Raw genomic sequence first — 72,089 nt, 5'->3', positions numbered from 1 at the left:
CCCCCGGCAAGACCCTTGCCCGGGCGGCCTCCGCAACCCCGGCAAGAGCCTTCCCGGGGCAACTTGCCCAACGCCAGTAGAGCGCGCCACCCTTGAGCCCAGGGGTTCCAACACCATCAACCACATTGGAACCAAGGCTCGGGAGGCACCTCCATGGGGACATACAAATCTTTGTGAAGACAAAGAGCCCACAACAGTAGACGATGACCAGAAGACAAGACAATCTCAAGACCCCTTGCCTAGGATGCCCCTAAGGCCCCGACAAGGCTCCTTGCCGAATACACTCGCATGGCCCCGGCAAGACTCTTGCCGAGGGCGACCACAAGACCCCAGCAAGACCCTTGCCAGGAATATACGCGGGACCGCGACAAGACCTTGGCGCCCCATCGTCGCCCCAGCTTAGCGACCGACACACCAACTAAGGCTAGTAACCACACGGCAGTACGTGAATGCTAACCTAGCTAGGCAAGCCCCTACGTGGTGGCATGCAGATCTTTGCGAAGACCCTACCAGCACGCCATCTCAGCAGCCTGCCAGCTCATGTGGCGCTGCATGCCTCTTTGGCCTGGATGCGTGTCGGAGTGAGGTGGAACGGCGACGGATGGGATGGGCCTCGTTACCGTCCCCAATAAAGCAACGGGACACCTATGGGTCACATTTAATGTGCCTTGTCCAGTAATGACAGGCGATAAGCTTGTACACTGTATACATTTCCACCTCCAGTGTGCCACTGTGGCGACCCCTTTTGACTCTAAAAGGAGGCCTAAGGCGTAATGGAGAAGGATTCTGATCTTTTGGACTACGCATGCACCGCAGCTAGTTCGAAAGCTCAAGAACACTCAAATATACACCAAAGCAGGACTAGGGTATTATGCATCCTTGCGCCCCGAACCTAGGTAAACGATCTTTGCGCTGGCTACTAGACCCGCTCTTTGCACAACCCCGCGCCCGCCAACCATAGGAGGGATCCCATCTATTCCATAGGTGTCGTTCCCACCGACAGGCCATGTGGTACCACCTCCGTCTAGTCTATAGTCTCCTTTATATTCCATGCCATACTTTTCCCTCAAATTTAACCAACAAAATGTTAATGCATGTTTTAAAATTTATATAATTGGAAACTATGTTCAAATACAAATCCAACTATATAATCTTTAGCGACATGCATTCGTATTTTATTTTATTAGTTAAATCATACTTATAAACCAGGATGGTGGTATAGTAGGTAATTAAATCGCAAATGTTTTTTATTAAGCGTATGTGCACGTGGCCTTTCGTCCTCCTCTTGCACGTCTTGTCACCCTGCTGCCGCAGACGGCTTACAGCGCAAGCTTGCGCAACGCGCGGGGGCGTTCTTTTTGCCAAACGACGGCGCTAATGAATCGTTGGTGAGCCCGTTCCTGGCAGCCTCACAGGTTCCCGCGCAAGCTTCCCACCCGACTCGGTGAAATCGCCCAAAATCCCAATGCTTACTGGCCTGCTATAGAAACCCTCACGGCCGATGAGTCCTGCATCGCATTTTCCGCTCCATCCCTATAGCTTATCTCGTCTGCTTCTCCCACTTTCTCAAATGAGACTGGTCCATCATCGTCGCTCAGCCACTCCACCATCATCAGAGGACAGCTCTAGCTGGGAGGCTACATCGCAGTGGTGGTGCAGTCCCTGGCGTAGTGTAGTGCGTGTGGCGTCCCTATTGGGTGTGCACGGAACACCCACCACACGCTCCGCCGACGGTGCCCGTCGGCAGCTGTTGCCGGCTGCCGTTGCCGCCACACCACCGTCAAAAGCCAGGGCCATCGCCTGCTCCGTCGCCGCAGCCCGAAGGTGGGAGATGGCCGTGGTGGCCGCCACCCCACTGTCGGCCAGAGTGGCCATCACCCGCTCCGCCACCGCGACCCGGAGGCGGGAGGTGGTTTTTGTGGCCGCGACCCCGTCATTAGGTGCCGTGGCCGCCAGCCCTCCATCGACCGCTGGTGTCATCACCCGCTCCACCAACGATGCCCGAAGGCGGGAGGTGGAGGTGGATGCCCGCACGTGTGACAACGACCTTGTGCGCTACAACGAATTCCTATGGGAGGAGGACGAGCGCCTCGTCGAGCATGCAAAGAGTCTTACCGCCGCAGTGGCCACGACACACGCCGCCTCAGAGGCGAGGAATCAGGAGATGAGTGTCATCTGGAGCGAAAGAGGGCATTCGAGGTGAGCGTCGCTGAAGCTGCATTAGCGGCAAGCACCGCATTACCGAGCTCGTCGGTAGGCTTCTCCTCCTCCGCCTCTTACCGAGCGCGCTCAATAGAGGAGAGGCAGCCGGAAGTAGTACAAAGCCCCTCCACAGTAGTAGTTGTAGTAGTATTTAGGGGCTATTTTGTTCAGTTCATCTGACTATAGATGTGGTGGAAATGTACAACGTACTTAAAATTAGCTAGTATATACAGTTGAACTAGCTATTTCAGTACTTGGTTGGCAACAAATGGGGAAAAGTTTGGTCGGTTCAGCTGTCGAGTTGAACTGTTTGTATAAATTAAGAACGACTGCTTAATCTATGAATGAAATCTATGCTTAATTACTGAATTTTATTTGCAAAAATTAGATACTACTAGTGCTTTTTAGCTTCATATTTTGACAAATCGCATTGTTACAAGGATTGAAAAATCTTACCAAATTGTTTGTACGTGGTTGCACACCGGTCACCCCAAAACAACCGTTTGTGTTGAAGGGATGCACAAATCCTGCGCTGCTCTCACTTTACATACAAGTGTTCTCTCTAAAACGTTTGCGATCAAGAGCTGCAGAAATCCTACTCGACACATTTTCTCTTGGCTTCTTGGGGAAGCTGTCGGTTTACATACAGGTGTTCTAACTAAAACATTCGTGATGGGTGTTTTATATTTAAAAATCGAATTAAACTATGGCTTGGGCGCCATTAGTGGAGAGGATGCGAGCAAGTCGGGCGACCATGGAAGTCAAATGGCTCGCTTTCCAGTGAGCCTGCGCAGCGTACAGCCTGCACACTTCCCGGTGAGCTTGTGCACTCGAGGACAGCTTGCACGCCTCTCGGTCATCCTGCGCACCAAACGGCGCTCGCACACCTCCCATTTAGTCAAGGTCAAGCAACTGTCCGCACGGCACCTCCTACAGCCATTAAAAGGAAGACACGTGGCGTCACATCAATGGTTAACCTAATTATGGATTCACTAGAATTTAAAAACCAAGCATCTCAATGTTTTGCCGGCAACGAACAGTGCCTTGGTGTTTGAAATTCATTCCCATTTCTTGCATGGGACCTAAGAATGCACCCAAGGACACATATTTGATTTTTCAACCAATTTATGTGCACCAGAGCATGTGCATGTAGTTCAAATTTGAATTATGCACATAAAAAGCATTGAAAACTCAGTTAATGCATAAATATGTCCAAACAAACCCCGAAAAATCACAAAAATTCACACAACACTCATGTTGTTCTATGTTGACATGAGAGAAAAATTTGAAAGCAATAAGAGGCAATGGATATCGTTTCGTCCCCAAAGGTGGGACGTTCCCTACCGAAAACCATCATGCGTGTTATGAGATGCATATACCCAACCCTGCCCCAAATGGGACAAAATTTGTACCACGGCATGTTGATGCCGCTCCATGATAGCATGCCAAGTTTCATGAATTTCAGACGAGTTTTCGATTTACTAGAATTTAAAAACCAGGCATCTCAATGTTTTGCCAGCAATCAACAGTGCCATAGTGTTTGAAATTGATTCCCATTTCTTGCATGGGACCTAAGCATGCACCCCAAGGACACATATTTGATTTTTCAACCAATTTATATGCACCGGAGCATGTGCATGTAGTTCAAATTTGAATTATGCACATAAAATGCATTAAAAACTCAGTTAATGCATAAATATGTCCAAACGAACCCCGAAAAATCACAAAAATTCACACAACACTCGTATTGTTCTATGTTGACACGGGAAAAAAATTGAAAGCAATAAGAGGCAATGGATATCGTTTTGTCCCCAAAGTTGGGACATTCCGTACTGAAAACCATCATGCTGGTTGTGAGAAGCTCCGGTTTGTGAGAAGCGTATACCCAAACCTGCCCCAAATGGGACACAATTTGTACCACGACATGTTGATGCCTCTCCAAGATAGCATGCCAAGTTTCATTAATTTCAGACGAGTTTTGGATTTACTAGAATTTGAAAACCAGGCATCTCAATGTTTTGCCGGCAATCAATGGTGCACTGGTGTTTGAAATTCATTCCCATTTCTTGCATGGTAGCTAAGCATGCACCCAAGGGCACAAATCTGATTTTCAACCAATTTATATGCACTGGAGCATGTGCATGTAGTTCAAATTTGAATTATGCACATAAAATGCATTGGAAACTCAGTTAAGGCATAAAAATGTCCAAACGAACCCTGAAAATCACAAAAATTCACGCAACACTCATGTTGTTCTATGTTGACACGAGAAAAAAATTTGAAAGCAATAAGAGGCAATGGATATCGTTTCTTCCCCAAAGGTGGGACGTTCCCTACCGAAAATCATCATGCTTGTTGTGAGAAGCTCTTGTTTGTGAGAAGCATATACCCAAACCTGCCCCAAATGGGATAAAATTTGTGCCACGGCATGTTGATGCCGCTCCATGATAGCATGCCAAGTTTCATGAATTTTAGACGAGTTTTGGATTTACTAGAATTTAAAAAACCAGGCATCTCAATGTTTTGCCGGCAATCAATGGTGCCCCGGTGTTTGAAATTCATTCCCATTTCTTCCATGGGACCTAAGCATGCACCAAGGACACATATTTGATTTTTCAACCAATTTATATGCACTGAAACTTGTGCATGTAGTTCAAATTTGAATTATGCATATAAAATGCATTGGAAACTCAGTTAATGCATGAAAATGTCCAAACAAACCCTGAAAAATCACAAAAATTCACACAACACTCATGTTGTTCTATGTTGACACGAGAAAAAAAATTGAAAGCAATAAGAGGCAATGGATATCGTTCCTCCCCAAAGGTGGGACATTCCCTACCGAAAACCATCATGCTTGTTGTGAGAAGCTCCGGTTTGTGAGAAGCATATACCCAAACCTGCCCCAAATGGGACAAAATCTATACCACGGCATGTTGATGCCGCTCCATGATAGCATGCCAAGTTTCATGAATTTCAGACGAGTTTAGGATTTACTAGAATTTAAAAACCAGGCATCTCAATGTTTTGCCGGCAATCAAGGTGCCATGTTGTTTGAAATTCATTCCCATTTCTTGCATGGGACCTAAGCATGCACCCAAGGACACATATTTGATTTTTCAACCTATTTATATGCACTAGAGCATGTGCATGTAGTTCAAATTTGAATTGTTTACCTGAAATGGCTAGAAAACCAATTTAATGTATAAAATGTTCAAATGAACCCTGAATAATTCCAGTTCTTTTACGACACACATATAGTTGCATGTTCATTCCAGATAAAAGGTCTAGCAATTCAAACACCGTCCATTGCCACTATGTCCCCATTATGTAATTCAAATCAAGATGAAAAATCAAGTAGATCGCACACAGTTTATTATCAGCAACCGTGTGAGATGTAGTACAAAATATCTTGGAGCACCATCGGTGTATAGTACGCCCATGGCTTACGCGAGAAGGTGTGTCGGCTACAGTCCACAGCCGGAGTCTCAAGCACACTAGCTCACTCCCCAAATATCATTTCACTGTTCAATCGTCGCCGGTGAAAGATGGGCATGTGGACCCGCGTCGTGAGGGCAACTTCGGTGGCTCACTCCGGCGACAGTGCGGCCGCAGCTGCCTTGCGTGTGCTAACAAGGTGCATGAGCGTGGCCGCAATTTGCGACCGGGTGGCAAAGGCAGCCCAAATGGCCGCTGTTGCTTCTCAGGTGGCGGTAGCAACATCTGCGTCGGGGATAGCAACTGGCAAGAGCAGCACATCGTCTTTTTCCTAGCGGCGGCCTTAGCCCTGATGGAGGCCTCCGATGACCATGTTGAGGCCTCCCACGCCCAGCTCCTGGAGGTCACCGCACAAATCGAATGAAGCTTCTCCGACAACGGTCGGCAACCCATGGTCGAAGAGCTGGCAATCACCGAGAGCGTTCGAGCAGCCGTCCGTTCCTCCGCCGCATACCTTGCGATGACGGAGCCTGTCCAAGCCCAGATCGCGTCCGCCCACGCCCGGCTCGTGGCGGCCTTTTCCGTAGAGATGGCTGACACGGATGGAGAGATGCTTGCCAAGTATGGTGCAATGGATGCCACGGAGCCCCTTCCCGAGGTGAACGTCGGGCGCGAGCTGGACATGGAGGCGGTGGCGGAGATCGACGAGCACCAGCCGTTGTTGTACTCTTTGTTTTGTTTAATTAAGAGCGTCGGTCTATAATTTGTTAGAGTAATGTTTAGGTCAGCTAGCTCTATTTAATTGCTGAACTTGCTCGATTAAGAAGTGTGGGTGTGTTGTAGTCTCCTTTGTGTACCCAAATTATGCCATGATGTGGATGACCATTGTAACCATGGAAATTCGAACCAAAACTTTTGACATTCAAACTCATCACACACGGGTTAAGCTATCTGAATCGTTTGTGATGTCCACATATCGTACATAGTTTTGAATAAGGGACCGTGTATGCTGATACTTTGCGCGCCAGTTTTTTGGCTGAAGCGATTGCAAATTTTCGGCTTCCGTGGAAATATCTACTTCCCCGCCCCTCCCCCTTACCAAAAGCCACATTTCCCCTCTTTCTATCTTCCTTTCCAAGTTGAAACCTTCACTCCTTGCTTGCAGCACCGCCGCCTCCTCGTCGGCGACCCTCCTTCATGCTACTCGGCCTCCTCTATCCAGGCAGGCAATCCACACCCGACCCCCATCCTCCTCCTGCTTCCACATCACACATGCCCCGACCGCTGGTGCGAGCGCGACACCTTCCACCCAAATCACCGCCCCCTCCACCAAAAAAGAGCCGGTCTGAGCCATGGTGCACGCAGTATAACCAGGACCTCAAGGAGCATTTGGCAGTGGAGAAGCAAATCGCGGCCGCACGCACGGATGAGGTCGCGATGGCTGCCAATTGTGCCGACCCCCAAATCTTCAAGGAGCACCTTACCAATTGCTAGCTACGCTGGTTAAGCATGCTCGGTTTACCCGTTGCGTGTGCTGCTCCTGCCTTTCCTTCACAAATTCTAGTGAATTGTGCTATCTAATTTCACCATGTAATCTGTTGCTCTAGTGTATATGTTCTAAATGTCGTGTAGCATGGTGCTCACTTATTAACTGTTTTGTTAATTAGTTGTCATCTTAAGTTAACTATTTGGTTCAATTCTGCAAATGTGATGTTCAATTCTTTAGGCTACAATTTTGTATTGTCTTCATCTGAGAGATAAATCGAATTTATCTTTACAAAATTGTGGGTGCATTCTGTTATTGTATACCATGTGAGGAATAAATTGAATTTGGCTGTAGTAAATACATGAGAAACAAATACAATTGCTACAATTGGCTGTAGTTAACTATTTGGTTAACTCTCTGATCTTCTATTAGGAGTATGTTATATTATGCAATGTGGTGCTCAGTTAATGGTTGGTTCATTTGTTGTGGTGTTTAGTTAACTGCTTGGTTCAATTCCGCAATGCGATGTCCAATTGTCATGGGTAGAATTTTGTATTGTTGTGCATGTGAGGAATAAATCGAATTTGGCTGCACTTGTACATGAGAAATATATACAAGTGCTATATTTCCTTGTTCTTAATCATGCTTGGTTTGGGTAAATGGGTTTTTCGTGTGGCTTCAATTAATCTGATGAATCTGCAATGTGTTTATTTTTCATCAACATATTTTATAGATAGCATGCGAACCCTTACTTAACCTGATGACTAACTACCTTATATGTGTTGCAGGGAAACAATGTGAAGCACCAAGGTTTACAATCGAGGTTAGCACATGCATGGTCTATTTTCTAATAGCACATTATTGTGCAATTGCAGGAATCATTCTAATATTTTGGTTTTTAACAATTTGGTCTTGCACATGTAGGTCCTGCTGTAAGAGGTTTTGACCCACTGTTCGACCCTTTTGCATATGGAGAAATGAGTTGTCCATGAATATCAATAAAATCAAGAAACTCAGAAAGATTGTTAGGACAAAGAAATCAGCGACAAAAAATACAAGATCATTGTCTGCACAATGAGGACGACATCAGTTCACTACAAGATGGTACTAACTATTATACCTTTCCTTTTTTATTCCTTTTCCCCATTTCCAATATAGAGAAGATATTTATGCACATCCTTGCTTTTAGGCCTTTCCAAAGCAGTTCACCGATGATTACCTCTCAAATCACCTCTATGGTCAGGAGGCCAGGAAGGTTTTCATACAACACCCATGGTTCGATATTGAAGTGTTCCTGAAGAGGACAAAGGATGGGCGGTCAATCATCCACAGGCACTAGCCTAAAGTTGCAAAGACCTTCAACATGAATGAGGGCTCAATATTTGCCTTCCACTTCAGCAATTTTCCAGATGAGATGCATCTATCTATATACCGTCTGTGATGCTAATTTCGAAAGGTTCTACATGTTGCATGTGGAACTTGCTGCTGGTGCAGTTGTGTAATAGGGTAGTTGAGTGTTGAAGCTATATCATGTTGTACTCTGATGTATTTCAATTATGAAATTCTCCTTCCTTAATGGAAATGAAAAATATTGTATGCTTAATATGAAATGCCAATTAGATTAATAAATGGATTATGAATAATCGGATAATTAGCCTACTAATGGCGAATTAGCCTGCTAATTGTGGTTTGCTATTGCAAATGGTTGTTGAAAAAACACCATGCGTGATGACATCAGGCTACACACACAGTTTCTAGTAATAAACCGTGTTGGATCAATGAACAATCACACACGACTTTCTCTTGAAAACTGTTTGTGTTAGGCCGCCTTGCATAAACGTTTACACATAAAAACTGTGTGTGGTGGACAGCCTTTGCCACACAGTTTCTTCTATGGACCGTGTGTGATACATTCAACAACGCAAAAGATTTAACAAGAAAAATTGTGTGTGATGTACCTGTGAATGGAAACGTTTTCCTTGGAGCGACTGTGTGGGCTGTGCATACGAACGGAAACGCTTAGCGGGGACTGACTGTGTGGGATGTACTTGCGACCAAAAACAATTTCGCAGTATAATTGTATTTTTCAGCTCTACTGTATGTATTTCCGTATTTGAGTGCTCACCGGTCGCACACGACCTCATTTTGCCGAGCGTGTGTGCCAGGAGGGCATATCCCCGACGGTTTCTGGGTCGTGTGGGAAGGACCCTCCTATCGCCCACACTAACTTGGCGATGGTTCCAAATGACGTCGCGGAAAGGGGTTAAAAACTGTTCATTTAGGACCGACACGTACCAGTGGTGGTTATAAATTAAAGTTACAGTGTCGAGTGTCACTTCATACTTTAAGATCCTACTTTGCATGCGGGAAGGTGCCGACATAGGTGATTGTTCATTTTGTTCATGTGTGAGGATGTTCAACGCATATCTTAGTGAGCCCAACAGGTTTGAAATGCGCAGATATTTTGTTCGTGCAAGTATCTTGGAGAAAGCAAGTTGATCATGTCAAGTGCAATGAGTGGTTACAAATTCAAATTTAGGTTGTCGTGTGTCACTTCATACTTTGAGATCATACTTCTGCATGCGGGAAGTGATATGTCTCCAATGTATCTATAATTTATGAAGTATTCATGCCATGTTTACAACAATTTTATATGGTTTTGGTATGATTTGCATGGAACTAACCGGACTGATGCAGTTTTCAGCAGAACTACCGTGGTGTTGTTTTTTGTGCTTTCTTTAAAGTTCTCCAAATGAGCTGAAACTTTTTGATGATTATTTTTGGAACAAAAGAGACCCCCAAAGCTTCGTGGGAGGGCCAAAAGAGCCACAAAGAGGGAACAACCCACCAGGGCGTGCCTGGCGTGCCCCGGTGGGTTGTGCTCACCTCAAGGCCCATCTTTGCGTGAAACTGACGCCAAAAAATCATATAAATAGAGAAACCATCAGAAATAACCCTATATCAAAAGTTCTGCCGCCGCAAGGCTGTGTAGCCGTCGAAAACCCATCTAGACCACATTCCGACACCCTACTGGAGGGGGGAATGATCTCCGGTGGCCATCTTCATCATCCCGGTGGCCACCACGATGATGAGGGAGTACTCCACCCTCGGGGCTGAGGGTTTGTACCAGTAGCTATGTGTTTAATCTCTCTCTCTCTCTCTCGTGTTCTTGAGATGGCACAATCCTGTATTGCGGGCTTTGTTAATATAGTTGGATCATATGGTGTTTTCCCCTCAATATCTTGTTGTGATGAATTGAGTTTTTCCCTTTGAGATTTTGTTGTTACCGGATTTAATACTTTTATGGATTTGAGAGCAATTGATATATGTCTTGCATATGAATACTCATGGTGACAATGGGGTATCATATTGATTCACATGATACGTGTTTTGGCATTTAACTTGTGGATTCCAGCGGTGACATCGGGGTAATCTATGCATATGGGTTGATGCATGTTCTCGTCTTTTGTTTCTTCGGGAGAACTCTTGGGGCACTCTTTGAGGTTCTTTGTGTTGGACTGAGTATTGTGAATCTGGAATTATTTCGTGTTATTTTAGTACAAACTCTTGGATAGATCGATCGGAAAGAATAGCTTCGAGGTGGTTTCGTACCCTACAAACGATTTCTTCTTATGTTCTCCACTAGATAGGAACTTTAGAGTGATTCTTCATTGCACGTTGAGGGAGGGTTATATGATCCAATTATATTAGCATTGTTGAGAGATTGCACTAGCGAAAGTACGGACCCTAGGCCTCAGTTTCAAGTATTGCAATACCACTTTTGTGCCCGTTTGCTATTTTCGACCTTGCTGTTTTTATTTATTCAGATTATAAAAATATATTTCTACCATCAATATTACACTTTTATCACCATCTCTTCATGGAACTAGTGCACCTATACAAATTACCATCGTATTTCCTCTGTTGAGGACACAAGCGACTTTTTATTATTTGCTTGCAGGGTTGTTTGAGACAGACCATCTTCATCCTACACATCCCATGGACTGATTAACCTTAGGTCATCCACTTGAAGGAAAATTGCTACTGTCCTACAGAACTCTGCGCTTGGAGGCCCCACACGTGTCTACAAGGATAAAGTTGTGTAGTAGGCATCAAGCTCTTTTCTGGCGCCGTTGCCGGGGAGGTGAGTGCTTGAAGGTATATCTTTAGATCTTACAATCGAATCTTTTAGTTTCTTGTTTTATCACTAGTTTGGTTAATAAAAGAAAACTACAAAAAATGGAATTAAGGTTGCATCATATTATTCATCTTTATAATGTATTTCGTGAAAATGATGGAAAGGAAAATTGTGCTCAATTGATAGAAGAAGAATTCAGTAAAATGTTTGGTATAAATGATGAGCCTGATTGCAATGTTGTTAGTATTAATTCTTTGAATATCTATGATGCTAATGATATGCAAAGCCACAAACTTGGGGATGCTATATATGATGAAGATGATATTTTTAGACCCCCAAGATTTGTTCTGCAAATTTGTTATAATGATTGTGTGCCTCCTATTTATGATGATTATAATGATAAAAGTGGATTTGGAGATGTCATGACTTTATTTAGTGATGAATCCACCATTTTGGGCAAGGCTTCAATTGACTATGATAACAAAGTACCTATCTATGATTATTATGGTAATGACATGTATGTTATAAATAATAATGATAACCATGAAACTTGTCATCATGATTTTAATTTTCACTCTCATGATAGTTACATTGTTGAGTTTGCTCCCACTAGTATCGATGAGAAGAAATTTGCTTATGTGGAGAGTAATAAGTTTTCTATGCTTTTGTGTCATCAAAATAATGCTTTATGTGATGGTTATATTTTTGAATTCCTCCATGATGCAACTGAAAATTATTATGATGGAGGAACTTATGCTTGTAGGAATTGCAATAATACCAAGTTTCCTCTGTATGTGTTCAAAATCTTGAAGTTGTGCTTGTTTTGCCTTCCTGTGCTAGTTGATTCTTGTTCCTATAAATATTTTGCTCAAAAATCCCTAAGCATAGGAAGTGGGTTAGACTTAAATGTGCTAGTCATATGCTTCATGATGCTCTCTTTATGTTTCAATTCTTATCTTTTATGCAAGCATCATTGAACTCATCGTGCCTAGCTAAAAGGCATTAAAGAAAAGCCCTTGTTGGGAGACAACCCAACACATTTACCTACTACTTTACATGTTCACATGATTACGATATTGTAGTAATCATGTTTTATAGCTTTCATTTCAATAAAGTGCCAAGTAAGACCTTTGGAATGGCTTACACTGATAGTTGATTTGATCTTGCTGAAAAACAAAAACTTTTGCACTCAAGAAAACAATTCTCATATTTAAAATAAGCATGATAAAATGCTGATTCTTTTTGTAGAAGATTAATATACAAATTACCCAGGTTTTCCTATTTTTCAGAATTTTTGGACTAGCAGAAGTATGGTTGGAGTACAGATTACCACAGGCTATTTTGTTTTTGACAGATTCTATTTTCAATGTATAGTTTGCTTGTTTTCTAGTTTCTATGGCTTATATTGCTGAATATAAATTGTGGAAATGATATGCTACAGTAGGTATTGTGTGGAAACGATTATGAATCTTGTCTTTGGGAGTACCAAAGTGAAATGGTTTGCTCTTTATCATACTAACCTATCTCACGAAGTTCCGTTAAGTTTTGTGTGATTGAAGTTTTCAAGTTTTGGGTGAGATGTCTATATGAGGAGAATAAGGATTGAAAAATACCCTAAGATTGGGGATGCCCAAGGCACCCCCAAGGTAATATTCAAGGAAGATCCAAGCAACTAATCTTTGGGATGTCCCGGAAGGCATCTCCTCTTTCGTCTCTAACATTATCGGTAACCTCACTTGGAGCTATGTTTTCATTCATCACATCATATGTGTTTTGCTTGGAGAATCAATTTATTTTGTTATGATTTTCTTGCTGTTATTTAGAATAATGTTTTGCATCTTTTATTTGAATAAAAGTGGCATTGATAGCCTTTACTATGCTTATTTTACAAGTCGACATGTTGCTGTTTGAAAATAGAAAGTTTACCGCTGTTGCAAAAATTCCCTAGAAAAGTCAGAATGTTATAAAATGTTGAAACTTTTTGAAAAATAAGCTTTTATAAATTTTCTACAGTGCGGTAAATTTTCATAATCTTTGGAGTTTAAGAATTATTGATATTCTTGCATTCTTTACAGACTGTACTGTTTTGGCAGATTACTGTTATGTTTGCATATGTTTGCTTGTTTAATGATTCTATTTGAGGATAGGAGTATTAAATATCCAGAGGCATTTAGTATGCAATCTTGAATAATAATTTTAGTGATTTTCTACAATAGAGAATGATAAGGTTTTTGCATTGGTTTATACTAACTTATCTCACGAGTTCTTGTTGAGTTTTGTGTGGATGAAGCTTTTGAGATTCAGGAAAACTGTGATATGAAAAGAATTAAAGTGACACAAAAGCTCAAGCTTGGGGATTCCAAAGGCATCACAAGATAATATTTCAAGAAGTCTCAAGCATCCAAGCTTGGGGATGCCCTGGGAGGCGTCCCACCTTTCTTCTTCAACAATGATCGGTTAGTATCGGTTGAGCCTTAGTTTTTGCTTCTTCACATGATGTGTGCTATTCTTGAAATGTCATTTTACTTAGTTTTGCTTTTTGTTTTAATAAAATTCTTAGATCCGAAAGTTTTTGAATAAGAGAGAGCCCTCAAATAGCTACCTATCTACTTAACCACTTGCTTGTTGTTCACAAATATGACCCGTGCATCTAGTGAAGGGCTAACACTCTCTATTGTATCCTCTGTACACTCTTCATATGCCTAAGTGGGCGGTTCCCGGTACATTGCACGCTCTACTCGAGGTAGACTTCATGCCACGCAGGCCACCATCATGGTCTCCCCCATAGGGTTACACTCACATGATATTTAAGGGTCACCTCGTGGACGCGAACATATATGGGTTTACCTGAACTCCCCTGTCAGCCTTGAAAGACTAGGTATTGAAGTGTTACTGTCACCTTGAATTCCCTCAACATCCTCCCCTATACACTAATAGTAGTCCCTCCATCGCCAATCATGGCAAAAGTGCGAGTGAGGTTGATACGTCTCCATTGTATTTATAATTTTTATTGTTCCATGTTGTTATATTATCAATCTTGGATGTTTTACAATCATTTTATAGTCATTTCATATCATTTTTGGTACTAACATTCTGACATAGTGCCGAGTGCTAGTTGCTATTTTCTGCTTGTTTCTTACATCGCAGGAAATCAATATCAAACGGAGTCCAAATGCAACGAAACTTTTTGTGGAATTTTTATGGACCAGAAGACACCCAATGGGCCAAAGAAGCAGCTGGGGGCTTCCCCGTGGGGGGCACAACCCACCACAGCGTGCCTGGGCCCCCAGTCGCACCGAGGTGAGTTGTGCCCACCTCGGTGGCCTCCCGCACCGCCTCTTTGCTCTATAAATACCCCAATATTCTAGAAACCCTTCGGAAGTCGACAAAAATCAATTCCAGCTGCCACAAGTTCCAGAACCACCATATCCAATCTATACACCATCACGAAGGGGTTCATCATGTTCATTGGTGCCTCTTTGATGATCCGTGAGTAGTTTATTGTAGACCTACGGGTCCGTAGTTAGTAGCTAGATGGCTTCCTCTCTCTCTTTTGATTCTCGGTACAATGGTCTCTTAGAGATCCATATGATGTAACTCTTTTTTGCGGTGTGTTTGTTGGGATCCAATGAACTTTGAGTTTGTGATCAGATCTATCTTTTTATCCATGAAAGTTATTTGGGTCTTCTTTGATCTCTTGTATGCACGATTGTTTATTGCCTCGTATTTCTTCTCCGATATTTGGGTTTTGTTTGGCCAACTTTATCTATTTATCTTGCAATGGGAAGAGGTGCTTTGTGATGGTTTTGATCTTACGGTGCTTGATCCCAATGACAGAAGGGGAACAGACATGTATGTATCGTTGCTATTAAAGATAACAAGATGGGGTCTATTTGTACATAAATAGATCTTGTCTACATCATGGCATCGTTCTTATTGCATTACTCCGTTTCTCCATGAACTAAATACACTAGATGCATGCTGGATAGCGGTCAATGTGTGGAGTCATAGTAGTAGATGCAGGCAGGAGTTGGTCTACTAATCTTGGACGTGATGCTTATATAATGATCATTGCCCGGATAGCATCATGATTATCTGAAGTTCTATCAATTGCCCAACAGTAATTTGTTTACCCGCCGTTTGCTATTTTTCTCGAGAGTAGCCTCTAGTGAAATCTACGGCCCCCCGGGTCTCTTCTTTATTATATTTGCCTTCACGATTTATTTTCATTTGCTTATATTTTCAGATCTATTAAACCAAAAATAAAAATACATTGCTTCTATTATTTATTTATTTATTTATTTTAGCTCGTGTTCCTGCGAGATCTATTTATCCAATCTACTACAATTTTACCTATCCTTTACCCGTGAGGGATTGACAACCTCTCTCTTATGTCAGGTTGCAAGTATTTGTTCTTTGTGTGCAGGAGCTGTTTATGTGGTGATTCATGGTTCTCCTACTAGTTTGATAACCTTGGTCTCATCATTGAGGGAAATACCTACCGTTGTTGTGCTGCATCATCCCTTCCTCTTTTGGGAAATACCGACGTACTTCAAGCAAGCATCAGAGGCATCCTCTCAACACTCGGGAGAATACTAAATTGAACATGAACATATTGGATCACTTGGGAAATAATCATACTAATCATACAAGAGTTCATCTGTATCCTTGAGAACGAATGCATCTACTAAAACATGAAGGAGAAGGTGAAGTTACAAGCTGTTGAAGGGAGGAGGTGATGATAGTGATGATGATGGTAGCGACGCGGTGGGGATGATGGTGATGGCGCCGGCGCGGTGGAGAGGGCACTGGCCCGAAGGCCGGTGCTCGCATGGTGGAGCCTTCTCCTCTTCCACTTGATCTGGTCCCTTCCTCTATGCTTGTGATGGAGCAGAAATGGGGATGAACTTGGATGTGTTCTTGATGAATGAGGATGGATGCTGACGCCTAGGGTTGAGGAGGTGTATATATGGAGCCTCCTAGGCTCCTCTCTTGATGGGCTTCATCCAAGGGCTCACAATGAGCCTAATCCTCTCCTAGTCTCCTCTTTACAAGACAAGGATCTTGTGGGATCGAATGGGGATGAAATTGGTGAAGAATCTCGTAAGGAAGGGCAACTTTTGGAGTTGTTTGGACGTCAAACGACCGCGTCTTTTGAGCTGATTTCTAGTGTCATTCTATGGTAAAATGGCCATGATTTGTTCATACAAACTCGGAATTTGACTTCCTTGGGCTTGTTTGATTCGTATTAACGATGCCAATCCATTTTAGGTCTTAGATCTTGATTTGGAGCACTTTGGAAAACTGACTTTTTCTGACCTCCGAAATGGCTAAGTGTGACCCCTGGCTGACAAAACACCTGTAGACAAAAGAGAACATGGAAAAATAATAAAACACTAAATAAGCAATGCTCACAAGAAAAGTGTAGATACCGATAAACATGCACAATGTACAAGTATTTGCTTCAATGGGACATCATACATGAAGAGAACATGCAACAAATGAGTTCTAAAAATGTGTAAACTATAGATCCATCAACCACCCCATTCTTAAAACTTGATCATCCTCGAGTAAGAAGGTTGACTACCAAAAGATCATTGCTACCAACTCTAAATCATACATTGAACCAAACCCCAAGAGTGAGATGCATGTTCATCATGCAAGCATGCAAAAGTTGACAAGCAAGGGAGTAATACAAGCTATCCTCTTAGTTCCATTGAAATGGAGGTTGAGAAAGAGGAAACTATTTTGGTGGAGCCAAAATTCCCGTTGCAAAAGGTTCAGAGAGAAGGTCAATATTATTTCACGGACACATCAATGAAAACCAAAGTCAAAAGAAACCAAGCATCAGCGATCGCTTCAAAAAACCCAACCCAAGGCATACCGGGTACAACAGCAAGATCGTCTATCTGCGTTCAAACCACTCAACTACTTATGCATCACTGAGCACAAGCCTATGCCTTGCACTTAAGGGAATGATATAAAATGTTTTTGGTTTCGAGAAGTCAAAAACAAAGAAAGTCTTGCATCAACGCAACTAACCACTAGGTAGTGGAGAAACCCTATAATCCATGTCCACACAATAGCAATCGCCATATAACTAGGATGCACATAGGGTGATGAATATGCGAAAGCTCTCCTATGAACTAAGTCAGGGTGCATCCAGCTTGCTTGATCATGAAGACCTTGAGCTTTGGAGGATGCTCGTCATTGGAATATACAAGCCAAGTTCTATAGTGTAGGTTCCCCACTAGTATGTGAAAGCACAGGTTTACTCCAGAGGGGGGTGTCGGTGTCAAAACCGGTGGATTTCGAGTATGGGGGGTCCTGAGCTGTGGATCAAGAATCAATGGGTAACAGGGGACGAAGAACATAGTGTTTACCCAGGTTCGGGCCCTCTCTAGGAGGTAAAACCCTACGTCCTGCTTGGTTGTATTGGATGTGTATGATATGGTTACAGAGGCAATCTACTATGAGATTAGGCGAGCTAAACCCAAGGTAAAAGGGGGATCGGATTTTGCTCTGACCCTAAAGACCAAATCCCTCTGGTTAATATAGACACCAATAGGGTTAGGGTTACAGACGATCGGTTACAATAAAGGAAATATCATGCTAAATCTTAACTTGGAGGGCACACTATGGCTCTTTAGATCTTCTATCTGGTCATGGGTCAAGGCCCTAGCTTGGCTCCATAGTAGTCTCTCAACCCGATCCATAACTAATGGGCCAGTGGCCCGAGGACCCCTTAATCCAGGACTCCTTTAGTAGCCCCCGAACTAGCCTCCAATGCCAGGGCTTGTGACCGTCATCTGCATACGCCATAGTCTTCGGTTTGCGAGGCAAGTTCTTCATCTTGTCCTGTGCGTGCTCGGAGTTGAGGGTGTCTAGAGTCTAAAGCATTGGCTTTTATTTAGCCCTAAAGGAAAAAGTGTTCCAATATGAACAATGCCCTCATCTGACAAAATTTTGGCGAAGGGTCACATCCGGTCATGACACCGAACGGCTATAAGTTCTCGATGCGCGGTTCAAGGCCGCCCCAACATTGGCATGTCTCATCAAGGTGGAGATCGTGCCCCGCTTTTTAGGGGATATGATCAATGATCTCAATCATCTGACCCGCCCATAATGTCGCAAGTATGTCGGAAAGTGGAGAGGCCCACGGAATGGAGAAAGGAACCCTTGGCCTCTCCGCTTCCCATAAAAGGGGAATAGTTGCAGTTACCAGCCTAGACCTTCTTCCACTTCTCCATGTCACTTTTCCAATCCCTAGAGCTGCAGTGCCCTATCTCACCCTTCTATAGAGAGTCCCTTCCATGCTTCTTCCTAGCTTCGGCCATGGACAGATTCGGTGCGAACGACAAGTGGGGGGCTTCCATTGTCACCAACAGAGACATCGAGGAGCTGAACCGAGCCGGCTACTTGTCGGCCGACGTCGCTCACCGGGCCCTCGAGGAGGGCTAGGTCGTCCCCACGCCAGGCCAGTCGAGAGGGTGGTGTTCCTCCCCCACTTTATCCAGAGGATGAGATTTCCTCTACACCCCTTTGTTTGGGGGTTAATGTTCTTTTATGGGCTGGACTTTCATGATCTAGCCCCCAACTCCTTCCTCCACATCTCAGCATTCATCATCGTCTAGGTGCGGCGGAAGGAATGGTTCTATATAACGGAACCACGGGATGCGGCCTGGATGGCGGCTCCCGAATTCCGATCCGGACTCCCAACAAGATTGACCTTTTGAACCAAGAAAGGTATTGAATGGGGATCCGCCGACAAGGTGAAGATGCTGCAGAAACACATTGCCAACATGATCGAGACCGGCGCCAAGCTGACCAATGTGGTCCAGATAATGCTCGGCCATCGCTTCCTTCCTTGCCAGTAAAAAGGGCCACTCCAATGTGGTCATAGAAGTCTGGGGACCCGACCACCGTGCAGTATTTCTTCGGCACCACCCATGACAAGGTGTGGAAGCTGTTGTTCAAGCACCAGGAGGAGTAGCCGGTCAGGAAACAAGACATCAGTCTCGATGCCACAAATCCCCCGAAGAAGGTAATTGATCTTTTGCCCGATTTATATTCAGATGCTTATACTCCACAAAGTTCGGTCTAAATTTTTTTGTTGCCTCCATAGAGCTGGCTCGAGAATGCCACGAAGATCAGCAGTCCGTCTCCGCTGCTCGAAGAGCCTCGGACGTCTCAACTGGAGGAGCTGCTTGTCGTGGCACCTTACAGGGCACTAGAAAATAAGGTAACGAAGAAGAAAGACCTGTCGGAGGCCCGGGAAGGACTCATCACAAGAGGTCGTTTGGACACCAAGGCGGTGTCGCTGCGGCCCTATCTGCCCAAGATGGGGAGGAGGAGGAAGATGAGGAGGAAAGTGCCTCCTCCCACTCCAGGGTGGCATCCGGACATCAAGGAGGAGCAGCGCCCTCGGGCCCCGAAGAGGCAGTGTAGACCCAAGTTGGTCCCGCCTGACAGCTCGGACTCTGATGAGAAGTCTGTGGCGTCCGAAGAGGTCTCGGAGAAGGACCTCAGGGTCAAGCCCCCTGCCACGAGGTATGAATCTCAACATTTCTTGCTGACTTCATTTTAGCAGTATTTTATTGATAGAATCCAATCGCGTGATAGGCCCCCGCATGGCCACCCTGTCGAGCCAACTTCAGAGGGGATCTCTTCGCCCGCCAAGTTAGTGCATAGCAGATCATAGTCACGGTCTGTGCCTTCCCTTGTCCCTGAAGAGCCCGGGGAGGTGTTGTCCTGAAGGATCCTTCCCTGGCCGAACATGGGGGGGGGCAAAGAGATCATGGTCGAGGTCGATGCCTCGGTCGCCAAGACTAGGAGGATGCATCCCTCCTGGTGGACACGGGAGGGGAATCCGGAATGTCCGGGCCCTCCCAGCCAGCCATAGTGGAGCACCCAAGGCCCTCAGAGGTGCCGATCCCACCTTCTGAGGAAGGCAGAGACGAGGTGCTGCCGCCTGCGCCGAACACGAACAACCGGGCGGCAGCAGGCTTGCCGGATGGGATGGAGGAGTTACATAACAGCTACGCCATCATCACCGAACACTGTGCCCTTATGGGTGTGGTTCTACAAAGCGTTTGGTTTGTCAACACTGGACTGAACGATGCTGTCCAAGGCCTTTTAATAGGCTTTGAGGTGGGTCAAGTAATGTACTTTCCCCGTAGAACGAGTTTAGCCTTTAACTAGAATTTGAGCAGGCCTTGTGCATAACAACCCCTGAGACTCTGTGAGGATTTCAAAAAACTTTATAGAGGATCAAATATCCGTAGGGCAGTAGTTAAGGCGTCATGGTCGATTTGATATTGCAGGCATCATCCTTTGCAGAGATTGCTAATGCTGAGGCGCTGGAGGAGATGGGTCGGAAGTTGAAACGCTCCAATGTAGAGCTTGACCTTGTCAACAAGTGGCTTGATGAGGTGCAAGGTAAGCCCCTGTCAAAATGCATAGTGAATATCGTCGGATAGTTATGTGCTGAATTGTATGGTGATCCCATAGTGTTTTGGTTACTACAGCTACAGCCGCAATGGTCTAGGGCATCAAGGCTGCACTGTAGAAGGCTAAGGCCAAGGGGGGGGGTGAAAAGAAGGCGGCTGCCGAAAAGCCAGTGGCTGAACTCAAGATGGTGAAGACCGCCGGCAAGAAGTATGAGGCTCGAGTGGCCAAAGTGCAACAAGAGCTCAAGGATGCCGTCAAAAATGTGAGGACCTTGAGCATAAACACAAAGAGCAGTCCTCGGAGCTATCCAAGGTGCAAAAAGAGCTCTGAGAGACCAGAACAGAAGTGCGGGGTGCCCGAGAGGAGCTCCGCCAAGTGAGGCAAACCGCAGATGGTAAGCCATACTTACTGCAGAGTGTTTTTGGTAGTAACAAGTTCGCATTGCTGACGTGGGTCTGGCACTCCGCAGACATTTTCTCCAAGCTTCCAAGGAGTGTGGCGGATAGGACGGAGCACTATGCCATGAGGGTGGGATACACCGAGCAGCGACTTTTCTAGGCGCAGTTCCAGGCGCCTGAGCATCCTCCCCCTCAGCAACCAGATGAAACAGTTAATGGAGTTGCAGCGGATGGCCGGGCCGACCATGAAGTACCTTTGTGTTCAGCTATGGCCCGCAGAGCCAATTCCGAGCAGCTACATCGGCATGGTGCAGAAGTTGCGTGATGCGCCGTCCCGGATAGATGTAGTGAAGCGCTCTGCCTGCCTCGAGGGAGCTCCGCTAGCCTTTGCTAAGACCATGGTTCATTGGCCTAAGATCAAGCCAGTGCATGTGGCCACGGGTCCCCCGCCAGCTGGAAAAGAGCATCACCACCCTGAACTATACTTCCCACTTGTTGAAAGTGCTAGTTATCGACTAGAGGGGGTGAATAGGCGATTTTTATGGAAGTCTTGAAAACATGGAAGTTTCGAAGACAAACGATAGAAATGAACCTATTAACATGCGGCGGAAGGTAGAGTACACTAGGCAAGTCATAGTCAAGTATTCAATTAAGTGAAAGCACGAAGACTATGAGCAGCTAGGCAGTATGGATCGGGATGGAAGATAGTATGAAGCCAATTAGAACAAGTAGTCACACGGTGAAGTCAAACAGATAACGCAAGCAGGAAATGACTTCACGAAGACAAACTGTAAGTAAAGAGAAGGAAGAAATAGAACCAGTTGCTTGGTGAAGGCAAAGGATTTGTTGGACCAGTTCCAGTTGTTGTGAAAATTGTACATCAGGTTAGGGAGGCTGAGATTCAACTCATAAGACCGCGTCTTCACCTTGTTCCCCTTTAGCTAAGGACAGTTAGTCCCCGGTCAATCACTCTAGTATGTCTTCAAGGTAGACTTCGAAACCTTCACAAACTTCATTCACCGGCAATCCACAATGACTCTTGGATGCTCATAACGCGATGCCTAACCGGTTGGAGGATTCACAGTCCTCAACTGTAAAAAGTCTTCAGATCACGCGGACAGAAAGACTTCAATGATGCCAAACACTCTTTTGGGCTCTAGGTGTTTTGGGCTTTGTCCTCGCAAGGATTTCTCTCTCTCAAATGCTTCGGAGGTTGCTCTCAAACGACAAAAGCCGTGCACTAACTCTGAGAAGCCACCAATTTATGGTGTAGGGGGTGGGCTATTTATAGCCACTAGGCAACCTGACCTGATTTATCCGAAATGACACCGGGTCACTAAGGAACTGACACGTGTTCCAATGGTCAGATTTCAAACACTCACGGCAGCTTGACTTGGGCTACAAGTAAAGCTGACTCATCTAGTTCTGGATAAGATTTGCTCTCATAGTCTTTGCTCGAAGACTTAGGATTTGGTTGAGCATCACTTTAGTCACTCTGACTTTGTTCACTTGGACCCCACTTAACAATACAGTGGTTCCTATGACTCAACAAAGAAGAAAATGAAACTACAAAACAACTATGTCTTCGCGCTCCAAAGACTTCATGCGATGTCTTCTCATGTCATAGTCTTCAATGTGAATATCTTCACATACCACCATTATTTTCAATGTCTTCACACATTTTTAGGGGTCATCTCCGGTAGGTAAACCGAATTAATGAGGAACTACTACCTGTGTTATCCTGGAATTCTCACAAACACATTAGTCCCTCAACCAGGTTTGTCGTCAATACTCAAAAACCAACTAGGGGTGGCACTAGATGCACTTACAATCTCCCCCTTTTTGTGATTTATGACAAACTGGTTCAATTTTTCAACGGGGATAAAAGTATCTGAAATTGTAAAGGATTGAGGTATTTTCTTCGTAAGTACTCCCCCTGAAGATGTGCATATAAGTATTTTGCTTTGAAATGCAAATGCACATGGCAGGTTGTACTTCTGGAGATCGTCTTTAACTTATGAAGACAATTCATCATGCATGAAAAGATATAACGAAGATAATGACATGCATAATGATAAATGGATGTCTACAAAATGACTTCGTGCGGAATTTATCGTCACACATGTGGAATTTATCATCGCATCACATAGTTGACAGAAAAGGTAGCAGACAACCGTCAAGTTTAAGTGTTACAACTCAGAGAACCAAATGTATCAAAAGCGAGAGTTGTAGCACTTGGAAAATGTAGCAAAAGTATAGCAACCACCCATATGGACCCGCTTGAAGACTATCAACTCATATGCTTCTCCCTCTTTTGTCAGTACAGACGAATTTTTTTTGAAGACATAGAGCCTCTACTCGTTCCCGTGAGGAGTAGGTGAAGCAGCAGGGTCGTCGTTGAGGTTTGGTGGTGCAGAAGAACTTGGTGAAGTGTTGATATGCGCCAAGTTGGAGGTGGTGAAGTAGCATCATCTTGGTTATCAATGACTCTGGCATTAACTGTTGTAGCTGAGGAGGAATAGTCAGAGTCTTCGAGTGAGGGAGTCCAACGCAAGTGAGCGTTTCGGGGAGGAGTGGAATCAAACTTGAATCTCACCGTGAAGCCATCCTGTTGAAGATAATCTTCAGAGCTCTGCAAAGTCAGACTCTTCCATGACCGGCGACAGGTTTCATGTGTGACAAATGAATTCTTGGTGGCAAGGTTGTGAATGCGATTGACATCCACCAAGAGGCTTTGCATTTGACGCTTGAGCCAGTCGTTATGCTTATCCTGTTTTTGATGCAAGGCGACGAGAAGCTCTCGGTCATTGAGAACACGAGATCGCTTCCAAGGCCTTTGAGCAATTGTGCTTTCAGTGGCTTCAGTATGGGCATAGTGAGGTGCACGTGTATTGCCAGCCAAAGGATAAACACGAGTGATGGCATGAACTCCTTCAATGGGTTGAGTGAAACTTTGACGATCGATGTTGTGAAGATAAATTGGCTCCTTGGCAGTCTCTAGGTATATGGCTTCGACAGACAGATCAACCTCTAGCAGGAAGACGATATGATTGCGCGCAGAGGGCTGATAGTTGACCGAGGAGTGAAGCTTGATGAGGCGCATTACCCATGGAGCATAAAACTTAAGACCAAATATGTCAGAGCTAGATGCAGCCAATTTCCTGATGAAGAAGTCTTGAGCATTGAAGCTAATGCCATTGAAGATATAGAAAACCAATGTCTTCATTGCTCCTTTGACAGGTCAGAGAGTTCTCCTGATAATATGTCAAATACTGCGGGGCAGATATTCTAGGTCTTCAACAAAGAACTCATTTGGATATTCAGCGTCTTGTGGCAGTGGCTTCATCATGCTCAGCATTTGGCTCATGTTTGGTTGTGGCTTCTGGAAGATGCTCTCTAAAGCATTTTGGTGCAGCTGACAACCTGGTTCATAGTGTTCACTAGGAGTGGGCAGGGCAGTAAGCTCAATGATATCTTGGGCTTTGGCTTCATGGTGTACATCGCCTGTCATCCACTCAAGGACCCAGGTCTTCGGGTCCCTGTTGTAGCCGCGAATGTGGAGGGTAGCATAGAATTGTAGAAGAAGCTCCTCATTCCAATGCTCTTTATCAGTCACAAAGTTCAGGAGACCAGCATCACAGAAACAGTCAAGAGCTTCTTCTAAGCAGGGCTGTCCAGCGATAGCTTCATTGTCTAGACGCATATGGGGAAAGATGCGCCCTTGATCATGGAGAACACAGGAATAGTAACTGCACTGCTGATAACTCTGGAACCTATTAGATGATATTCTTGGCTTGGAATATGGGTTCTTGGCACTATCAAAGAAGGTGTTATGTGCTACGAAGCCATTCACATTAAATGATCCTAGTGAAGTTGCAGTACCTGCAAACCTTGGCAGCCTTGGCTTTGGCTTCTGGACCTGAGGCCGGCGCTCCACATGATAGTCAAACTGTGGTCTGGGAGCCGACGAAGGAACCAGAATAGGCCAGCAGATGGTGGTAAGTTGACCTTGATAGAATGCTTGCTCAATGGTGTGAGGCCTTGGAGGTGGTACAGGAGCAGAGGCATTGTCATGGGCTCCGAGCTGCACATTGGCTTCAGGTGCAACATTGGCTTCAGGAGTCACAATCACTTCTGGCGCCACATTTACTTCAGACGCCGCATTTTCTTCAGTCATGACCAAGTCATTCGCTTCAGTGTTGTTTGTGGCCACTTCATTACTTTCAACCTCTAGTTGAGTAGATGGAGGGTCTGGCACAATCTCGTTCTCCTCAAGAACAGTTTCTTGGTTGGTAGGGGGTTTGGCAACTCGCTCTTCTGCTTGACAAGGTTCTGGTGGTTCTTGTTGATCATCGGCTGATGTAGCCGGAATGTCTTCAACAGCTTTTGCTTCGGACTCAGAGACATTCACAGTTGGAGTGGCGTTAGAGAACACTTGTCGTGCCACTGAGTTTTGTTGCTCTTCTCCTTCTGGAATGCTCGACAGAGTGACTTGTGGCCGTGGTCCTTTGCGAAGCCTGCGGAGTGCGGGCGATGCATTTGGAGAGGGAGTTGGTTGGACCACAAAGTTATCAACTTCACGCAAGGGAGTGGTGGCTTGAGGTGGGGGAGTACTTGGAGAGTCTTGAGGGTGATCAGCCCACGTGTCATCCTGAGCAATTGGCATCAGAGGACGACCAATGCTGATGAGTTCGCTGTTCACGAGAACAGGCGATGATACCATTGTGTGCTCGATCTGAGTAAGGACTTCATCATCTTATACATTGTCTTGGGAACCAATGTCTTCAGCTGCGGTGGGGTCAACAGTTGGATCTTCTTGAGCTTTAGGAACCTCTGTGGTAGAAGGCTCGTGTAACGCCCACGATGCGGCTATATCTCCCACGTGTCGAAGCACGACTTAGAGGCATAACCGCATTGTAAGCAATGTCGCAAGTGAGGTAATCTTCACACAACCCATGTAATACATAAGGGAAAGAGATACATAGTTGGCTTACAATCGCCACTTCACACAATACATGAATAAAGCATTACATCATCCAGATACAGACAAGGTCCGACTACGGAACCAAAATAAAAGAAGAGCCCCAAATGCGACAAAGTCCCCGATCGACCCCAACTGGGCTCCACTACTGATCAACTAGAACGAAACGACATAAAGGACACTATCTTCATCAAGCTCCTCCTTGAGCTTGGTTGCATCATCTGCACGGACTCATCGGCACCTGCAAGCTGGTTTTGGAAGTATCTGTGTGTCACGGGGACTCAGCAATCTCGCACCCTTGTGATCAAGACTATTTAAGCTTATAGGTAATATAAAGGTATGAGGTGGAGCTGCAGCAAGCGACTAGCAAATATGGTGGCTAACCTATATGCAAAAGAGAGCGAGAACAGAAGGCAAAAGCACGGTCGAGAATCTATGATCAAGAAGTGATCCTAGAATAACCTACGTCAAGCATAACTCCAACACCGTGTTCACTTCCCGGACCCCACCGAGAAGAGACCATCACGGTAACACGCATGGTTGATGTATTTTAATTAAGGTCAACTTCAGGTTTTCTACAACCGGACGTTAACAAATTCCCATCTGCCCATAACCGCGGGCATGGCTTTCGAAAGTTCAAATCCCTGCAGGGGTGTCCCAACTTAGCCCATCACAAGCTCTCACGGTCAACGAAGGATATTCCTTCTAGCGGGAAGACCCGATTAGGCTCGGAATCCCGGTTACAAGACATCCTCGACAATGGCAAAACAAGTCCAGCAAGACCACCCGCTGTGCCGACAATCCCGATAGGAGCTGCACAAATCTCGTTCTCAGGGCACACCGGATAAGCTAAGCGTACGGGAGCCAACGTAACCCAAGTTGCCAAGGGACGGCCCCGCACGATGCTCTGGGTTGGACCAACACTTAGACAAGCACTGGCCCGGGGGTTTAACAAAGATGACCCTTGAGCCGGCCGACCCAAGGGAAAGAAAAGGCTAGGTGGCGAATAGTAAAACCAATGTTGGGCCTTGCTGGAGGAGTTTTATGCAATTTTAAGAAAAGTTGACAAGGGCATTATGAAGCATTTGTCACCGGGGTGGAAAGGAAAGGGGTGCCACAGCAACTAATCCGAAAATGATCCCACGACAAAATATCGGTGATCCGGTAGATTACAGGGATACCGGTGCAAAAGGGAGTGGGTGTGAGTGTGTCAACAGATGGTGGGGCGATCCCGGTAGCCGGGTGTCCCACAAGACGGTGGCAAGGCAAAAGAGGGACTTCGTGCAACGAACAACCCCGACATAGAGCAAACACGGGCATCTCATACACCACACATGCATTCGTCCACGGGCGATCGTTATCGGTGGTATACCTTCGAAGCGCGCCTTTTTGGAACGGAACAAGTTCGGACCGGTGTAGGGGAAGTAGACGTTATCGGGACGGTCGTAGTGGAAGTAGTGGCTATGTTTCGTAGTTGTACACAGTTCGTAGACGTTCGGGGTCATGGCGAGGAACTTGGCATCCACGGGGTCGACGCTAGAGGTACTTGGCAAAATGCACGTTGACGGTGGTTGTACTCGTATCGTCATGGAAGTAGTCGTTCACTTGAAGGTCTTTGGCAACGGTCGTCATAGACAGTTCATAGATGTTCGGTTCTTCCGTAGAAGTACTCGATGCATCCCGGATGTGTAGTCATACACGCACGTAGATGAACTTGGCGGTTCCTCAACGTCCTGGTACTTGGCATTCAGTGCGATACTTGTGGAGCAAGAGGCGAAGTTGTGGTACTTGGCGTATCCAAACGGGTATTTGGTCTTCGGTCATAGGTACTTGACGGTCGTCAATGTTGCATGTGTGTACATCGGATCAGGGACTTGGCAAAGAAACAAAAATCCCGAAGGTGCTGCTTGTTGGGCTGGTGACAGAGGTCAACGAGGAGGTCAGGTAGAAAATCCCCAGGCAGCATGGGAGGCCCGGGCAGAGCATGGGCTGATGTTGCTGCTCCGGCAAGCAGACGACGGGTCGAGGCGCTCGGGACCCAACGTCTAGATCGGGCGATGAGAAGAGAGGTGCGATGAGGCAGAGCAAGGGCCGGCAACAAGGCGGGGCACTTGAGGACGCGGCGTGGTGCAGGGCTCCGGTGACAGGAGCAGGGAACTTGGTGCGGCGACGGTAGAGGCGCGGCGCTCCGGTTGAGGGACTTGGCGCGCAGTGGCGTCGGGCGAAGCAGGACGCTGTAGTGGGGCGACGCACGGATGGCGTAAGGCGGTGGCTCGGCGGCCATGGATGTGGGTCGGCACGGAGGAGGTCTTGCGGGCATTCATGGCGGGGAAAGGCAGCACGGGAGGTAGGAGAGGGCACAGCGTGAGGAGGACGCGGGGGGCCGAGCGGGACTCCTCCCTGGTGGTGGGTCGATGAGGGGGGTAGTAGACCAGCAGTGGTGGAGGAAGGCCATGGCGGAGGAGCTTGGTGCGCGCTAGGCGGAAGGAGGGGAGGGGAGATCGAGCGAGGCAGCATCGCCCGCTGTCTCCTGGCGGCGCGAGGGAGATCACTGGGAGAGAGGAGTTGGAATCGGGCATGCTAGGGTTAACCAGTGGGGCTGGCTGGGCCTTGGCCTTGGGCCGGTGCGAGAGGGAGAAAACCCAGGTTGCTGGGCTTGAATAGAGAGGCCCAAGGGCACTGCTTCTATCTCTCTCTCCTGAAATAGCTTATTTTCTTTTATCATTTCCTTCCTGTTTATTTAGATAAACAGTTACAATAAAAGTAAAAGGCCAGGGGCTAGAAGAGGAGTTTTTTAGATATAAAAATATCCTCAAACTCCTGAAACTGTACTCGATTTGATAAAATTGTCTTGGATATTTTCAGAGGTAGAAAAATAAAACAAGTTTAAATATGATTCAAACTTGTGGCATTTTTGAACCTAACCAAAACAACTCCAAAGGATCTGAAATTTGATAGAGAGGGTTTAGGCATGGAGAACTAGCACCAGGAAAAGAATGAACATTAATGGAGGAGGAGGAAAATGACACGTGCCAAAATGAAAGAAATAAGAAGGAAGGAGGGCAAGATGGCACTTGCAAAAAGAAAGAAACGAGAAGGAAGGAAGGTGGTGATGCATGGATCTCACATGGGGCATGCAACAAAATGTCATGCATGAAATGATGTAATTCAAAAAATGCAAAGATGAATGCAACAAGTTAAACAAATCACACAACGAAAACCCGGAAACCCTGGAAGGCAACTGGAGCTCCGGTCTTGGGGCTTCACAACACTCCACCACTACAAGAGGATCTCGTCCCGAGATCTAGAATGGCGCCGGAGGGAAAAACGAAAGAGAAAGAGAAGAGGTAAAACTAAGTTGCTTCTTTGACAAATGAGTGAAACCAAAGAACCTTGCAAGGCTGAGCAAATTTGAATGAAAGAATACAACAAAGATGAACAAAGTTGCAAAAACTCCGGTAGGGAAGAGTAACAAGGAAGAACAAATTCGGACAGCACTCTAGTTGAAAAGAGATATGAAACTTATAAGATGAGAGAACTTGAGCAGAGGGCACAATACTCCGGTTAAAAGGTTAAGCATGAAAAGATCATGATCTTCATAATTTGAGATGATGACTGAAAAGAGCAACATCACAAGGCCTTCGGAAGAAAGAATAGAAGATAGACAATTGAAATAAAAGAATGGAGAAGAAAATGCCATCTTATGCCACAAAAGAGCTTGAGAAGGCATCCTTAGGAGACGGTTCGAGCGGAGTTGTTGTAAAAACCAACAACGAAAGGATAAGCTTGATATGGTCTTGTGGATTACATCCCAAATTAAGAGATGACAACCTGCCACTCACGGAAAAAGAATTGGATTGATTTGAACAAGGAGACGAGAAAGTAATTCACCGGGAGGATAATGAAGAACTTGGGTCCTTTATAAGCACCATAGATAGCAACAATCCTTAGGGAAGGCTTTAGGTGAAATATAACCCAAGATAACTCCAATGATGAGATTGATGGATTTAAAGTGTCTCATTCATAACAACATGTGAATCATGGAACATGAACTTAGATTATCAAGAATGACATAATAACACCAACAATGATACGGAAGAAAAGAATTGCACTCTGGATTGCAAAATGAAGAATGCTTGAGCTTCTCTGAAAAGAATCTTGATGAACGTTTTGAGCATGGATTAAGTCCTTGATGAACCATTATGTAGAGCCTTCATGAAGAACTCCGGTAACAAAAGAATGATCAAACGAAAAGAAAGAGAAGTTGAAAGCACAAGGTGAATCCTTGTAATGATTTAGATGGATCTTCGTGGTGAAATAATTGAAAAAGGTTGGAACTCCAGGAAAAAGAGAAGATGAAAAATTGAAATCAGGAATTTGATGAGCCTCTAGAATAAAGAATTAAATGCTTGGATGAAACAAGAATAAGAATTACATTATGCTTATCCTTCACCAATTAAATTGATGACAAGCAACGGATCGCATACGACTTATTCTCATAGAAAGGATTTAAGATAGATATATCACAAACTTGAGAAAGGTCTTCAACGAACCACATCTAGGGTTGGAAAGAAAAAGTCAATTGAAATTATAATGAAGGAAGAAGAATCTTGGAAGAGCCACCGGTAGAATTGAAAAAAAAACGATTAAAACATGAAGAAACACCGGGAAGAGTTAGCCATTAAACGAAGATGCTTGAGAGAATTTAGATCCATGAGAATGAAGAGATTACAAGCTGATTAGAGCATCCTTGATTTAAGCACCGGTATGATTTAGAGTATGAAAGCTGGAATGAATAAATCTTAGATGGTGGGCTCCGGATAATCAAACTGAAAAGACTCCTGAATTACTCCGGATGGGTGAAAAGAAATTCTCACAACCGAAACAATTATGGGAGAATGGCAGACAATGGGGCAAGATTTAAAAGAAACTCTTCTTCGGCCTTCAAAATCTGAGAATGACGATGAGAAACACCACCAAATTGTTGAGACACTACGGAATGATTAAAATAGGAGAGGTTGAGCCAACGATGAAAAGAATTTGAAAGAATTTGGAGAAAACATATGACTGATGATGAATCATTCTTACGTCAAACTTTGAAAAGAAAAAAAATTGAGGATAGCTCCGGGAAAATAAGAAGAGTCAGGTAAGATCCTGTAAAAAAACCTGTGGGTTAGGGCCCACTCAAAAGAAACACCGTTGAAATGATTTAAAAGATAAGTTGCACCGGTTGAAATAAATGACTTGAATGAGGGAACATCCTCGAAAGAGCTTGAACGAATGTAGAGTGGAAACACGAATCTTCGAGATATCTTCAGCACTCCGGAATAATAAATAGTGAGAAGTGGAATGATAATGAGGTGCACCGGCATGTGAAAGCATTGAAACGAGGAAAAAGGTATGATCAACAAAACTTGACTTGAGTCCACCGGAGAAGAACAAGAACGAAGAACGATGAACTTGAAGCTCCGTTAGAATCTTTCTGAGAATCACCGGATAAGAGCATTGACGAAAAAAATGGAGAGACTTCACATCAATAACATGATAAAAGATTAAGAATTCTGAGTCCTTGAAGGAAACAAGGGAGGGAGGGCGGGAAAAAAAAAGCAACTTGGAGATGGATGAAACAAATACCGTTGAGAAGAACTGATGCTTGGTCTTGCGGATGTTGAAATGATCGGATCTACTTGAAGAGAAGCACGCCGGTTAAAAAGGATTGACAAAACAATCTTGATGATCAAGAAGGATTAGTGTTCACATCGGGGTATGAGAACACCGCTTAGGAAAAGGTATGGAATAAACATTTGACTTCGAAGCAACTCGAATACCACAACTCAAAACAAAAACAAAGGATTGGCTTGCAAAATAAGCCGGAACAAACATATGATAGACATTTCGTCCGAAGTTTTCGTGGTGGGGCCTACACGGGCTCGATCGTACAACACCATCATGTACAAGGCAGTGCACATGACATACGAAGCGTCCCTGAGTCGGCATAGCCAAGGACTCTTTAAGACACAACAAGACCACTGTAAAACCAACCGTGGATAGGTGGACCACTAGATGTCGAACCCCAATTTCATATCATACGTCTGTCGGAAAGATATCCTACGAGCTACTAGAATTCCCACTTATAAACTCCCAAAGTTTTCCGGTTATGAAATCAGGTGTTGGAGATACAGGGGAAGCATTATATCTCAACCAAAACTAACAAATCCCACATCCAGCTGTATCCATCCTTCAACACATAACCAAGAAACCTTCGGAAATCGTTTACCTCAACCTTTGAAAAGCATCCGTTATAGGAGTTATGGCAATACTCCCGAACTCCCGCCCCAGTACTGGGTGGCGTCGAGGTTATCTCACCCACAACTGCATAGAAGAGATTTTTGATGTCGGCAAAACTTAACTCAGGTATTCTAGAACTGCAACGATAAAATTTTGACGACAACACCTCGGAGCTCAACTCCCTGGGACACTGCCACAACCCCTCAATGACAGGAGGCACCAAGAACAATGTTCTCGTCACAGAACCATCAGAACGATTCGAAGATACCCGCGTGATCCTAAATTTTTTTTAGTGAAATTTGAGAAGAGAAGAGTCAAAAATCTACGTCAGGATGTCTCACCAGAGCGACGAAGGGACTCAGGAGTAAAAAGAATTCCTAACTCTCCGATATATGTAATTCCTAAATGACTCAAAAATTTTCTAGACTCAATAACGCCAGCGATTCGATCAGGCAGGGGGCTCCTAAGGTCGGGGAGGCTCTGATACCAACTTGTAACGCCCATGATGTGGCTATATCTCCCACGTGTTGAAGCACGACTTAGAGGCATAACCGCATTGTAAGAAATGTCGCAAGTGAGGTAATCTTCACACAACCCATGTAATACATAAGGGAAAGAGATACATAGTTGGCTTACAATCGCCACTTCACACAATACATGAATAAAGCATTACATCATCCAGATACAGACAAGGTCCGACTACGGAACCAAAATAAAAGAAGAGCCCCAAATGCGACAAGGTCCCCGATCGACCCCAACTGGGCTCCACTACTGATCAACTAGAACGAAACAACACAAAGGACACGATCTTCATCGAGCTCCTCCTTGAGCTTGGTTGCATCATCTGCATGGACTCATCGGCACCTGCAAGCTGGTTTTGGAAGTATATGTGAGTCACGGGGACTCAGCAATCTCGCACCCTCGCGATCAAGACTATTTAAGCTTATAGGTAAGATAAAGGTATGAGGTGGAGCTGCAGCAAGCGACTAGCAAATATGGTGGCTAACCTATACGCAAAAGAGAGCGAGAAGAGAAGGCAAAAGCACGGTCGAGAATCTATGATCAAGAAGTGATCCTAGAATAACCTACGTCAAGCATAACTCCAACACCGTGTTCACTTCCCGGACCCCACCGAGAAGAGACCATCATGGTAACACACATGGTTGATGTATTTTAATTAAGGTCAACTTCAGGTTTTCTACAACCGGACGTTAACAAATTCCCATCTGCCCATAACCGTGGGCACGGCTTTCGAAAGTTCAAATCCCTGCAGGGGTGTCCCAACTTAGCCCATCACAAGCTCTCACGGTCAACAAAGGATATTCCTTCTAGCGGGAAGACCCGATCAGGCTCGGAATCCCGGTTACAAGACATCCTCGACAATGGTAAAACAAGTCCAGCAAGACCACCTGCTATGCCGACAATCCCGATAGGAGTTGCACATATCTCGTTCTCAGGGCACACCGGATAAGCTAAGCGTACGGGAGCCAACGTAACCCAAGTTGCCAAGGGATGGCCCCGCACGGTGCTCTGGGTTGGACCAACACTTAGACAAGCACTGGCCCGGGGGTTTAACAAAGATGACCCTTGAGCCGGCCGACTAAGGGAAAGAAAAGGCTAGGTGGCGAATGGTAAAACCAATGTTGGGCCTTGCTGGAGGAGTTTTATTCAAGGAGAACTATCAAGGGGTTCCCATTATAACCCAACCGCGTAAGGAATGCAAATCCGGGAACATTACACCAATATGACAGAAACTAGGGTGGCAAGAGTGGAACAAAACACCAGGCATAAGGCCGAGCCTTCCACCCTTTACCAAGTATATAGATGCATTAATTAAATAAGAGATATTGTGATATCCCAACAAGTAAACATGTTCCAACTAGGAACAACATCTCCATGTTCCAACAAGGAACAAACTTCAATCTTCACCTGCAACTAGCAACGCTATAAGAGGGGCTGAGCAAAGCGGTAACATAGCCAATCAACGGTTTGCTAGGACATGGTGGGTTAGAGGTTTGACATGGCAATTTGGGAGGCATGATAAGCAAGTGGTAGGTATCGTAGCATAGGCATAGCAAAAGAGCGAGCATCTATCAAGCAAAGATAGAAGTGATTTCGAGGGTATGATCATCTTGTCTGAGATCCCGCAAGGAAGAAGAACGAGTCCATGATGAAGACAAACGGACATAGACGAACGGGTCCTCACAACTCCAGAACAAAACCGAAGCTAACGCGAGAAGCAACCCGGAAAGAAGCAAACAACATAATAAACAACCAACACATAAACATGGCATGATGCACAACCAAGTATGATGCATGTTCGGTTTAAATATGCATGGCATGGCAAGGGGCACAAACAAAACTACAAGTGAAGTGGAGCTCAATATGCAACGAGTTGCATATTGACGGAACACCACATCAATTATTTAGTTCTCTCTCGGTTAGGTACTCAATAATAATAAATGTTGGTTAACATGGCAAGAGGTGTAGCATAACAAACTATACCATCTAAACAATTTAAATGGGGTCGGATATAATAAACAACAAAACCGGTAAATGCCCATATGAAATTATCAATTTGGTGCGACAACAATTTTAACCAATCTTGAAGTTGTTATCATGATGCGGATGACATGTGCAAGTTTTATGCAATTTTAAGAAAAGTTTACAATGGCATTATGAAGCATTTGTCACCATGGTGGAAAGGAAAGGGGTGCCACAGCAACTAATCCGAAAATGATGCCACGGCAACATATCAGTGATCCAGTGGCTCACAGGGATACCGGTGCAAAAGGGAGTGGGTGTGAGTGTGTCAACAGATGGTGTGGCGATCCGGGTAGCCGGGTGTCCCACAAGACGGTGACAAGGCAAAAGAGGGGCTTCGTGCAACGAACAACCCCGACACAGAGCAAACACGAGCATCTCATACACCACACATGCATTCGTCCACTGGCGATCGTTATCGGCGGTATACCTTCGAAGCGCGCCTTTTTGGAACGGAACAAGTTCGGAGCAGTGTAGGGGAAGTAGACGTTATCGGGACGGTCGTAGTGGAAGTAGTGGCTACGTTTCGTAGTTGTACACAGTTCGTAGACGTTCGGGGTCACGGCGAGGAACTTGGCATCAACGGGGTCGACGGTAGACGTACTTGGCAAAATGCACGTTGACGGTGGTTGTACTCGTGTCGTCATGGAAGTAGTCGTTCACTTGAAGGTCTTTGGAAACGGTCGTCATACACAGTTCGTAGACATTCGGTTCTTCCGTAGAGGTACTCGACGCATCTCGGATGTGTAGTCGTACACGCACGTAGATGAACTTGGTGGTTCCTCAACGTCCTGGTACTTGGCGTTCAGTGCGATACTTGTCGAGCAAGAGGCGAAGTCGTGGTACTTGGCGTATCCAAAAGGGTATTTGGTCTTCGGTCATAGGTACTTGACGGTCGTCAATGTTGCATGTGTGTACATCGGATCAGGGACTTGGCGAAGAAACAAAAATCCCGAAGGCGCTGATTGTTGGACTGGTGATAGAGGTCAATGAGGAGGTCGGGCAGGAACTCGCCAGGCAGCACGGGAGGCCCGTGCAGCGCATGGGCTGTTGTTGCTGCTCCGGCAAGCAGACGACGGGTCGAGGCGCTCGGGACCGAGCGTCCAGATCGGGCGATGAGCAGAGAGGTGCGACGAGGCAGAGCAAGGGCCGGCGGCGAGGCGGGGCACTTGAGCACGCGGCGTGGTGCAGGGCTCCGGCGGCAGGAGCAGGGAACTTGGTGCGGTGACGGCAGAGGCACGGCGCTCCGGTTGAGGGACTTGGCACGCAGCGGCGTCGGGCGAAGCAGGATGCTGTAGTGGGGCGACACACGGATGGCGTAAGGCGGTGGCTCGGCGTCCATGGAGGTGGGTCGGCACGGAGGAGGTCTTGCGGGCGTTCATGGAGGGGCAAGGCAGCACCGGAGGTAGGAGCGGGCACAGCGTGAGGAGGACGCGGGGGACCGAGCGGGACTCCTCCCTGGTGGCGGGTCGAGGAGGGGGGTAGTAGACCAGCGGTGCTGGAGGAAGGCCATGGCGGAGGAGCTTGGTGCACACTAGGTGGAAGGAGGGGAGGGGAGATCGAGCGAGGAAGCATCGCCCGCTGTCTCCTGGCGGCGCGAGGGAGATTGCTGGGAGAGAGGAGATGGAATCGGGCAAGCTAGGGTTAACCAGTGGGGCTGGATGGGCCTTGGCCTTGGGCCGGCGCGAGAGGGAGAAAACCCAGGTTGCTGGGCTTGAACAGAAAGGCCCAAGGGCACTGCTGCTATATCTCTCTCTCTCTGAAATAGCTTATTTTCTTTTATCATTTCCTTCCTGTTTATTTAGATAAACAGTTACAATAAAAGAAAAAGGCCAGGGACTAGAAGAGGAGTTTTTTAGATATAAAAATATCCTCAAACTCCTGAAACTATACTCTATTTGATAAAATTGTCTTGGATATTTTTAGAGGTAGAAAAAAAACAAGTTTAAATATGATTCAAACTTGACGCATTTTTGAACCTAACCAAAACAACTCCAAAGGATCTGAAATTTGACAGAGAGGGTTTAGGCATGGAGAACTAGCACCAGGAAAAGAATGAACATTAATGGAGGAGGAGGAAAAGGACACTTGCCAAAATGAAATAAATAAGAAGGAAGGAAGGAGGGCAAGATGGCACTTGCAAAAAGAAAGAAACGAGAAGGAAGGAAGGTGGTGATGCATGGATCTCACATGGGGCATACAACAAAATGTCATGCATGAAATGATGCAATGCAAAAATGCAAAGATGAATGCAACAAGTTAAACAAATCACACAACGAAAACCCGGAAACCCTAGAAGTCAACTGGATCTCCAGTCTTGGGGCGTCACAACTCGTGAACTATCAACTGACACTCTCGGTGTCCGGACGCAAGACGAGCAACTGAAATTGGCTCGACGACAAGGGGCTCTATGGGACCATCCCGATCTTTCTTCTTGGTCTTTCTCTTCTTGGTCGGTGGAGCATCATAAGTGGTGTTCTTGGTCTGGGGCTTTCGGGCTTCGGCTTCAGCTGCCCTTGTTTTCTTGATTTCTGAAGCAGCTGTGGGGACCTTAGGCTTCGAGCCTGTCATACTGGCAGGGAAGACAATGCGAGGTTCTTCCTGCCTTGATGCTTCAGCGTGGGCCACAGTAGGCTTCTTCTTCTTCTTGGTAGCCATTCTGGAGTCAATGCCAGGGCGCCCCAGAGCCTTGCACTTTTCTGCTTCATTGTGAGCTTGAACACTTCTCTCCGCAAAGTACTACATTCTCTCTCTTGAACCTTTTCTTCCTGGCGTTTCTGGTGAAACTGCTCCTTGAGCTCATGCAGCGTTTGCTTGAAGCTTTGAACATCAGCCACGCTGAGGTTTGCCATGTTTCTCTTGAACTGAGCTTTCTCATAATCAATCTTGTTCTTCAGTTCAACAATCTTCTGAGCCAGAGCAAGCTTAGTAGCAATGGCACTGTGGAAAGAGACACTGATGCCAATCGGAAGTGCAAGTTCATCAAGGTTGATGATGGGGTTTTCAAATCATTCATCCATCAAGTTGTTCAAGATATCCACATCAAACAGGAGTAGATCATTGAAGATCTCCGCCTTTTCCTTGCTCTTTATCAGCAGCTCAAGAGCGTCATCGCCAAGATCATCGTCACTTGACAGATCAATGGCTTCATTCTCGTTCCTCAGAACGGCAGCTGGGGTTAGTGCTTGACCAGAAATCTAGATGGGCTTCTTCTTCTCAGTCTTGGAGATGCGAGAGAGATCTTTAGACTGCACACTAGCTTCAGGAGGTGCAGTGGCCAGAGGCTTCGCACGCGAAGCTTTTGGTGCAGAGGAGGGCTTTGAAGCCTTTGGTTTCTTCTGCTTCTGTGGCTTGGGAGGAGCAAGCTCTGTCATCAGAATCAGCGTCATTTGTAGAGTGCTCCACGGCTGCCCCCTGAACAACAATGTGTGCGATGAGACCTTCGAGGTTGTAGAAGGGCCCGATGATATTGGGTTCGGCATCACGAGTGCCATCAGCCTGAGGAGCACATGGACCCGGGTTGAAGTCTTGACCAAGGTCCTTCTTGTTCTTCTTTGCAGACTCTTTGGCAAACTAGAAGTTTTTCTTTGAAGAGATTGTCTTCACGACACCATAGCAGACTGGATGGGTCGACATTAGCAGGCTGAGGTCCACGGACCATGCAAGGGTAGAAGCCTTGAGCAATGGCTTCGGACTTGGACTTGGGCTGAAGAACTTTGTATACAATATCTCCCTAGGGGCCCTTGATGGCATTCTTTTCAGCATATTCGTCAGTGAAAAATTTGTACTTGAACCATTCCTCTGCCCAATATCTTTGAATCCATTGGATTCGGTTCTTGTGTTCCCCATAGGTCTCTTCAGGATCTGACTTGTATAGTTCATAGAGATCTGGTGGTAGGTCATTAGCTGTGTTCCCACGGCACTGTCTCCCGCCCTTCCTGACTGATTTCTCTATCGCCATGAAGTTCAGACTAAATGGCTTCAGAACTTGGAAGGGCTTCCGTCTGCTAGTCAGACAGGAACTGGCTTCGGGAGAATTGATGTGACGCTATATGAACTCTGCAAATGAATGCAGACTATGAGAACCAAGGGAGTCTCCCATGGACATGTACCTATGACAGCATTAGAGATGCAAGGGAAAGGGAAGAGGTCATATGCATTCTCAGAAGATTTTGAAGATAAATCAGTTTAGAAGACATTGACCTCATAGCGCGAAGACATTCACTTGTATGTTGAGAGATGGTTCCAGATTTGTACGAATCCAAGAATTGGTACATGTGAGGAATCTAACTACTTTGTGAAGCATAAGTGAATATACTAGGCATGATATAAGATGCGGAACAGGATAGATCCAACTTTGTAGGGCAGAAACCACTTGTGGTTGAAAAGGATGAATCAATCGGTTCAAAAAGACAGTAAAAAGGAGGTTTTATTTACCACACGAAGAACTGATAGACGGAGTAGAGAGGAAGCCGAGTAGTCCAATCTTCTGTGCCCTAAATTGGCGACGGAGGACACCTACGGTGGCGGCGGAGAAGACGACATCCGCGGCCGGTGTGAGGACGGCGTCGGTGAGGTCGCGGCAGCGAAGCGCTTTGTCGTCGGCGTCGTCGAGAGCTAGCGGTGGTGCTAGGGTTTGTGGAGAGGTGGAAGAAAGGATAATGACTGGGTGTGGTGAGTATTTATAAGGACAGGGATGGCACGACGTTATTACGCAGGTGCCCTGGCGGTTCACATCCGAGGGACACATGGCGAACATGCAACACATTGGAAGTTGTTCCATGTTCCCATGCACGCCTGGATTGTCGGGTGGTCGTTCCCGCTTCTCCGGGTTTCAGGGAATAAGGATTGATCATTTAAAACAGATTTAATGTTTGTCTCTGTATCTTGTGCTGACAAGGACACAGAGAAGACATTCGACGGTTTTAATAGAATGCATATGATTTGGATAGATAGATTTTAGAGGGAAGCATAGAGAGGTTAGGGTCCGATCACATTCACTCAGTTCAAAATAGTCAAACAAGAAGGCATAGTTATAAGTGAATGCTGTAGAGGACAGAACACTAACATATGTATATATCAGAATAAGACCAAATCAACATTGTGAAGATAAACATGAAGTCATGTCAATATTGAAGACAAATCAAATGCGAAGACTATGCAAATGTAATGCCAACAGAAAACACTCCAAACAAAAGTTTGGTGGTGGCGTTACCCACCGTATAGGAAGTATTAGACCCAGACACGGCGCACAATTATCATGGCGCTCCGAATCCGCGTTAATGTATTCACACTTAGAGTGTAAGTCTTCATTAATTGAAGATATACGTTACTTCGTGTGTTGCACATCTAAGTCATCAACATGCATAAGTGTTAGGATGTGTGCCTAATCATAGGACATTTGAGGATTCCATGATATTTAGCTCACACCGCAACTTGCAAAACCTTTTGTCATCCAAGGGCTTTGTGAAGATATCTGCCAGTTGCTCTTCAGTGTTGATGTTAATGATATCAATATCTTCCTTCATAACATGATCTCTGAGAAAGTGATGAAGAATTTGAATGTGCTTTGTCTTCGAGTGCTGAACTGGGTTGTTGGCAATCTTGATGGCGCTTTCATTGTAGCAGTAGAGTGGTACTTTCTTCAGATGGATTCCATAGTCTTTGAGTGTTTGCTTCATCCATAGAAGCTGAGCGCAGTAAGATCCAGCAGCAATGTATTCAGATTCAGCAGTGGAGAGAGATACACAGTTCTGCTTCTTTGAAGACCAACAAACAAGTGATCGTCCCAGAAAGTGACATGTTCTTGATGTAGACTTGCAGTCCACCTTGTCACCAGCATAATTAGCATCCAAGAATCCAACTAGATCAAACTCTGAGCCCTTTGGATACCATAATCCTAGTGTTGGGGTGTAAGCCAAATATCGAAGAATTTGCTTCACAGCTAAGTGATGCGATTCCTTTGGTGCCGTTTGGAATCGGGCACACATGCAAACACTAAGCATTATATCTGGCCTAGATGCACATAAATAGAGTAAGGAACCAATCATGGAGTGGTATACCTTTTGATCAAACTCTTTGCCATTGGCGTCAGGACACAGATGACTTTTGGTTGGCATGGGCGTCGTGTATCCTTTGCAATCTTTCATTCCAAACTTCTTCAGGCAGTCTTTGAGATATTTTTTCTTGAGATATGAAGATGCCATTGCTTTGCTGACATATTTGAAGACCAAGGAAGAACTTCAGCTCACCCATCATGGACATCTGATATTGCTCTTGCATCATGTGTCCAAACTCATCACTATATTTTTGATTAGTGCAGTCGAAGATAATGTCATCCACATATATTTGGCACACAGACAGTTCACCATCATATGTCTTCGTGAAGAGTGTGGGATCCAGCGAACCAGGTTTCAAGCCTTTGCTCTTCAGAAAATCTTTGAGTGTGTCATACCAAGCGCGAGGGGCTTGTTTGAGTCCATACAGTGCCTTATTGAGCTTGTATACCATATCAGGATGTTTTGGATCTACAAAGCCAGGCAGTAGTGCAACATACACTTCTTCTTCAATCTTTCCATTGAGAAAGGCACTCTTCACATCCATTTGATACAGAAGGATGTTATGATGATTTGCGTAGGCTAGCAGTATGCGAATGGCTTCAAGCCTAGACACGGGAGCAAATGTTTCATCAAAGTCAATCCCTTCAACTTGAGTGTATCCTTGAGCAACAAGACGAGCCTTGTTTCTGACAACTTGACCTTGCTCATCTTGCTTGTTGCGATATATCCATTTAGTGCCTCTGATATTGTGTTTACGAGGATGAGGACGCTTGACCAATTCCCACACATTATTCAGCTCTAACTATTGAATCTCTTCTTTGATAGCTTGAATCAATTCAGGTTCCATGAAGGCTTCAACAACTTTCTTGGGTTCAGATATTGAGACAAATGCAAAGTGCCCACAGAAATTTGCTAGCTATGTTTCTCTTGAACAAGTGAGTGCACTAGGTGCATTGAGGCTATCAATTATCTTCTCAATCTGTACTTCATTTGCAACAGGAGGATGAACTAGACGAATATTTTGGTCTTGCTGGTAATTTTCATCATTAGGAGGATTGTCTTCAGGCTAAGCTGTTGTGGAACGTAGTAATTTCAAAAAATTTCCTACGCACACGCAAGATCGTGGTGATGCATAGCAACGAGAGGGGAGAGTGTGATCTACGTACCCTTGTAGATCAACAACGGAAGCGTTTGGTTGATGTAGTCGTACGTCTCCACGGCCCGACCGATCAAGCACCGAAACTACGGCACCTCCGAGTTCTAGCACACGTTCAGCTCGATGACGATCCCCGGGCTCCGATCCAGCAAAGCGTTAGGGAGGAGTTCCGTCAGCACGATGGCGTGGTGACGATCTTGATGTTCTACCGTCGCAGGGCTTCGCCTAAGCACCGCTATAATATGACCGACGTGGAATATGGTGGAGGGGGGCACGGCACACGGCTAAGGAACGATCACGAAGATCAACTTGTGTGTCTAGGGGTGCCCCTGCCCCCGTATATAAAGGAGCAAGGGGAGGAGGCCGGTCGGCCCCTATAGGCGCGCCAGGAGGAGTCCTCCTCCTAGTAGGAGTAGGACTCCTACTAGGACAGGGAAAGAAGTGGGGAGGGAGAGGGAAAGGGGGGTGCCGCCCCCCCTCTCCTAGTCCAATTCGGACCAGGGGGGAGGAGGCGCGCGGCCCACCTCTGGCAGCCCCTCTCTCTCTCCACTAAGGCCCATATGGCCCATTACTTCTCCCGGGGGGTTCCGGTAACCCTCCGGCTCTCTGGTTTTCTCCGAAATCACCCGGAACACTTCCGGTGTCCGAATATAGCTGTCCAATATATCAATCTTTATGTCTCGACCATTTCGACACTCCTCGTCATGTCCCTGATCACATCCGGGACTCCGAACTAACTTCGGTACATCAAAACTCATAAACTCATAACTATCATCGAAACCTTAAGCGTGCGGACCCTACGGGTTTGAGAACAATGTAGACATGACCGGGACACGTCTCCGGTCAATAACCAATAGCGGAACCTGGATGCTCATATTGGCTCCTACATATTCTACGAAGATCTTTATTGGTGAGACCGCATAACAACATACGTTGTTCCCTTTGTCATTGGTATGTTACTTGCCCGAGATTCGATCGTCGGTATCTCAATACCTAGTTCAATCTCGTTACCGGCAAGTCTCTTTACTCGTTTCGTAATACATCATCTCTCAACTAACTCATTAGTTGCAATGCTTGCAAGGCTTATGTGATGTGCATTACCGAGAGGGCCCGGAGATACCTCTCCGACAATCGGAGTGACAAATCCTAATCTCGAAATACGCCAACCCAACATGTACCTTTGGAGACACCTGTAGAGCACCTTTATAATCACCCATTTACGTTGTGACGTTTGGTAGCACACAAAGTGTTCCTCCGACAAACGGGAGTTGCGTAATCTCATAGTCATAGGAACATGTATAAGTCATGAAAAAAGCAATAGCAACATACTAAACGATCGGGTGCTAATTTAATGGAATGGGTCATGTCAATCAGATCATTCACCTAATGATGTGATCTCGTTAATCAAATAACAACTCCTTGTTCATGGTTAGGAAACATAACCATCTTTGATTAACGAGCTAGTCAAGTAGAGGCATACTAGTGACACTCTGTTTGTCTATGTATTCACACATGTATTATGTTTCCGGTTAATACAATTCTAGCATGAATAATAAACATTTATCATGATATAAGGAAATAAATAATAACTTTATTATTGCCTCTAGGGCATATTTCCTTCATAAGAATTGTCTTCAGGTTGATTAGGTGGAGAAATGATAAGTTCCTCTTCAGCCTGAGCTTCAGACGGTATGATTTCTCCAGTTCCCATAAGCTTGATGGATTCACTAGGTGGAACTTCATCTAGCACATTTGGCAGGTGCTCTCTTTGTGAGCCGTTAGTCTCATCGAACCGCACATCCAAAGTTTCAACCACTTTATAGTGAAGGAGGTTGAAGACTTCGTAGGAGTGTGAATCCTTTCCGTAACCAATCATAAAACCTTCATGTGCTTTCGGTGCAAATTTTGAAGTGTGACGTGGATCCTTGGTCCATCACCAGTAAGGAGTTCATAGGATGTCTTCTTCAGAAGCTTGTGAAGATAAACACGGTTGATGACATGGCATGCAGTATCAATGGCTTCGGGCCAGAACTTTCTTGGAGTCTTGTATTCATCAAGCATCGTCCGAGCCATCTCAATGAGTGTTCTGTTCTTGCGCTCCATAATGCCATTCTGCTGCGGCGTGTACGGAGGTGAGAACTCATGAGTGATGCCCAATGTATCAAGATAAGTGTCGAGGCTAGTGTTCTTGAATTCTGTGCCATTGTCACTTCTGATACACTTGATCTTGACGCCATAGTTGTTCATGGCACGGTTGGCGAAGTGTCTGAAGACATCATGCACTTCAGTCTTGTGGAGGATTATGTGCACCCATGTATATCTTGAATAAGCATCAACAATGACGAAGCCATAGAGACAAGCAGTAGTAGTGAGAGTAGAGTAGTGAGTAGGGCCGAATAGGTCCATGTGTAGCAGTTCGAAGGGTTGAGTTGTTGTCATGATTGTCTTCGAGGGATGCTTGGCCCTCGTCATGTTTCTAGCTTCGCAGGCACCGCATATGTGATCCTTCTTAAACTTGACGCCCTCGATGCCTATGATGTGCTTCTTCTTTGCCAGAGTATGCAAGTTCCTCATGCCAGCATGCCCTACCTATGATGCCAGAGCCAGCACTCCGAAGCTTTTGCAAGAAGACATACGGCAAGATGTGGTCCTGCTGAGAAATCCACCATGTACAAATCATCTTTCTGATACCCTTCAAAGACTAGAGACTTGTCATATTCCATTAGAACAAGGAAACGATATTTTCGAAATATCACAATCATGTTCAAATCGCAAAGCATTGAGACAGACATTAAGTTGAAGCCAAGGGATTCAACAAGCATCACTTTATCCATGTGCTGATCCTTTGAGATTGCAACTCTACCTAGACCCAATACCTTGCTTTTACTAGTGTCAGCAAATGTGATGTGACTCTTGTCAGATGGACGTAAGGTTGAGTCCATGAGAAGACTTCGATCACCAGTCATATGATTAGTGCATCCGCTGTCCATAATCCATTCTGAAGCATGTGGAGTCATATCCTTGGCACCACGTGCCATGAAGCAGTAGGTGGGAGCGGACTCGTCCTTGTCATTACCATCAGTTTAGGTGACAGAGCCATTATCTTCAGTGTTGAAGATGGACTTGGCAACGTAGGCTGTAGCTAGAGCCATACTTACAATGCCAGAGTCAGACTCCTCCTCAGACTCCACCTCCGCCTCCTCAGAAGCATACTCCCCCTCTGAATCCATCTTCTTGCCAACAAAAGCACGAGCCTTGCCAGATCAGCTCTTCTTGTATGATGAAAACATTGATGAATAATTGGAAGAAGACTTCGAGGATTTCTTCTTCTTCTTGTCATCAGAATCATATTCCATGCTCTTCTTCTTCTTCGTCTTGTTTTCATTGTCCCACTGCGAACACTCAGAGATGAAGTGACCAGGTTTCTTGCACTTGTGGCATGTTCTCTTCTTGTCGTCATGAGTAGAAGCTTCATCATTCCTTGAGCTGGATCGTGAAGACTTTCTGAAGCCTTTCTTCTTGGTGAATTTCTGGAACTTATTCACAAGCATAGCAAGATCCTTTCCAATGTCTTCAGGATCACCAGAACTGCGGTCAGATTCTTCTTCAGATGAGGAAGCCGCTTTTGCCTTCAAACCGTGAGTTCAACCATAGTGGGACCATAGATATCTCTTTTCTCAGATGGCTCAAACTCATGTGTGTTGAGCCTCTCAAGTATGTCAGACGGATTGAGTGTCTTGAAGTTAGGGCATTCTTGAATCATCAGGGCTAGGGTGTCAAACGAGCTGTCATGTGATCTCAGGAGTGTCTTGACGATTTCATGCTTGGTGATGTCAGTGGCGCCGAGAGGATGAAGCTTGTAACGACTCGGATTTGGTAGAATCCAAGTCTCTATGTTTATTGTGCTATCCCTGGATCATAGCTAGCACACACAGTAACAAAAATGAATATCAGTAAGACATACATCATTCTACTACAACTGCAGATCCAGATATATATAAATCATACCTTAGGCACAGCTCAAGCTGGCAGATAATACAGTGGAATTATACGTAGTCACTGTGTTAGGCTCCATCAATGCCACTGGGCTCGTTGAGTGTAGACCATAACCCTATCGTTTCGTAATCTGTCAAGATCTTAACATGACAGGTGCAGGTGAGTACGTGGAATGTACTCGTAAGTTACAAAGGAAAGTTTAACAGAATATATATGCAGGGTAAGTATTGTGGAGGTTTCATTTGCGTAAAGCCAATTTTCTCCTATACTAAATTTTATATACTACTTTTGGAATAGAAATAGTTTTAAGTATAAAAATTAGGAGTGAGACACTTGGATATACGCACCAGTGCTCAGTCTCCAAAATAGTTTTAAAACATACATAAGGTTGAACTGAAACACATTCACTAGGCTCATTCCTCAACTTTAACCCTTAAAATATATTTTTAGAAAAGAGAGGGGAGATTCTTCTTCAGTCCAAGTCTTCAGTTGCTCAATTTACCTGTAACCGGGGGCACGGCTAATCGATTAGGTTAAACCCTCTGCAGAGGTCGTACACGTTCCCCACATGACACAACCAACCCCGTTTACTGTTACACACTTGGGTGTACGACTAGGAGGAGATTGTGATGAAGCCTTTCCGAAACAGCCCCGTATACCTGACCAAGCCGCCCGCAACTTAGGCAATGAAAGCCCCTCTCTGATGGCGGTCCTGAGGTAAGGGTTTCCCGTTAGTACTAAGCTAAGCCAGAGCCCATAGTAGCATGTGGTTGTACTAGAACCTACATCAAACTATACTTGGAAGATCTCATTCCCCTGGACGGCAATCCCCACCAAAAACCTGTGTGCAAGACCCCGATGGCGCAATAACTTGTAGATGCTCCCGTCAATACCATTCCGCCCAGGGAGTAGAAGTAAAATAGTATATAGTTCTGGTTTTCAAAAGTTTTCTCAAAACATTGACCCAAAAGAGGGCAAGTTTATTCATTTAAAACTTGAATGATTTTCAACCCACCCATTTGTGCAAGCGCGGCCAAGCATGGTAGTTAGTCCTTATGGCTCTAGCTAAAAAAATAATACTTTGCAAAACTTTTATAAAACATGTGTAGTATTAAAATTTAAAGAGTTATGCATAGTATGAAAATATAGGTCGAAGCATGATCAATTTGCAACTTGCTTGTGTCTTGAAGTTGATTCCCTACTTGTTATCGTCACTCCTTTACTTTACGATATATCTAACGACGAAAGAAAATACTTCAACACACAACGATTCAAATAAAGATCGAAATAAGGATTCAAATTAACAATACAAACACATTCTCAGGATAATTTATCATGCCGTGGCTATGGTTGAGCTAAGAAGTTTCTTTGGATGTGAATGTGTCATAGATTTTATTCTAGGGTGGGTCAAGTTGGTTCAAGGGAAGATCATGGTGTCAATATATAGAGTGATTAAGAGACAAGTTTTGATAACCAAATTTCCATAAGTAAACTATTTAGAATATTAGACTTGTGGTCGACTATGAGAATTGAAAGTTATGAGTTTAGGGAATTGAAACTAATAATTGACTAACTCAAAATTTGTGTTGTAGTAACATATGACCACAGAGATTTGTAGGGATCAATCTAAGAGATTTGTCTAAGCATAAAAATTTAATTGGTCGAAGATGTTAAATTATGAGTAAGGAAAGTGATTTTATGGTGTAGAGGCTCAAACATGAAATAAGCATGGTTACAAAAATAAGGTACGGGTCCCAACAGATAGGTATGATCCTAATGGCCAATTTTTATATAATAAGCTTTTGGGTAAGAATTATAGATTAAAAGATATGGCAAGAATATTCAATTTACCATTTAAATCAAAACTAAATTTTTGTTTGATTAAAAGTGAAATTTTATAATTTCATAAAAAAGTACAGGTTCCCACGAATCCGGGGATATCTTATTTGTCGAAATCGGACATACGGTTTGGGAGATACGAATTTCCAAAGTTTGGATATTTTTCTGTAAAAAAGACTTACGGAATTTAGAGGAGGCTTGCCGGAGTTGGTCGCCGGAGTTGGGGAAGAAGGTCGCCGGACTTGTGGAAGACAGTCCCCGATGTCAAGTAGCAAAGGAACGAGGAAGAGCTCGACAAGGGGAGTCCGTTGGATAAGGTCATGGGCTCGGTCTTGTCCCGTGGCGGCGTGGAGCGGCCGCCGGAGCTGCCGAACTCCAACGAGCAATTGCTCGCAGAGGAGGGCGAGGTAGAGAGAGGTTTTCTTGGGAGGGGATGAGGACTGTGAGATTCACCTATGGTTACTATTTATAGGAGATGGGGAGGTCAGAATTCGAGCAGATGGTGATGCTTAATGGCTGATGTTCCTCTGCCTTGTAATGGCCATTGTGGGAGTTTCCCAGGCGCACTGAGGAAGGCAATGTGTCGAGGGAGGCGAGAGGATTCTGTTCAGAGAAGTTTCAGGGCGAGGAAGAGGAGGGGAACAGGTACAGGCGTCCATGGATGTAGGCTCTCTGTAGGTGTTGGTGTTCGTGAACGAACGAAGAGAGGAGGAAGAAGATGTTACCTGGAGTTGGGCTAAGGAAAGAAATAACATGGGCCTTAGTGGAAACTGGCCCATGGAAAAGAATAGAAGTGGGCTTGGTCCAATTAGGCTTAGGATAGAATTACCAATTAATCTTCTTTTGTGCAAAACATTTATCTAAAACAACATATAAAATAAATGTTCACATAATATTTCATAGGAATCCAAATGAAAGAAATCTAATTTGATTTTTTTATGAAGTCTCAAAAAGTTTTTCTTGACAATCAAAACAACTCACTCAATTATAACTTATTATTAACATTCCAAAATTTGGAAAATTTTGGGATGTTACAAACTACCACCCTTAAAAGAAATCACGTCCTCGAGATTTGTAGAGGCTAGCAAGAAATGAGTTTGGGTTTGGGTTCCTTGGGTTACTTCCCCGGGGTTTGCTCATATCATATACAGGTTTGCGGTTTATCCTTTTTCCTCCAGTCTTCAGAGAATGTCTTCTATTAATTTAATGCTGTGTATTCCAGTTCTTCGGCATGCCTATATTCGAGGCTTTTGTCACATTCTGGATCTTTGATGATATATTTTGTGACCCAATTATCATTCTAGGGTGTTCGGGTGCTACCACCCTTAAGAACAAACTTGAGAGGATTTCCACAAATTTTTTATTACTTGTTTGTTCTTCATAAAGATTCTGTAGTCAGAATCGAGCTTTCCCTCAAAAGAAAGTCTTTCTCAAAATCCATAAATTCAAAAACTACCTATCGAAACTCTCATGGCGGTCGATGGCTTCTGATGGAATTCTTTGAAGATCTTCGTGTTTATTTCTCACCGTTCATTCTACGTTAGGCAGGGTTGCCTAGCTATAAGGGTAATACATCTGATCTTACCGTTCTATGGTTATGGGCTTGTCGCAACAACAAGTCTTTCTGATTTACCAATCAAACATACAAAAGTATATAATAAGAGTCTCCAGTATGGGGGCCAATCCACCCCGTACTCAAATCATTTCCTCATATGCAGATAAGTAAATCGCGTGTTCTAACACTTGGTCTTTCTCACTCCTCCTTAAGAGGTCTTCACCTGCAAACTAGTAAAACGCTTTTCGATGACATTGATCCTACACAGGCGGTTTATTCGGGTAGGAATGATAATCATACTCATTGCACATAAAATCCTTATTACATCCTTTTACCTCTCTTACAACTTCAAGTCCAGAAATATAGCTTAGTACAAGTGCTGCCATTCACATAGATTGGTATGGTCAAGCATTTATCCTCCAACCTTATTCATTTGTTCTCCTTGAGAAGCTTTAGTCCAACTGAAATCGTGCGATGTAATCCTTGAAGTCATTAATCCTTTGTTTCTTCGCGGCGGCCATGAACTTCATGTCCATCAGCTCATCATATACTTCCCTCAAGTACTCTTGGGCATGACGAAGTCTGGCTTCAAGGATTTGCCCAATATGACGTAGGGCTTCGATGGAAGCTTCACGAACAGAGTCGAAGAAGGTGGTTCGAGCTACTCGGGAAATGAAAAAGTATTGCCCAGTAGTCTTTGGTCAAACTCTTTTTTCACGAAAGAGGTGTACTTCCACGTACCAAAGTTCTACTCCATTTTCCATGAAAGGATAACCCTTGTAGACTGCATCTCCTTCAAGGTGAATATGTCCCATCATATTCTTCAGGATTTTTGGAAAATCATGGTCAGTAGTCAAAGTCATGATCATTTCTGGGCCCTTGTGGAATGACTCGTAAAGGGTTGCCATCTGCAGGTGAAAAGGAAAGGTAGAGTTCAAAACAAAAGGTATGTATCTCCTTTAAATAAATGTGGTTGTTTCCACGAGGAAAAGTTTAGTGGTTGGTTCGTCCATGGTTTAAGGTTGTGGTCTAGGTGAGACAGAGCTTAGGAAGGAAAAAAGATGGACACACACACGCCACAATAAACAACCAACTCCTATCTCAATGTTTATAATGGGCTCGTTTAATATAGTTTCGTCATGAAGTCTTCAATCCTTCAGTTCTCGAAAGTCTTCAATGCATTTCTCCCATATGAAGGTCTTTTGTTAATCATCCGTATCTGCCACCTCTCCGAGTTAAATAAATAATACAAACCTACGGAGTTCGTATCCTCATAATGCATGTTTTTAAATCACGCAACTCAAATGACCACAACAGTTAAAACAACGAAAGAAAGAAAAAAATCCAATAAAACTCCAAATCCACAGCATATATTTTATTCAATCAATCCTATGTACCGCCATCCACATAGGTTCGGCATGGTTGAGTACACTACTCGCAAGCATTCCTCCTTTATTACGCTCATGGTGGTTTTAAGTTCTAGATTCAGCATCCAGGTTGATGCTGCCGAGGGAGATATTGCTGCTCTCATCAGAGGAGTTGAATGAGAAATCCTCTTCTTCAGCCTTTTCTCCTTTTAGAACCTTGTTCTCTAGCTTGAGTTTCTTATTGCGAGCATTTTCTTCCCATAGTTCCTTCTGTAGTTTCTTGATTTCTGTCTCTTGAGCCTGGACTTCATCTTTCTTTTCCTCCAAATATTCTCGCACTATCCCCACCTTCTGCTCCAGGAGGGTTCTAACTTACTTCATGGACTCTATCTTCTGCAAAGCTTCGGAATGCTCTAGTTGAAGACCTTTGATATACCTTTCTAAATCCAGATTATAGTTCAACATGTCGTTGAGTTTTCTCTTGTGATCTTCCTTGATCCTGCCAGGTTCGCCAGAGATCTCTTGCCACCCCAAACCACGAAAGAAGGTGCCTCTTAGCTCCTGGTGATAACGTCCGCATAGACGTGCTATTATGCCATGTACGGCATCACTCACAACTCCCTCAAGAGTTGGATGCGTTTTGAAGAAGATCATGTTCTCCATCTCTGGACGTCCATAAATGGTAATGTTGGCATTCCAGTAGTTTCTTCCCTCCAAATGATGCCATGCTGCAATCTTGGGGACTCGAAGTCTTAATGTCTGTACCAACCTTAAAAGATGGGTTCCAAGTAAAACTCTTCAATAGTGGGATGCCTGGCTCAAGTGACAATGCTCCATCTACATGTTTGAAATAGGAGAGACTTAGTAAAGAAGACAAAAGGTACGAGAATTGTAGTTTTAGTAATACCAAAAATAATTGTTGTTCCTATCATGGTCTTCCTATTTCTAAACCATTTCTAGGGTCACATCCTATAGTCAACGTATGCTGTGATACCATTTTGTAACGACCCGAATTTGGTAGAATCCAAGTCTCTATGCTTACTGTGCTATCCCTGGATCATACCTAGCACACACAGTAACAAAAATGAATATCAGTAAGACATACATCATTCCACTACAACTGCAGATCCATATATATATATAAATCATACCTTAGGCACAGCTCAAGCTCGCAGATAATACAGCGGAATTATACGTAGTCACTAAGTTAGGCTCCATCAACGCCATTGGGCTCGTTGAGTGTAGACCATAACCCTATCGTCTCTTAATCTGTCAAGATCTGCACATCATAGATGCAGGTGAGTACGTGGAATTTACTCGTAAGTTGCAAAGGAAATTTTAACAGAATATATATATGCATGGTAAGTATTGTGGAGGTTTCATTTGCGTAAAGCCAATTTTCTCCTATACTAAACTTTATAAACTACTTTTGGAATAGAAATAGTTCTTAGTATAAAAAGTAGGAGTGAGACACTTGGATATACGCACCAGTGCTCAGTCTCCAAAATAGTTTTAAAACGTACATAAGGTTGAAGTGAAGGACATTCACTGTGCTCATTCCTCAACTTTGACCCATAAAATATATTTTTAGAAAAGAGAGGGGAGATTCTTCTTCAGTCCAAGTCTTCAATTGCTCAATTTACCCGTAACCGGGGGCACGGCTAATCGATTAGGTTAAACCCTCTGCAGAGGTCGTACACGTTCCCCACATGACACAACCAACCCCGTTAACCGTTACACACTTGGGTGTACGACTACGAGGAGATTGCGACGAAGCCTTTCCGTAACAGCCCCCTATACCTGACCAAGCTGCCCGCAACTTAGGCAATGAAAGCCCCTCTCCGATGGCGGTCCTGAGGTAATGGTTTCCCGTTATTACTAAGCTAAGCCAGAGCCCATAGTAGCATGTGGATGTACTGGAAGCTACATCAAACTGTACTTCGAAGATCTCATTCCCCTGGACGGCAATCCCCACCAAAAACCTGTGTGCAAGACCCCAGTCGGGCGCATTCACTGCAAGACCCCGATGGCACAATCACTTGTAGACGCTCCCGTCAATACCATTCCGCCGAGGGAGTAGAAGTAAAATATTATATAGTTTTGGTTTTCAAAAGTTTTCTCAAAACATTGCCCCAAAAGAGGGCAAGTTTATTCGTTTAAAACTTGAACGATTTTCAACCCACCCATTTGTGCAAGCGCGGCCAAGCATGGTAGTTAGTCCTTATGGCTCTAGCTAAAAAAATTAATACTTTGCAAAACTTTTATAAAACATGCATAGTATTAAAATTTAAAGAGTTATGAATAGTATGAAAATATAGGTCGAACATTATCAATTTGCAACTTGCCTGAGTCTTGAAGTTGATTCCCTACTTGTTATCGTCACTCCTTTACTTTACGATATATCTAACGACGAAATAAAATACTTCAACACACAACGATTCAAATAAAGATTCAAATTAACAATACAAACACATTCTTAGGATAATTTATCATGTCGTGGCTATGGTTGAGATAAGAAGTTTCTTTGGATGGGAATGTGTCATAGATTTTATTCTAGGGTGGGTCAAGTTGGTTCAAGGGAAGATCATGGTGTCAATATATTGAGTGATTGAGAGACAAGTTTTGATAACCAAATTTCCATAAATATACTATTTAGAATATTAGACTTGTGGTCGACTATGAGAATTGAAAGTTATGAGTTTAGGGAATTGAAACTAATAATTGACTAACTCAAAATTTGTGTGGTAGTAACATATGACCACAGAGATTTGTAGGGATCAATCTAAGAGATTTATGTAAGCATAAAAATTTAATTGGTCGAAGATGTTAAATTATGAGTAAGGAAAGTGATTTTATGGTGTAGAGGCTAAAACATGAACTAAGCATAGTTAAAAAATAAGGTATGGGTCCCAACATATAGGTATGGTCCTAATGGCCAATTTTTATATAATAAGCTTTTGGGTAAGAATTATAGATTAAAAGATATGGCAAAAATATTCAATTTACCATTTAAATAAAAAATAAATTTTTGTTTGCTCAAAAGTTAAATTTTATAATTTCATAAAAAACTACAGGTTCCCACGAATCCGGGGATATCTTATTTGTCGAAATTAGACATACAGTTTGGGAGATACGAATTTCCAAAGTTTGGATATTTTTCTGTAAAAGGACTTACGGAATTTAGAGGAGGCTTGCCAGAGTTGGGGAAGAAGGTTGCCGAACTTGTGGAAGACGGTCCCCGACGTCAAGTAGCAGAGGAACGGCGAAGAGCTCGACAAGGGGAGTCCTTTGGATAACGTCACGGGCTCGGCCTTGTCCCGTGGCGGCGTGGAGGGGCCGCCGGAGCTGCCGAACTCCGACGAGCAATTGCTCGCAGAGGAGGGCGAGGTAGAGAGGGGTTTTCTTGGGAGGGGATGAGGACTATGAGGTTCACCTATGGGTACTATTTATAGGATAGGGGGAGGTCGGAATTCGAGCAGATGGTGATGCTTAATGGTGGCTGTTCCTCTACGTTGTAATGGCCACTATGGGAGTTTCCCAGGCGCACTGAGGAAGGCAAAGGGTCGAGGGACGCGAGAGGGTTCCGTTCAGAGAAGTTTCGGGGCGAGGAAGAGGAGGGGAACAGGTACAGGCGTCCATGGCTGTAGGCTCTCTATAGGTGTTCGTGTTCGTGAACGAACGAAGAGAGGAGGAAGAAGATGTTACCTGGAGTTGGGCTAAGGAAAAAAAATAACATGGGCCTTACTGGAAACTGGCCCAGGGAAAAGAATAGAAGTGGGCTTGGTCCAATTAGGCTTAGGATAGAATTACCAATTAATCTTCTTTTGTGCAAAACGTTTATCTAAAACAACATATAAAATAAATGTTCACATAATATTCATAGGAGTCCAAATGAAAGAAATCTAATTTGATTTTTTATCAAGTCTCAAAAATTTAGAAAACTATAACTTATTATAACTTACTCAATTATAACTTCTTATTAACATTCCAAAATTTGACAATCACAGCAACTCACTCAATTATAACTTATTATTAACATTCCAAAATTTGGAAAATTTTGGGATGTTACAAAGCTCATTTGTGATTTCAGTGAGGCGATCAAACATGAGCTGAACATTCTCATTGTCGTCTCTCTTGAAGCGGTTGAATAGGTTGCGAAGGACACTAATCCTTTGATCTCTCTGGGTTGAGACACTCTTCATTGACCTTGGAGAGCTAGTGCCAGACTAGCTTCGGCGTTTACAGATCACTCACACGGCCATACTGTCCTTTGGTTATATGACCACATATGATGTTCTTGGCAGTAGAATCCAGTTGAACGAACTTCTTGACATCAGCAGGGGTGACACCTTCACCAGTCTTGGGAACGCCATTCTGGACGACATATCATAGATCGACATCAATGGCTTCAAGATGCATGCCCATCTTATTCTTCCAGTGGGGGTAATCAGTGCCATCGACAATAGGGCACGCAGCTGAGACTTTGATTATCCCTGCAGTCGACATAGCTAAAACTCCAGGTGGTTAAACCGAATCACACAGAACAAGGGAGTACCTTGCTCTGATACCAATTGAAAGTACTAGTTATCGACTAGAGGGGGTGAGTAGGTGATTTTTATGGAAGTCTTCAAAACATGGAAGTTTCAAAGACAAACGGTAGAAAAGAACCTATTAACATGCAGCGGAAGGTAGACTACACTAGGCAAGCCATAGTCAAGTATTCAGTGAAGTGAAAGCACGAAGACTATGAGCAGCTAGTTAGTATGGATCAGGATGGAAGATAGTATGAAGCCAATCAGAACAAGTAGTCAAACAGTGAAGTCAAACAGATAATGCAAGCAGGAAATGACTCCACGAAGGCAAACTGTAAGTAAAGAGAAGGAAGAAATAGAACCAGTTGCTTGGTGAAGACAAAGGATTTGTTGGACCAGTTCCAGTTGCTATGACAACTGTATGTCTGGTTAGGGAGGCTAGATTCAACTCAGAAGACCGAGTCTTCACCTTGTTCCCCTTGAGCTAGGGACACTTAGTCCCCGCTGAATGACTCTGGTAACTCTTCAAGGTAGACTTCCAAACCTTCACAGACTTCGTTCACTGGCAATCCACAATGACTCTTGGATGCTCAGAACGCAACGCCTAACCGGCTGGAGGATTCACAGTCCTCAATTGTAACAAGTCTTCAGATCACGCGGACAGAAAGACTTCAGTGATGCCAAACACTCTTTGGGCTCTGGGTGTTTTTGTCTTTGTCCTCGCAAGGATGTCTCTCTCTCAAATGCTTCGGAGGTGGGTTGCTCTCAAACGACAAAAGTCGTGCACTAACTCTAAGTAGCCACCAATTTATGGTGTAGGGAGTGGGCTATTTATAGCCACTAGGCAACCCGACCTGATTTGTCCGAAATGACCCTGGGACACTAAGGAACTGACACGTGTTACAACGGTCAGATTTTAAACACTCGCGGTAGCTTGACTTGGGCTACAAGTAAAGCTGACTCATCCAGCTCTGGATAAGATTTGCTCTCATAGTCTTCGCTTGGTTGAGCATCACTTTAGTCACTTAGAATTTGTTCACTTGGACCCCACTTAACAGTTCGGTGGTTCCTATGACTCAACAAAGAAGAAAATGAAACTACGAAACAACTATGTCTTCGCGCTCCAAAGACTTCACACCATTATCTTCAATGTCTTCACACATTTTTAGGGGTCATCTCCGGTAGGTAAACCGAATCAATGAGGGACTACTACATGTGTTATCCTGCAATTCTCACAAACACATTAGTCCCTCAACCAGGTTTGTCGTCAATACTCCAGAACCAACTAGGGGTGGCACTAGATGCACTTACACTTGTCATGGATGGTGCTCGGATGATCGAGGGTCAATATTCCAAAGATGTAATCATTGAATGATTGTATTAAGTTGTTGATTAGACCTTTTGCTTTACTAGTAAATGTGTACGTGCAATGCACGTTGATATTAGGTAATCTATTAATTGCACGTAAATATTAGATATGATATTATTTACGTATTAAGTATGTGATTAGCATTGGAATTAATATTTGGTATGATATTAACTGCACACTAAACGTGTTGAGCGCTCACCATTGGAGTAGACTCAGTCATTGGATTGACCTGATTTCACAGCCGGGATTTGTTGGATCTGCTCCTTTGGGTCTTTTTATATTGGTATATATAATGCGGCCCACTTGTATATTTTATATTATGGTGATTTTATTTTGACTCATGTGCGGCCGTTTGTTTATTCTGAAAGTTACCAGTCGTCAGCTTCACCCCCAAGTGAATAATATGAGGGGTGTTTCTTCAATGCATTATTACCCTTAGCTGATGTCTGGATGCCCGAAGGTGGTAGTACGTGAGAGAGACTAGGCAATTAGATTATGCGTCTTTATTGCTTTCACTTAGCAATAGGAGCTTGACTGCGGGAGCTAATGACTAGCCCCCAATGCTTTGTTATGTTCATGGAAGCCTTTGTAATCACGCGATTTGGGCTAGGACGAACCCTGCATATGACACAGATAAATCGCCAATGTTTTTTGAGTTTAACACCTGTCATCGGATCACCGACCAATTAACGCTTACTATGACGGTTAGTGTTTGGCTCTCTTCCCAGAGGTCTAACTAGGCTAGCGAGAAGTACAATTGCAGGGGTTATCCTTTTACCTTCTTAGCCGAACGCGCGAAACGTAAGAAGCTAAACACAGGAGCCGGGCAACCCAAATATTGACCAAGACATAGTATAGTACAATATTTGTGACGCCGAACACTCAGCGGAAAAGTGGAGCCGGACTTGGTACATGGAGCTGATGGAGAGATGAAGCCCTTGGTCAATTAACCGTTTTGTATTTGTAACACAATGTGTGCATGCCAAGCTATTCGAAGAGCGGAAGAAAGAAAAAGAAGGGTTATACAATATGGATGGCCAAAAAACATGAAGGGCGTTTTTTTTATTTCCATAAGCCCTGGATCTCTATCCATACAATTCAAACTACCGAGGCATTTATTATAAGTAAGAAAATGTAATTTTATAGAGTAAAGGTTTACAAAGGGCCTTGATGCATGGGTCGAAACCTCAAGTGTGCCCTGCTGCATGTCTGCGCCTTTATTCCTGCGAGGTAGGGGGGTGGGAGTCCGTGTAGAAGAACGCATGCCGGCGAGCGGGGCCTTCAATAGGAACCTTTGGGAGGTAGTCGTGCCATCACAGCTTGATGTTGGGCCAGTCCAGAGTCATACATGTTGCCGTCCGACGACATGATAATACCATGGTTCGGTTAAGCCGAACACATGGTTCTGTTATTTGATATAGGCTCCACGGCTACCCACAATATCTTGAGTGCAAAGTTGTGCTGACGAGGCACGTAGAGCGCGAATATGTTGGGCGTGTTGTGGGGCGTGTGTCTCTATTTGCGACGGATGCAAGCGGACTCCCATGAAGGGGACCGAGCTTGAGCCCGTTTAGTTGTATCTCTGGCCCTTACAATAGGCTGATACCTAGGCCCACTGGCGATGGCTTGGTCTTCCGCTGGCACGGCCATAGTATGTTCCTCGGTCCGGAGTGAGTGCACCATGGTGCCATTGATCAATATGATGCCTGTAGGGCCATGCAACTTCAACTTGAGGTATGTGGAGTGTGTCAGGGGAAACGACACCTATGGGATCCCGGGCAACCCCTTTCTATGGTTGGCAGGGTGCGGGGCTGTGCAAAGAGCAGGTCTAAAAGATTAGCGCGAGGGTATTTTTACCCAGGTTTGGGCCGCAAAACGATGCGTAAAACCCTAGTCCTGCTTTTGTGTATATTTGGTGTTCTTGAGTTCTTGAACTAGATGCGGTGCATGCCCAGTCTAAAAAAGTCCGAATCCTTCCACATTACACCTCGGGCCTCCTTTTATATGTCAAAGGTGTCGCCATAGTGGCACACAGGAGGTGGAAAGTATCCACAGTGTACAAGTTTATCACCTGGCACCGTAGGAAAAATGCATTTAATGTGTTGCCGACGTGCCCTCTTGCTTTATCAAGGACGACAATGAAGCTCGTCCTGTCTGTTGCCGCATCGTCTGGCTTCGGCGCACGTCTAAGCTGATGAGGCATGCAGCGCCATGCTGGCTGGATGGCTGGTGCACTGGTGCGGTGACAGGGTCTTCACGAAGATCTGCATGCTACCACGCAAGTGCTTGCCTAGTGGGCCTAGAAGCTGCTTGCTGCCATGCAGACGCTTGCCTAGTTGGCGGGCTGGTTGCCGCATCTGCACGGCCGTGGGGCAGCGAAACGTTGGTGGGTGTGGGCCTAGCCATGGCCCCGCAAATGCCCCCGGCAAGGGTCTTGCCGGGCTTCATGGCCGTCCCAACGATCTTGCCGAGGATCTTCGTCTGTCCCCGGCAAGGATCTTGCCGGGGGTCTTCATCTTCTGGTCCTCATCTAGGCTTGCAGGATTTTGGTCTTCACAAAGACTGCATGCCACCACGCAGGCGCCCCCGAGCCTTAGTCTTGATGTTGTCGATGGTGTCAAAACTCTCAGGCTCAAGGGCGGCGGCCTAGCTGTTATTGGGCAAGTCGCCCTGGCAAGGCTCTTGCCGAGGCTATGTAGGCCGCCCCAGCAAGGGCCTTGCCAGGGGAAGTATACCTTGTCCTTTTGCTCCTCGCGCCTGTAGCTTGAGTACTGCCTTCGCAGTCTCGTATCTTTCCTTCCTCTACCACGCCAAGGATGGCCGCTGGTATGGCTACGACTGCATGTGCACAAGTAAAGGGGTACAAAAAGGCCGCTACTTGTGTACACCGACAGGAGCCCTCGGGCCTGGGCCACACATAACTGTGAAGAGTTGTTGGGCCAGGCCCATAACGGTTCGCGGGCACGCGTGGCAGAGTTTTAACCGCAGTAACTCCTTTGCCAGTTGCGCTTCCCCACGACGCACATTGAGTGCGTGACGTGGGGGTCGTGCGTGCAACGGTCGCAACACGCTTGTGTCACCTTGCGGTGAATAGTAAAGAAGCGGCCCATGCCTTCCCCATAAAAAGAGGGAAGCAGAGGGGCGCAACTCATTTACAAAGGAGACTCAGGTCGTGGCCTTCATGGCGCCTACGCCCCAAGATCACGGGGTGGAAAACGGTCGTCCCACTTGTCTTCTTAATCCCGACCCTCCAGCCACGTGTCCCCCATGCCTCAGGGATGGTAGATGGCAGATACGGAGGGTGCGGGACTTAACATCGAGGCAGGAAACCGGACGTTGCTGATTGGAGCAGCGGGTCGGTCCTGATTCCCTGTGCCTCTGGCGGCCGGATTGGTCGAGTGGGGCGGCCGCCCTTAGGTTGGGGGGATGGGGCGAGCCCCCGGCTTCGCCCCTTAATAAAAAGGGGAGGGGGATGGTGTCCTTCTGCATTCGTCTCCTTCCTGCCTGATCCCTTCCTTCCCTTCTCCATGGTGTCAGGGCGCTCCAATGCTCAGTGGCGGTGACGAGGGCTTCTGCTCAATAGCGTGTCCAACTCCAATGGAGGGCCACGCCGGAGACCAGCCCCGCGAGTTCTTCATTAGGTTGTCAAAGCCGGTGTGTGGTGACCTCCGCCTCCCCACTCCATTCGCCTGGGAGATGGAGCTCGACCCGCCACAAGCCTTGAGGCTGCACATGAGGGGCTGCAGGAATGGCGGCATGTGGGTCGACGTCGACTTCCCCACCCCTCACGTCATTAGGTTGTCTTCGCCGTGGGTGGAAGACTTTTGCTCTGTCCCATAGCCTGTCATAGGGGCTCGTTCTTCATTTCAAATTAATGGAGAAAGGCCTGCTCTCCGTCAAGGTCTTCGGGCACTTGGGAACCCTCTTAAGGTGTTGCGCGGAGATCTCCACCGACAACGAAACATCCTCCTTGGGCGATCGTGACGAGGAGGACAACGACAACGACGATGAGGGTAGCAGGCGGGAGGATGCAGATTCTGACTGCAGATGATCGTTAGCGGCAGCGTCGTCATCTGCATCGCCTTCCTCCCTCAGCCACGCGCCTTGACGAGGGTCATCCCCGCCATGGTCTCCATCGGCGTGTTCCCCGTTGCCCCTTCTTTGCCTTCACCTGCCGCACCTAGGATGAAAAGGGCAAGAACGGGGATCACGGGGCATTTATCTTTCTTTTAACTTGCAGACACTTGCCAAATCTTAAATTCTAAGTCATGTAATATCTAGAGCCCATGCTTGTGTCCTGTAACATTCGCACTGGTATCAGCATGTTAATGAAAAAACTAGCCTTGCCGGGAAACCGTGCATGTCTACATTTGTGCAGAGGCGAAATGCCTCCTTAATGCAAGTAAACCAGTCCTCCCGGCAAGCTGTCCTGCCAGTGCCCTCTGCGCCTGCCGGAGAATCACATCTGCTGGGTTATAGACAAAGGGTCCAACCCCTAGTCAATCACTTTTTAGCAAGGGCCACTACAACCATTTTGACCGAAGCAGCGTTCGGTTCAGGGTTGGGAGCAGCTGAGTTTAAAAGAGAGTGGCGAGGTTTTCTAATGCACAAGTCACTGGTAACGAACTGGAATGGGAAAGAGGTGAACTTTATCTGTTTGGTTCACCGGGGATCGATGTGCCGGGCAGTCTTCCAACTTTTTGCCGGAGCCGAGTCCTTGGCGGGATCGAGCATCCTTGCCGTGGCTAGAAAGAAGAGAGGACATGAGCATGGAACCTTGACGGTCCATTAACATTTGCTGGAATCAAAAAGTAGTACAATATCCTGGATAAGCATGCATATATGTATACACATAAACATGGAAATCAACGAGAACTGTACATACAAAGGGATTTCTTTCCCTGACTCCATGCAAGGTCTGCGCCTAGCTTTGTACATAGGGTTACATGCCTTGTCGTCGAGGCTAGTACAAGAGGGGGTTGCCAGGGCTCCCGACAACCGCGCCTTAGGGGTAAAACTTGCGAAGATGTTCGATATTCCAGGAATTGCTCACCGGAATGCCATCTTCGGTCTCCAGGTGGACTGCGCCGGGCTTGGTGACTCGCATTACCTCATAAGGGCCTTCCCACTTTGGCTTCAACTTGTTTGAATTCTTGGCAGATTGAATTCGCCGAAGAACAAGGTCACCTTCCTCAATGCTTCGGGCGTGAACCTTACGGCTATGGTAGCAGCGCAAGGCTTGCTGCTAGCGAGCGCCTCGCACAGCAGCCTGAAGCCGATCTTCCTCAAGGAGCGTCGCATCATCTTGGCGGAACTACTCTTGCTCAAGCTCATCACAAGCGAGCACTCTAGGAGACCCGTATATGTGTTCCTTGGGGAGAACTGCTTCTGCCCCGTATACCAGGGCAAAGGGTGTCTGGCCAGTGGCTCGATCTGGTGTCATTCTGATTGACCAAAGAACTGTTGGCAACTCATCAATCCAGCGCCTTCGCACTTGTGTATCCTGTCAAAAGTTCTGGTCTTGAGGCCTCGCAACACTTCTGCATTCGCCCTCTCAGCTTGGTCGTTACTTCTGGGATGAGCAATAGAGGCAATACAAATCTTGCTGCCGAGGTCTTGGATATATTGCATGAAGGTGCGGCTCATGAACTGTGTGCCATTGTCGATGATGGCCCTATTTGGCACATTAAAACGGCAGACTAGTCCCTTGAAATACTTGACGGCTGATTTTGTTGTCACCTTTCTCACCGGTTCCACTTCTGGCCACTTTGTGAACTTGTCGATTGTGATGTACAATTACTCAAAGCCCCCAACAGCACAGGGAAAAGGGCCCAGTATGTCGAGCCCCTTAACCAAAAATGGCCAGGAAAGAGGGATTGTTTGAAGGGCTTGGGCTGGCTGATGAAGCTTCTTTGAATGGAACTAGCACGATTCACACTTGGTTACTAGTGTAGTTGTATCCTGGAGAGCGGTGGGACAGAAGAAACCTTGCTGGAATGCTTTGCGGCAAGGGCTCTTGACCCTATGTGGGAACCACACATGCCTTCATGTATCTCTGCCAACAACTATAGTCCGTCCTCCCAAGGAATGCACTTCAGTTTCACGCCGTACGGACTACTTCTATATAGGGCATCATCCACAAACTGGTACATGCTAGACTGGCGGGCTACATTTTCTGCATCTTCCTGTTCCTTAGGGAGTTCTCCTATTTGGAGGAAATGGACGGTGTGGTGTGCCCATGCTGGAGCCTGGGGCTCGACGGCAAGGACTAAAGGATCATCTTCGGTCGTGGGGGCAGCTACCTCTATGGTCGAGGCTTGGGGCCCACTAGAGGTTGTTGCTTCCCTGCAAGCTTGGGGCACTTGGTAACGTCCTTGCCGACGGCTCCTGGGAGCTCAGCGGCAAAGTACTTGCCGGGGCCTGCCTTACTTTGTTTGTTCTGCCCTGCTGATGGCTCAATGGATGGCTGGGTCAAATGAAGCACAAAGGTACGTGGTTCCACAGGTAACTTGAGGGCAGCGCGTTTCAACAGGTCGTCGGCAATGTTGTTCTCTGCTCGGGGAACATGCTCTGCTTGTAGAGTGTCAAAATGCTATTCCAACTTCCTCACTTAATCCACATAGGCCTCCATCAACGGGCTCTGGTAATCCTTGTTAACTTGCTTGACGATGAGCTGTGAATCACCTCTGATGTTGAGCTTCCTGATTCTGAGGTCTGCCGTGATCCTGAAACCGGCAAGCAATCCCTCATACTTTGCTGTGTTGTTCGTTGATTTTTCCCGTGGAAAGTGCATCTGCACTACGTACTTGAGGTGTCTCCGGTGGGTGCGACGAGCAGCACACCGACACCAGCACCTTGCAGCGAGAAAGCTCCATCAAAGTACATGATCCAATCACGGCCCGTCTCCTTGCCGGGCAGGGTGGTCTCTTGAATCTCTTCGTCGGGCGTTGAGGTCCATTCTGCTATGACCTCTGCCAAGGCTCAACTCTTGATTGTTGAAGTACTTTCAAATTTGAGGCCAAAGCTAGACAGTTCCAACGCCCACTCCACAATCCTCCCAGTTGCATCCGGGTTGTGCAAGATTCATTGCAATGGGAGGCGGGTGACAACGGTGATCTCATGCGCTTGGAAATAGTGACGCAGCTTTCTCCAGGCCATGACGAGGCTGAAAAGCAGCTTCTGCATACGAGAATATCTTGATCTAGCCCCTGCGAGAGGGAACTAACAAAATAAACCGGGTGCTGCACCACCTTCTTCTTCTGTTCAACTTTGCCCACCTACGCAGACTCTGTTTTGGCGGGACCGGGCCTTGCCGAGGGTTCCACCTCACCGACATCAGGCACTGGAGGGGAATGCTCCTGTCCATTATCTGATGGCTCCACCGCTACCGCTTCCTCTTCCTCGAGCTCCCTCTGTGCCACTAGCCCAACACTGACCACTTGATTCGTCGCCGCTAGATATAGCAGCAACGGCTCTTGTGGCTTAGGCGCGACTAGTGTTGGCATAGAGGAGAGGTATCTCTTCAAATCTTGCAGCGCTGCCTCTGCCTCCAGAGTTCATTTCCTTGGACCCACCTTTTTCAAAAGTTTGAAAAGGGAGGGCGCGCTCAGCGGATTTGGAGATGAACCTACTTAAAGCAGCAACGAAACCGGCGAGCCTACAGACGTCCTTGACTCCTCTTGGCTCCTCAATCTACTCAATCGCTTTGATCTTGTCGGGATTTGCTTCGATTCGACGTTGAGATACAAAGAATCCAACAAGTTTGCCGAACGGGACAGTGAACACACAATTCTATGGGTTGAGCTTCAGGTTGATCTTTCGCAGGTTTACAAATATTTCCCCCAGATCCCGCAGGAGCATGGCCCTGTCCTTGGTTTTGACCACTATATCATCCATATATGCTTCCATATTTCTATGCAGCTGGGGCTCAAAACCAATTTGGAATGCTCGGGCAAATGTCAAACCAGCGCTCTTCAACCAGAAAGGCATCCTCACAAAACAGTATGTACCACATGGGGTGATGAACGTAGTCTTTTCCTCGTCTTCCTTCATCATGAAGATCTCGTGGTATCCTGAGTAGGCATCGAGGAATGACAGCAGGTCACACCCGGCAGTGGAGTCCACTATCTGGTCAATGCGTGGCAGAGGGAAAGGATCCTTTGGACATGCTTTATTGATATCTATATAGTTGATACATAGCCTCCATTGCCCATTTGCCTTACGCACTACCACTGGGTTGGCCAACCACATGGGGTGGAACACTCCTCGGACCAAGCCAGCCGCCTCCAACTTCCTGATCTCCTCGACGATGAACTCTTGTCGCTCCAAAGCTTTCTTTCTGACCTTCTGCTTGATGGGCCGCTCATGGGGACATACAGAAAGGTGGTGCTCAATCACCTCCCTAGGAACGCGGGGATGTTGGATGCTTGCCATGTAAACACGTCGACATTCGCCCACAGGAAAGGGATGAGCACACTTTCCTATTTGGTGTCAAGGGTGGAGATTATGGTAAAAGCTCCACCCGTGCCATCCTCCTTGACGGGCACCTTCTTGGTTTCTGGTGGGGCCGCCTTGGACCTCTTGCTTCCGCTCACAGAGCTTTCTGCCATGTCCTCAACGGGAACGCGATGCTTCGAAGAGGAGCATTTGCCGGAGGAGGTGCGGGAGTCCTTGCCGGAGTCAGATATCTTGCCGGAAGGGACCTTGCCAGTAGGGACACAGGCCTTGCCGGTTTTCTTCCCTCCCGGGGTCTCAACGGCGAGAACAAGTACCTTGGCGGCAACTGCCGCAACTGCCTCCTGGTAGAGCTGGACGGCGCATATGAGCGCGTCTTTCTTCTCGGAGGGGACGGTGATGATGCTCATTGGTCTGGGCATCTTTAACGTGTTGTAGGCGTAATGTGATGCCGCCATAAACTTGGCCAGCATTGGGCGGCTGAGGATCCCATTATGGGGCAAGGGGATCTTGGCAACATCAAAAACAATCTTCTCCAACCTATAGTTCAGCTCACCCCCAAATGTAACGAGCAACATGATCTTACCCTTCGACTGACTCCTCCCCGGGTTGACCCCTTGAAACATGCTCGTCTCCCCGAGATCTCCATTGGGGATTTGCATCCTCTCCATCACGGCGGGCGAGATCAAGTTCAGAGCAGCCCCACCATCAACTACCACTTTTGTCACCTTGAGGTTGCGTATTGTTGGTGAAACCAACAATGGCAAACACCCAACCGCGGTCGTGCGATCAGGGTGATCCACGGTGTCAAAAATGATAGGCATGCTAGACCACTTTAGTGGCCTCTACGCAACAAATGATGGCTCCGCCGCAGTGACTTCACGCGCCCACTGCTTAAATTGGCAGTGAGAGATGTGCAACAAAGTTCCACCGTCGACGCACATGGCCTTTGTAGCTTTCTCGAACTCGTGCTCAACGGATTCGTCATCCTCATCATGATCACCGTCTCCCTCCTTCTTGTCGCAGCCGAGAGTGGGCCTCTCTTGTTGATTGTTGATGAACCACAAGTATAGGGGATCTATCGTAGTCCTTTAGATAAGTAACAGTGTCGAACCCAACGAGGAGCAGAAGGAAATGATAAGCGGTTTTCATCAAGGTATTCTCTGCAAGCACTGAAATAATAGGTAACAGATAGTTTTGTGATAAGATAATTGGTAACGAGCAACAAGTAACAAAAGTAAATAAAGTGCAGCAAGGTGGCCCAATCCTTTTTGTAGCAAAGGATAAGCCTGGACAAACTCTTATATGATGTAAAGCGCTCCCGAGGACACATGGGAATAGCGTCAAGCTAGGTTTCATCACGATCATATGATTCGCATTCGGTACTTTGATAATTTGGTATGTTGGTGGACCGGTGCTTGGGTGCTGTCCTTACTTGGACAAGCATCCCACTTATGATTAATCTCTATTGCAAGCATCCGCAACTACAACAAAAGTAGTAAGGTAAACCTAGCCATACCATGAAACATATGGATCCAAATCAGCCCCTTACGAAGCAACGCATAAACTAGGGTTTAAGCTTCTGTCACTCTAGCAATCCATCATCTACTTATTACTTCCCAATGCCTTCCTCTAGGCCCAAATAATGGTGAAGTGTCATGTAGTCGATGTTCACATAACACCACTAGAGGAGAGACAACATACATCTCATCAAAATATCGAACGAATACCAAATTCACATGACTACTAATAGCAAGACTTCTCCCATGTCCCCAGGAACAAACGTAACTACTCACAAAGCATATTCATGTTCATAATCAGAGGGGTATTAATATGCATATAGGATCTGAACATATGATCTTCCACCAATTAAACTAATTAGCATCAACTACAAGGAGTAATTAACACTACTAGCAACCCACAGGTACCAATCCCAGACTTGGAGACAAGAATTGGATATAAGAGATGAACTAGGGTTTTGAGAGGAGATGGTGCTGGTGAAGATGTTGATGGAGATTGCCCTCTCCCGATGAGAGGAGCGTTGGTGATGATGATGGCGATGATTTCCCCCTCCCGAAGGGAAGTTTCCCTGGCAGAATAGCTCCGCCAGAGCCCTAGATTGGTTTCGCCAAGGTTCCGCCTCGTGGTGGCAGAGTCTCGTCCGGAAAGATGGCTTATGATTTTTTCCTCACTGAAATACTCCATATAGCAGAAGATGGCCACCGGAGGGCCACCAGGGGGCCCACGAGGTAGGGGGCGTGCCCAGGGGGTAGGGTGCGCCCCCCACCCTCGTGGGCAGGGTGTGCCCCCCCTGGTGAACTTCTTGTGCTTAGTGGTTTTTATATATTTGAAAACGTCCTCCATGAAGTTTCAGGACTTTTGTAGCTGTGCAGAATAGGTCTCTAATATTTGCTCCTTTTCCAGCCCAAAATCCCTGCTGCCAGCATTCTCCCTATTTATGTAAACCTTGTAAAGTAAGAGATAATAGGCATAAGTATTGTGACATAATGTGTAATAACAGCCCATAATGCAATAAATATTGATATATTGCCGGACGCCTCAGCACCATCCTGGCCCTTCTCCTTATCGCGCCTCTCATACTCTGCTTTCTGCTTCTCTACAAGCAGCTCAACCTGCCGGCAATTCTGGAGGTCGTGGCCCTTGGTGCAATGGATCTTGTAGTGCTACTTTTTAGAGCCTCCTAGCTTGTCGGCAGCTGCCAAGACCCGGCAGGCAGTGCGGCAATTTCCTTGCCGGGGTCGTCAGCCTTGGCCTTCTTGGCGGTACCGGGGTCGCTGGATGTCTCGGCGGCAAGCACAGTCTTTCCTTTACGCTTCCTATTGCGACGTCAGCCCTTCTTTGCCGCACTGCCCGCGGGCAGCACGACCCCGCCTCTGGACCCAGTGGCGTGCGGCTTGTCGTCTTGGGCACGAACGACGCCGCTCGCCTGGCTCCGATTGCCAGTGTGTCGTGGATGATCAAGGGCCACGCCACCGCACCATCCACGGCCGCCCTGTCACCCGCCCGTGCTGGTACGGGCGGTTCAGCTCCAGATGAACTGATCGCTGTGATCGCCTTCTTCTTGGGGGCCATTGTCGGTGTCAAAACCAGCAGATCTCGGGTAGGGTGTCCCAAACTGTGTGTTTAAGGATCGATGGTAACAGGAGATAGGGGACACATTGTTTACCCAGGTCCGGGCCCTCTTGATGGAGGTAAAACCCTACTTCCTACTTGATTGACTTTGATGAGTATAAGGGTTACTACAGTTGATCTACCATGAGATCATAATGGCTAAACCCTAGATGTCTATCCTATATGATTATGATTGCCACTACAGACTAAACCCTCCAGTTTATATAGACACGAAGGGGGCTAGGGTTGTACAGAGTCGGTTTCCAAAAAAAAGGAATATTCATATCCGCACGCTAAGCTTGCCTTCCATGCCAAGGAGAGTCCCAACCGGACACGGGAAAAAGCTTTCCATCTTGTATCTTCACGGCCCGTAACTCCGGCCCATGTCACATAGCCTAGACGCCCGAGAACCCAATAAGCCAGGACTCCCTCAGTAGCCCCCGAACTAGTCTTCAATGATGACGTGTCAAGTGCGCAAGTTGTCTTCGACATTGCAAGGCTGGTTCCTCCACTGAATACTTCAAAGCATCCAAACCGAGGGGCTATATTTGACCCTTACATCTCTGACCTTGGTAAGGTGAATTCTTAGAATAGCTCAGTTTTCCTTAAATGCCGTACCCTTCGGCTTATGTGCTTCCGCCGCCTTAGCTTCCACATGGCAAACGGATACGAAGGGCCCAAACGTTTTTACAGATAACCCCTAGACAGCGTACAAAAGGTGTCTATTTAAGGAGATCAAATCTCAGATACCATTCCACGCCAGGCGAGAATCCTTCAAACTTGCCTCAAGGAACCACACAACCAGGGCTAACGCTCCTAGTTCTTCCTCCCGCCCCTACGGCCCCCAAAAAGGCGATTGGGAGAGCTGCTCTGTATCCCATGCCCAACTGACCAAGCTCTAGGTGCAGGGATATCTCCTCCCTGCAGATCTAGTCCCCATTCGGGCAGGATTAACATCCTTTACTAGCGAGGCCCTAGCAGAAAATTTCCTGAGTCGCTCAGAAGGGGAGCGAGTGTGCTTCGTGTCTTTTGTTTTGAGAGGCGTTGGACTTCCAATCCATCCTTTCCCTCGAGGTCTCCTGGAGTACTATGGCCTTCAACTGCACAATCTCACGCCGGGCTCCATTCTGCACATCGCGGGTTTTGTCGCTCTTTGCGAGCTGTTCCTAGGCTACGAGGCCCATTTAGAGCTATGGAAGAAGCTTTTATGCCTCGTTCCTCGCTCCCAAAAGGGATCCATATTCGAGGTGGGCGGTGCCGAAGTATGGCGGATAACCGGGATAGGATATCTGACCGGCACTCCGAAAAGGGCATCCGAGGAGTGGCCCTTGGAGTGGTTTTATATTGAAGACGTCGTCCTCTCGGACTCAATCCGACATGGCCTACCTGAATTTTCCCATGGCCCGCTAAGGAAACGCCATAGTTGGCGCCCTTGGAGCCTCGAGGAGGAAGACAGTGCAGAAGAAGAGAAGTTAATGGACAAGATAAAGGTACTCGCCCAATCCGGATTATCCATAATTGAAGTCATGGCAATTTCCATAATGCGTAGTGTCCAACCACTCCAATCCAGAGGACTCCCCATGTGGAACTACAACAGGGAGGATGATACATCCCGCTACGGGCGCAAGGGTCCGGATAATTTTACCACCCTAGCCGCCATGTTGGCCGACCTTTATAAAGGGGAGAAAGAATAATTCACTCGCCTCAAGTGCCAAGATGGCTTTTCCATGTACAACCCCCGTAGTTGGGTAAGCTTTCAATCCAACAACTCGCTCAATCTACTTCCTGAGTCGCAATTTAGTCAATCTTAACCCGACCATTTTTACCACGAATGGAGGAAGGTCACTGCGGGGATCTACAGCCCCAATCCGCAGCTAGAGGAACATATCCGGGACCTGGATCCCGGATTCGAGGAGGATCCAAATATATCCGTGGAGCTGAAGGAGGGGGTGTTTTATCAGGCGAGCTACGAAAGTGGCCATCGAAGCCGATTACCCCGGCCTTCTTCCATCTTCCCATGTAAGTGCCCAGGGAGCATCTCCTCCAAAAGAGCCTTCCCATTGTGCCTCACCCACTGCACTATCTCGTGCTTCAAAGTGACAGCGCTCGTCTCGCCACGCTACATCGGGATTGTCCCTTAAAAAGGGGACGCTGACACAAGGCGGGTCTTCAAAAAGGAAGGCGTGCAGCGATACTTCTAAGCCCCCACCTTCATCAAAAAGGTATGGTTTTCAATATGCCCGGTATCAAGCATAACGGACTGTGACGTTTTGTGTGCGTTGTATTTCAGGAAGAGCATCCACTAGACTATACCCGGAGATCCTGCCGGACATATGTCCGCCAATGCGACCCTAGACCCTGCCACTAGGGCCAGAGTCGATACCGGTGCAATGCCGAATTGCTCTCTCTCCGGTGATTCGGATCATGTGTCCGTCACCAATTCCGAAGTGGTGAGTGCCATGAACCATCGGCACCAGAGGGCAGCTATGCGACATGCCAATTTTACTGAAGAGGCATTCAATGTTGTTAGCTCGGCGGATGCCTATATCCAAGCTGCTCGGGATGAGCTTGCTGGAGCCATTTACCAGCTTCCAAAGGATATGCGAGTAAGATCATTTTGTGTGGATTTAATAGTCCTATACCAGTAGCCCCCGAGACTTGAAAACAGTTGAAGCAACTGATTTTAAGGATCGATGCATAATCAGATACTCACGAAGAAGAACAGCATGCTATCTCGGGAGTTGGAAGAGTGTCAAACCTAGGTAACTGTTGTTACCGCCGAACTAGAGAAGTCCAAGGAGGCACCGACTGGTAATGTCTCATGTTGTCCGGAAAATATAATCATGTGCTAGTCATGCCTATTTAGATGAACATTGTCTCCATTTGATGATGGCAAGATCATTGCATCACCTAGAAGAGCAACTAAAGCCCGCACAGGTGGAGAAAGAACATGCCGAAAGGCAAGAGGCTGCTGGTCAACGCATACTGATGAATACCAGGGACGAAAAGAACAAGCTGCAGGATGCCAATACTCAGCTCGATGAAGAGCTGAAAGACATGCGAGCCCAGCTGGCAGACGCCTTGAAGCAGAACATAAAACTGAGAGGCGGCATATTTAGTATGCCTTTTAACCTACTGACATACAGTTTGCTGATGCGAATCCTGACAGGTTTTTGTGTGTAGGTGTGTTAACTGGGAGGCCCGAAGAAGAGGTGTCTAGATTTCAAGGCGACCTGCTATAAGAGTTATCCCAAGTGCATGAATGAGCGCGGAAGGCAATGAGAAGCATTGCTAAAGCTTTATGGACAGCTGATTCTCCTCTGGGAAGTATGGAGGACCTCGTGGATTTATTCAAGGGAGCTCGGCTCCGTTTTAGGCTATGGAAGATATCGGCATGTCGAGAAGGTGCTCGGTAAGCCTGGGCCATGGTAAAAAACACGGTACATCGGACTTGATCCCAATCATATGGCCCGGGTCGGACCTCGAGGATCCGACGGACACGAAATTCTGGTCAGCCTGGTGTACAACCAACTGAAGGTGGCCGCCAAGTTCTCCTAACAAGATTGTAAACTAGACAGCCTGTTAGAGGGTCAAGAGGAAGAAGAAGTTTTTTAGTCTAAGTAGTAATGTACTTTTGTCAAAAACTTGCCTCCAGCCGAATTTGTAAAATGATTGTCATGGCGACTTTCTTCTTCGACCTCCGAA

Source organism: Triticum aestivum, chromosome 2A (assembly GCF_018294505.1).
Source record: "Triticum aestivum cultivar Chinese Spring chromosome 2A, IWGSC CS RefSeq v2.1, whole genome shotgun sequence".
Lineage (NCBI taxonomy): Eukaryota > Viridiplantae > Streptophyta > Magnoliopsida > Poales > Poaceae > Triticum > Triticum aestivum.
Note: the sequence above shows the minus strand (reverse complement) of the source record.